A 70,656-nucleotide genomic window follows, 5' to 3' on the forward strand; every position below is an offset into this window, starting at 1 on the left:
TCCATTTGTTTTACCTCATTTCTACTGAGGTGCTTGTAATGAAATGTCCAATATTTTTTGGAATATCATTATCATCATCCTATTGTTCTTAGTATAACCGTTATCATTGATTTATTTTAGTTCGCCTTTCTTCAATTTTGTCCTATCTTCCTTTGTATAAACAGACCATTCTCCTGTGTTATGGTGTACTGCCAGTCTCCATGTGGTTTTCCATAGATAGTATGTTTTTTTCCAGGTAGATAGTTGATTCCTCAGCAGTAGAGGCAGCGTTTTGTATAAGCCCAGTCTCCAACGCCCAGTAGAGCAGTGTCTGCTTGACTGCTGTAGGGGGTACAATGTTTAAAGTGTTCCTTGTTTGAAAAGCCTGGCCAAGATATCACTATTATAAGATGCACGCCAACTTGGGAATCACACCCAAAGAAATAATAAGTAGCAAGTAATAATGATAGTTTATCCCAACTCAAGGTAATCATTTAAAAAGGAGAGGAAGGAGTCTTTATTCAAGGTCAGATGTAAAAGTAATGTATATTTATTTCATTATATAATGTTGTATAAAGGAAATTATGATGCAACAGAAAATGTTTTGTTTAAATGGCATGCAAGCCACATTATATGGAACTATCAGGAACACATGGAGGGGGGGGTGTACACACTACCGTGCCCACACTGTACTGTAGTGTGGTACTGTGCTGTGCACATAGTACTGTACTGTACTGTGTACTCACAGTCCTACATATTAGTCCATAGTAGCTTACCAAAACGATAATACCAAAAGTATTTACACTGGTTGAAACCTACAGCAAAGCAAACAAAATAAGGTATTCAAAAAGTCAAGCACTGAACATAATCAAACTCCTACAAATGAAGAAACGTGTGCAAGGGAGTGAAACTCCAACAGAAGCCCCGCCCAACCCCACACAAACCTGCTCTAGCTGCCCAGCACACCGGATGGACCCCAGTTGGTTTGTCTGGGACACAGGAGCCTTGATATTAACAATATCAAGGCTCAATATTAAAGGCAAAACAACAAAACAAAACAAATCAACAACAAAAAGCAAATTCCACTTCAACCAAAACTAAATCGAAATATCTATTGGCAAAACAACGGTCAAAGACTGCTGGAACGGTATGTTTTGCAGCTTAAATATCTTTCATGCTGGCTTGTGACTTGCACATGTGTGAATTACTCCCACCACATAAATATGCTGTAATGTAATGTAGAGAACCACTCAGCTACCTTCCTTAAATGGGATAAAAATTTAATATATCTCGTCCTGCTGTAATCCTCCAATGGCTTCACACTTTTCACATCAGCCTCTCGGCGATGAATGCCCAGGGCCTGAACAACGCAGAAACAGAGTTTTAAGACAAGGTGTGTGGCCCCTACCCCTCTGTGTGGCCCCTACCCCTCTGTGTGGCCCCTACCCCTCTGTGGGCCCCTACCCCCCTGTGGGTCCCCTACCCCTCTGTGGGCCCCTACCCCTCTGTGGGCCCCTACCCCTCTGTGTGGCCCCTACCCCTCTGTGGGCCCCTACCCCCCTGTGGGTCCCCTACCCCTCTGTGTGGCCCCTACCCCTCTGTGGGCCCCTACCCCCCTGTGGGTCCCCTACCCCTCTGTGTGGCCCCTACCCCTCTGTGGGCCCCTACCCCGCTCTGTGGCCCCCTACCCCTCTGTGTGGCCCCTACCCCTCTGCACAATGGTCCGTTACCGGCGCCAGGTTCTTCCGATGGGCTATAGTGCATGGTGGCGATGGGAGCAGGTTCTCGGCAGCAAGCACACTTTGTGAAGGTTTAATGTGGTCTTCAGCAGGGAGTGGCACCAGGAGATGGGGTGGGCTGATGAATTGACTTTTGCACGAGTACCACGTTCCATCTTCGGCGAGACTATCATCTTCCAGCACTGGAGATTCTGGCCCATCTATTGGTTGAGGGTCAGGAGGCAAACATCTTGGTTGGACGTCCAAAAGGTTTGGACCAACATGATTTAGGCGGTAGAACAGTTATGTTGTGTGTTTTATATCTCCTCCTTGTGGTCAATGTAGCTATTACTATGAAATCTTGGAAATAGTGAATGCATGGATTTTTCTCTACTAGTTATATGCACTCTGGTTCACTGTATGTCTCACAATAATATGGCATGTTATTGTTAGGTAACGAATATGATAGAGTTAATGTCGTCTAGTATATTTAGAATATATTTATTAGTATTTGTTCCACGTTATACTGTAGTTAAAGGTCCCATGGCATGAAAATGTCCCTTTATGAGGTTTTCTCACATTAATATGGGTTCCCCTAGCCTGCCCATGGTCCCCCAGTGGCTAGAAATGGCGTTAGCTGTAAAACGAGCACTGGGTATCCTGCTCCCCCTGTACCGTGGCCGCAAGCTGCTCAGGGCCACACCCCCACCCTCCACCTAGACCAGCCTCTCTCCTCCTCATTAGCATTTAAAGATACAGACAAAAGGATAGTCAGTTTGTTCCCCTTTGAAAAGTCCATCCTGGGTTGGAATATTTCGTAAAATGGTAATTGTATAGCTGAGCTGTTGTATGTCGTTTATTAGTCCATTTTTTATTAATCCTTTATTTATGTCAAAACACATTTGGCAAAGGTAATAAGACCAGGGAGGCAGGACAGCAATGGGTAAAATACAAAACAAACAAACATTACAATTCATCAAGATATACCAATTTAAGAGTAACAGATATATATATAGGTTGTATAGAGTCATAGGTCCTAACTATTGCTCCGATATTGGGATGTGTTCATAGCCAGAGAGACAAGGACTCACACACACACACACTATACACTTATAGTGGCATGTCTTCTGCGTATCAAAATGAAAGCATGGCGCCAGCAGCCTCAGAGCAGTGCGGTCTTGGTGTAGGTCAGCAGGCACAGCGATTGGTCAAATGAGACGCGGAGCTCCGCCCATATCGTCTCCAGGCGCCCGAGGAGACGCTGCAAGGTCGCAACGGCAAGAGGGTCAGCCGACAACGGCCGCAGGTAAAGCTATATTAGGAACAAAGAAACCACATTGTTCCTTTACATACATTCCACAATCACATACAGAAAACCAGTTGGCTCATAGGATTTGTAGGCTGGCCACGTTGAGCTACAGAAAGTCAACGCGAGAGATAAATAAAGCTTTCCTCGTAAACCGAAGATTACGTTTGTTGAAGGATGCAATTTCCAGTTCAGTATTCTATATTATAAAAACATTTAATATTAGTTCTCCAGATCCATTCCTACTGCCACTTAAATACCTCCAGGCCGTTTCAGACAGTTGAGAACATTCCTAAGGAAAAGAGACCATTAGACGGCCTCCATAGATCAGGGTGATACCTTGAGAAGGAGGGCCAGGTAGGCCTGGGCCAGGTCGAAGTCCCGCCTCTCTTCCAACATGGCCTCCAGCATCTGGAGGAAGGCCACTAGGAGCTGGGGGGCGGAGCTTGGCTGGGGGGAGGAGCCTAGGTCAGGAGAGAGGCCGCGCAGCTCGAGGTCCACGGCAGAAGGTCCCAGAGACTTCAGCAACGCCAAAGGAGCGACATCTGATGGGAATAAATATCATCATACTAGTGCAGGGCCCATTTCAAACCTTCCTGTTCGGACGTACAGGGACACTAATAATAACTATCTCTAATAATAGATATGATTATCCTCATCATTATCATCACCATCATCATCTTCATCATAGAATTAGTATTCTGAAAGAATAGATACTGAATGATGAAATAACACTGATGTTACAGGAATAATAATGCACAAACAAGCATATACACTGTACACACATATTTACTTTACACACATTTACTGAAACACATACTACATGAAAATGTAATTATGAAATTATTATTATGAATTGAATTATATAAATTATATATTATCTGTAGACAGCAAGTGAACCTACAGTCTCCATCATCCAGCGCGGTTTCCAAGGCGATGCTGAATGCTGTTTTTTGCGCCATAGCTCCGAGCCTCAAAACCTTAGACTGGAAACAACTAAAAGTTAAAGCTAATTTTCATAATTACAATTTATTTATCAGTGTGGTCTAATAACTTATGATCAGCGTGGTGTCATAACTAATATCCCAGCACCTGGATGCCTGGAAGCTGTAACTATATTCTATAAATAATAATATGACAGTACCTGGTGGACAGGAAGCTGTAACTATATTCTATAAATGATAATTATATGACAGTACCTGGTGGACTGGAAGCTGTAACTATATTCCATGAATGATAATAATATGACAGTACCTGGTTGACCGGGGCCTCGGGGGTCTGGAAGCTGGGCTGAAGGCCCGAGACGGTGGGCAGGAAGTAGGGGGCAGCGGCTGGTCGCTGGGGGGGCTGCTGGGGCTGGTTCCTCCTCTGGAAGAAATGCAGAGCAATACAGTAGGGGTTCAGTGTGTTCAGAATGTAGGGGTTCAGTGTGTTCAGAATGTAGGGGTTCAGTGTGTTCAGAATGTAGGGGTTCAGTGTGTTCAGAATGTAGGGGTTCAGTGTGTTCAGAATGTAGGGGTTCAGTGTGTTCAGAATGTAGGGGTTCAGTGTGTTCAGAATGTAGGGGTTCAGTGTGTAGGGGCCCAGTGTGTAGGGGTTCAGTGTGTAGGGGCCCAGTGTGTAGGGGCTCAGTGTGTAGGGGCTCAGTGTGTAGGGGTTGAGTATGTAGGGGTTCCGTTTATAGGGGTTGAGCAGGTCAGTGTACTGAACCTGGTTACCTTAACAACATCTAGGTTGAACAGATTCCTCCAGCGGGACTCAGGAAGTGATGTCATGGTGACCAGGTGACGCTCCAGCTGCTCCTGGGAGTCCCAGCAGGCAGACGCCATCTGGTCCTCGTCCTCGTCGCCCAGGGTAACACAGCTCTCCCCGTGTCCCTCCTCGTCTGAAACCGTGGACACCAGATCTCATTTAAGAAATAAAGCTACGGCTGATTCATTTGGATGTGGAGTTGTTTAAAGAAAGGGGTGTCTACCAGGGCTGGGGGAGGAGCCAGGGAGGCTCACCGTCACTGGCTGGTAGTCAGCAGGAAGAGGGCGGAGTGAGACCAGGCTATAGATGCTCTTATTGGACCTGGAGCATGAAATGAAACCTGTAGCATTAGCATGACCCAATGTTACCGTTGGAGCATCTAGCATCACTATTAGCAATATTACATATTACCTCGACATAGTGCTGTCAGTTTAACGCGTTATTAACAGCGTTAACGCAAACCAATTTTTTTTTGTCTTTTGGTTTGGCAAACGTCGTTTTTTCACCTGCTGTCGAGCAACAACTAGTCACATCAGAAAAACGACAACACCATACCGGATCTAGCTACACCGGAAACAAAACAACAAGCACAACGCACAAACTTGTTGGGGCAGGCAAGGATACGGAGCGGGTGAAAAACTCCTTAAAAGGGTGTGTGTGTGTTTGTGTGTCGCTGTTCGAGCCTGCACGAGAGTTCAATGTTGTCATTAGCTTTTACGCTTTTTGACCAATCGCAGTTCAAGGTCCACCTGGGCTGTACCACTTTGGGAGGGGCCGCTCAGTTACTCCCCTCTAGTCAAAATCGACTTGGTTGCGACATTGACAGTTTGTGGGTGCTGCGGCTGTTGAGTGAGTGAGAGGTTTTGGGCGCAGAGCTCAGGCTGCCGGACGGCGCTGCAAGGAACTTCTATAAACGCAATATTGTTATCCCGCAGTAATCAGCCCGACAGTCCCGAAACGTTAACGGCCCACCGCGAATCCTCCCAATTACCACTCCACCACTGCGTGTGTGTGTGCGTGTGCGTGTGTCGATAGCCTGGTAATGTGTATAGGCCTACGTACGATAGGAATATTCATACTGGTTTAAATAATAAATATTATATTATTTCCCATCTTTGCTGAGCAAAAGTTCTGTTTGAAAGTTCAGTGATAAAAACAAATAAAACCCTGGGCTATTGAAGACTTACGGTAGGCCTACCACCATCATGCACCTACCCGATGTCAAGTGCACCGGGTTGAATTCACTGTGGGTCTCTCTTCTTATATCCATCTTACCAAATATATTTTTATAACTGTCCATCTCAACTCTCGGATCCCACTTAAAGGCGAGCAGCACGAAATCAAGGGATATTTAGAATAGAAAAAAAAAGTGTGATTAATCGTGAGTTAACTATGACATTAATGCGATTAATCGCAATTAAATATTTTAATCGCTTGACAGCACTACCTCGACAGCATCTAGTGTGTTAGCAGTGCGTTTACAGTACCTCAGCAGTGTTTTAATAGTGCAGTGTTTCCCCTACATGCACCTTGCAGAGGCGGTACGCCGCTGCAAGGTGAAAATATGACCGCCGCTGCAGAATTTCTTTTTTTTTAACAAGAGGAGAGCTTCAGCTTATCTCTTTAAAATACGGATTTTGCGCTACACAAAATAATATAACATTCCGTGCGCTACGGACGCTGGATATGCGCTTCATATCCAGTTCATATCCAGCAGTGCGTCAGAGTGTCGGCAGTGTTATCCATGAACACTGACCAGAGGTAGATCCCGAGGCTGTCCACGTGGGCCGAGGAGAGGAAGTCTCCGATAGGAGAGAGTGAGACACTGACCGCAGCCGTCTCACACAGAAAGCAGTCCACCATACTGCAGAAAGACATTTCAAAATAAAGTACAAGTGTATAATGAGAGTATGTTGACTGGCTATGATGTATTCAATTAGAATTAGTAATGTTACATTAAAGTGGTGTAGGTACGATTAAAAGGGTGTCTTCACCGACTTTACATCTTGTGGCTCCCAATAGGGTAGTAGGAAAGAGTTTTTGAATCATTTAGTGCAACTTTCCCATGTCCAATTTGTCGCTTGTTCTATGATTTTTACTTCAAGCTGATCTTGCAAGAAACACTAAAATACATCAGCCCCACATTCCCAGTCCGGGTTTCCAGACCCCCCAGTTTCGTTGTGTGGTGTGGTGTGGTAATCAGACAAATGTATTTGTTTTAGTCATGGAACGAATTATATCTAGGGATGTCTTCCTGATATTATTTATACAATTAATTGATATACTTATATTTTATTCTATTTGTGTGTGTGTATATATATATATATATATATATATATATATATATATATATATATATATATATATATATATATATAAATATAACCTTAATAAGTTGAACTTGTAGGATGATCAAGTATACAGTTCATCTCACTAAGCCATGAAGTATGTAGTCTACCTCATGTCTCAACGCTGAGGGAGGAATCTTTGCCAATAGGGCTGCCCTGTTTTAGTTTTATTCATGGGAAAACCGCTTGTGCTCAAAATACTCTTCTTGCAGCCAAAAAAAGTGCAATTGGTAGTCATTGGTGGCCTCATTACCATTTCAGCTGTGGTAACAATGAAAGGTAAATGAGTTGTAGTGTACTTACCAGCCAGAAGGCAAGTCCCAGGTTCTGATGGTACAGTCCATCGATGCCGATATCAGCCAGCGGCCATCTGGACTGAAGGTCTAGAAGTAGAACACACACACGTCAGAGGCGCAGTGTGTCTTGCTGTATATACCTGGCCAGGAGACTGAGCTGACAGGACAAACCGCCGGGCAGCAGCACTCCGCTCTACAGAGCTATAGTTCGGTCAAGATACAACAGAATCTTTCATCTTAAATCTCAATATTTAAAAAAATAATAATAAACTAACTGGGACAGCATCACTAAAATCCAACCAGTGACACATCCAACCCTGACAACCGCCCATATTTTGTGTATACGTACATGTACCCAAAATATAAAACCCATGCATATAGAGATATATATATTAGAGCTGTCAAGCGATTAAAATATTTAATCGTGATTAATCGCATTAATGTCATAGTTAACTCACGATTAATCACAAATTCTTTTTCTATGCTAAATATCCCTTGATTTTTTTGTCCCATAATTCTTCTCATTTTAATTCTCTTATCAACATGGTGAAGTGCATCGGCTTGCCTTGTGCAAATGATTTTTTATTGATAACAACATTGGCATATACTGATCAAAACAGGACGATACAAAAAAAGAGCCTATAGTGCAATTAAACGACTGCTTTGAACAAATGTCATTTGAACATTGCAGTCAGGCTACTGCTTCTTTGTTTTGAGCCCAAAAAAAGTTTTATTTTTTTTTAAATAAAATAATTGCGTTAATCGCGCGATAAAATCTTTAACGTCGTTAAAATTGGTTTGCGTTAACGCCGTTAATAACGCGTTTAACTGACAGCTCTAATATATATATATATACACACACACACACATATAGATATACGTAGACAGAGACAGACAGACAATACTTACAAGGTCGTTTATTTTCCCGCTGTGACCCAAGAACTTCCGGACAACACGTCCGGTTTCTGTGTCGATGACGACTAGCGTCAGATCGTCCAGCGCCAACGCTAGCATACCACTACACACACACACACACACACACACACACACACACACACACACATAACACACACCATCAGGATAGATTTTTCTATAGATTACAGAAAGTTTAGGATAAAATTGAAATGTTGATGAACAATAAATCCCAATGACTCCAAGGTTTGCACACATGCTTCGTAGAAGGGCCATAGAATCATTGGTCCAAGGACTGATCGGTGTCTCGAGATATACGGCTACTCGAATTCTGAGCTACCCTGGGCGGGATTTAGCGTGAATATTCATTACGGAGGTTGTAGCACACAATACAATGGAAAGATTTTTTGCCTTTTATTATACAGAAATGTGCTGTTGGTGTATTAGCCTAAATCGGGACAACACCCGTGCCAGATTATTTTTCTAAATAGCCCCATGTTAGAATTTAGTAACTTTATGCAAGGTCTACGTTTGTGCAGTACTCTGCGTTGACTCGGTCCTAAAAACATAATATTATTGTAAATTATATCACATCAAAAAAGCGGTAGCTAACGTTAGTTGAATCAAGCAAAAAGCTTGACTAACCTAGAATTTAACATAAGATAGTTCCTTCAAATTAGGTCTGTACAGTATGGACTCAAATGTATATCACGGTATGATTTGAGGCATAGACGGTAACGGTATTATATCACGGTATGTTAATTGTGTCTTCTAATTTTGATTTAAATGCTTCTGAAGGGGTAAAATACTGGTAAGGCAGCAAAACTGCACAATTTTTTTTTTTAAATCTTTTCTCAAGTTACTTCCATCTCTGAAAAACACTTATGTTTAATAGTATGGATTTGTATCTCCACTTGCTTGCGGACCTTGCCGTATAGTTTTGGCATCTCAATTTGGCTGAAGTGAGTGCAGGCAGGAAACGCGTACCTGGGATCAAGTGTTTTGAACATCTCTTTAAAGCCCTTTCTATTGACATTTTGAAAGGGAACCATGTCCTTACACAGGTACACAGTGACGGCGTAAGGACTGGCTTTCGAAAATGCCTGGGGAAGCAATGTCTGATAATGCAGAGACAGCTTCGTGCTACCAGCATCTGTCTCGTACGGTGTGGAGTGAGATCTCGTGAAGGGACTATTGCACAAGCACATAGGCGTGCTTGCTGCGCGCCTATGTGCTTGCATTTCTAGCTAAAATTTGTATATATTTACTGTTTATATTTATAGTATATTTACAATCAGCACTTGTTTGTCCACTAGTAGGTCTACAACGTACTGCCATCTGCTGGCCAAAGGCCAGATTGCAACCAAGATCAATTCATTCTGAGATGATTTTAAAATAAGACTCGGGGTGTTGAGATTTTGTTTTGGTGGACTGTGAAATAATTGTGGCACACACACACACACACACACACACACTTATATATAGTGTATATTACCTGTCTCGGTGGAGGCGCAGCAGAGAGGGGGCGCTGTCAAGCTGAGGGGGGTGGGCGGGGTCGTCATGGCTACGGGTCTTAAAGCGCCAGGCCCTGAGGAGGCAGTCGGCCCCGACACTGAACACGCGCTGGTTCAGACCGTCCACGCACACGCCACGCACGGCTCCCACGTGTGCTGCAACACCATTACACATCGTTAGAGTCGCTCTGCGTTAGTGTTCACACCGGGGGATCAATCGAACTGTAGTTTCCCTCTAGAGAAACCAACCGCTGTTTAGGCCAGAAGGGCGTCGTGATGGAATTCTGCACCACGCCAATCGTTGCAGGACGCTGAGAACAGATGTAATCTCCAATAAAACTATAGTATGCCTAACCAGATGGTACTCAATAATAGATGGATCTCCTCATGTGCGTATCAGAGGGAGACGTAGCGGTGCCTTATCAGTTGGAGCCCCTTCTCCTCGACCTTCCCAAGGGGGTCAAGGGTCAAAAGCTCATACAAACCAAGGGTAGTTAGGGATACGGAGTGTGACAACAGAATTGTCCCATTACAGCATGCCCAGGGCTTTCAGCTTCAAAGGAATAAGGTATCTGTAGAGAAGTCTGCCTGTCTGACTTACCCAGCATAAGAGAGGTTTCACAGTGCGTCCAGCTCTATGTGAAACTAACCGGCTCGCCACTTTAATGGAAGATGAGGGACAGTGATACCAGAATAATAATGTCTCTAACCGGCAGAACACAAGTGTGACGCAGCCAAAGGATTGCAGTCATAGTATTTACAGGTCAACATAGTTCAATGGGAAGGAGAACCCTAGGCGATATAACAGCACTGTCTGCTGTCACTGGACCTCCAGCCATACACTCGCTTTGGAAACTGGTTATTTATGTTATCGGTTTGGCTCAATTAGTTTGTCCTAATGATGCATTGATCAACTTGTGTCCGTGTGAAAGCACCTTAAATCGATCGATAATGAATGAACAGAATATGTAAGCGTGGTTTGAAAGTTGTGTGGGCTGAAGATGTCAAACTGAAGCACATCAGGAGCTTTATGGAAATAGAAAGAAGGGATTAGCCAGCAGCAGGTCTTTAGGTCACCAATCATCCTTTTAATTGCCATGAGTTGGGATTACAGCATATTGATAAATGCTTGACCCGTGTGCGCTCCTGGGTTTTATCTACACGATAGATCTACATGATAGACCTAACATGGGAACATCCTGATCAGTGATATGAATCAGTGCATTGATACAGATCTGATTTAATGGTGTTATTATTTTACCAGTGGGGTTGCCGTAGTGACCACGGTGGATGCCAGACTGCAGGTTGTAAACGTCCAGGTGACCAGATGACCAACCAATCAGAACAAAGTTCCCACAGGAAGTAATGTCAACCGCCTGGATGTAAGAGAACAAAATAAAAACAATTAATGTCAAGTTTCCAGATAAATTGCAACAGGGAAATATTTTATATAATGTGCACCTGTCTGTTTTAACTGTGTGAGCCAAAGACGGGAAACACCTGAGACACACACAAACACAACCACACCCCTACCCATCCAACGGGCAGGTAGCGCTTATTCATTGATATGATGGCGACTGTAAGAGACATATTTAGTCGATATTTAGTTATGAAGTTATGTTTCGTATTATATGATGATTATTATCATTTAGACTGCATATTAGCATGGACCCATAAGGCTTCCATAGAGTAATGAAGTCAAAAGGAGTGACCTCATGCGCGGGAAAATTCAGTTAGAAGCCTACGGAGCAACATTGTTTTATTTTCTTATTTGGACTTCAGGCCTTCGTTTGTAGTGTTACCTTTTACAAGTAAAAAATCTAACTAAATCAGGAGACATGTCCTTTTTTAAGTCAAGCTCATTGCTTCTTTAGGCTTACCCAGTGTTGTGAACATTGCAAAGAAAACTGGAAAGACAACACTACCGATAGGGTTAGACTCTAGTTAAGGTTTGATGTGATTCCTGTGTTCCCCGAGTGTTTCCCCTTAGCTTTGTGTTACCGTTGTGTGCACGTGGCTGAGGGTTGTGTTACCGTTGTGTGCAAGTTGCTGAGGTGGGTGTTACCGTTGTGTGCATGTTGCTGAGGTGTGTGTTACCGTTGTGTGCACGTTGCTGAGCTTTGCGTTACCGTTGTGTGCACGTTGCTGAGCTTTGCGTTACCGTTGTGTGCACGTTGCTGAGGTGTGCGTTACCGTTGTGTGCACGTTGCCGAGGGTTGTGCTACCGTTGTGTGCACGTTGATGAACATTGTGTTACCGTTGTGTACACGTTGCTGAGGTGTGTTACCGTTGTGTACACGTTGCTGAGGTGTGTTACCGTTGTGTGCACGTTGCTGAGGTGTGTTACCGTTGTGTACACGTTGCTGAGGTGTGTTACCGTTGTGTGCACGTTGCTGAGGCGGGCGTTGTCCAGGCGGTCAGCGGGCGGGGCCAGGCGGTGTTTTCCCATGGTGCACCGCTGGTAGTTCCAGGTGCGCGCGGCCGCCTCACCGCGGTGCAGTGCCACCACACCGTCCCAGTCGCCCTCACGTGCACTCTCTGTTTAACACAATCAATAGCCAATATAAGGTTTAACACAATCCAGTCAATACAAGGTTTAACCTGATCCATAATCAATACGATGTTTAACACGATACATAGTCAATACAAGGTTTAACACAATCCATAGTCAATAAAAGGTTTAACCTGATCCATAATCAATAGGAGGCTTTACACAAACCATAGTCAATACAAGGTTTAACACGATCCATAATCAATACGATGTTTAACACAATACATAGTCAATACAAGGTTTAACACGATCAATAGTCAATACAAGGTTTAAAATGATCCATAGTCACTACAAAGTTTAACACGATCAATAGTCAATACAAGGTTTAACATGATTCATAGTCAATACAAGTTTTAACATGATCAATAGTCAATACAAGTTTTAACATGATCAATAGTCAATACAAGGTTTAACATGATCAATCGTCAATACAAGGTTTAACACGATCAATAGTCAATACACTGTTTAACATAATCAATAGTCAATATACTATTGAACACGATCAATAGTCAATACAAGGTTTAAAATGATCCATAGTCACTACAAAGTTTAACACGATCAATAGTCAATACAAGGTTTAACATGATTCATAGTCAATGCAAGTTTTAACATGATCAATAGTCAATACAAGTTTTAACATGATCAATAGTCAATACAAGGTTTAACATGATCAATAGTCAATACAAGGTTTAACACGATCAATAGTCAATACACTGTTTAACATAATCAATAGTCAATATACTATTGAACACGATCACTAGTCAATATACTATTGAACACGATCACTAGTCAATATACTATTGAACACGATCAATAGTCAATATACTATTAAACACGATCACTAGTTAGTCAATATGGTGTTTAACACGATCAATAGTCCCTACAGTGTTTAACAAGATCACTAGTCAATACACGATCAATAGCCAACACACTGTTCAACACAATCAATAGCCAATACACTGTTTAACACAATCAATACTAAATACAAGGTTTAACACGATCAATAGTCAATATACTGTCTAACATGTTTCATCTTTCATATGCTTTGTGTAGATCAAATGACGTGAAAAAGATGGCTCTTGATTATTGTTATGGAATACATTACTCTTGTTGCATGCTGCTCATTTGTGGGGTTGGACTTGCATGTCGTTTGGCACACAATGGTAATGATAGACTTAAAGTTGAGAATCTAATCTATCAAGTGGTGTGTCACATCACTACTCTCTCATGTGTTTAAATGCCCTACGACGGGGTGAATAGAGGGAATTATAGAGGAAGATTGACAGCTCTAGTGTGTGTGTGCATGCGTGCGTGAATGTATTTTACCTGAAGAAAAGCAGGTGATTGGTGGAAGCAGAATCTCTTCAAACTTCAACCCTTTCTTCTTGGTCATCTTCTTGTTGGCAGAGCCTGTAGTAATAAGAATGAGGACATCATTACTGCTGCCGAACCTCAGAGGCTGCTCACAAAGGGCCCTGTTGGCTACAGCAACTGCGTCACCAGCGACCGCATTTTCCTGCGTTTCGTGAAGAAGATTTATTTGGGGGAATTTAGATAGTTACCCCGATTGAGTTGGACTGAGCCAGCGTCGTGGGTCAAGTGCAAAATGTGTTTCTTGGCGAAGATGCTTCCCTTGGCATCTTTTCACATCGACACTGACGTCCTTATTGAGCTATCAACACAAAACTAGGGGGTATCCTCTATGTGCAGACCACCTTTCAAGGGCCTGGGCCTTCCAAAGCGGCTGGGGGGCATCGAGTGGGTTGGGGTGGCGCTGGGGGGCATTGAGTGGGTTGGGGTGGCGCTGGGGGGCATTGAGTAGGTTGGGGTGGGGCTGGGGGGCATTGAGTGGGTTGGGGTGGCGCTGGGGGGCATTGAGTGGGTTGGGGTGGGGCTGGGGGGCATTGAGTAGGTTGGGGTGGCGCTGGGGGGCATTGAGTGGGTTGGGGTGGGGCTGGGGGGCATTGAGTGGGTTGGGGTGGGGCTGGGGGGCATTGAGTGGGTTGGGGTGGGGCTGGGGGGCATTGAGTGGGTTGGGGTGGGGCTGGGGGGCATTGAGTAGGTTGGGGTGGGGCTGGGGGGCATTGAGTGGGTTGGGGTGGGGCTGGGGGGCATTGAGTAGGTTGGGGTGGGGCTGGGGGGCATTGAGTGGGTTGGGGTGGGGCTGGGGGGCATTGAGTGGGTTGGGGTGGGGCTGGGGGGCATTGAGTGGGTTGGGGTGGGGCTGGGGGGCATTGAGTAGGTTGGGGTGGGGCTGGGGGGCATTGAGTGGGTTGGGGTGGGCAGCCTCACTGCTAGATGGCACCATGATCTACACCAGGGATGGGCAACTTTCATGATAATGAGGGCCACATTTTTCATCATAACCATCGGAGGGCCACATGACTGCACACTTCAACTAAACGTGAGCTGAGAGAAGCTACACAATTTTGAATTTGGTAGATATGATTTCCTGTATTCTGGTGCATTTTGGGGATGGCCACTACCTAAAAAATCATCCAGAATCATAACCTATGTACGGTATGTTAATTGAACCAACATACATTCATTTCATGTTTTCCATGCTCAAACAGCCACATGAATGGTCAGTATTTGTATCAGTGCAAAGGGCTCACATACATCATCATTCAATGAAGTCAAAAAACTGAAAAACAGTGGCCCAACATTAAGTGCAACAACTCAATGAACTCAAACCCAACAAGCAGTTGTAGTAGTTGTAGTGGCGACTTAAGTGGATATCTTTAATGACTGATATCGCTTCTAAGCAAACTAGACGCATGGGTTTGCCTTCAAATTCTATGAATTCTTCTCATCTTTCTTGACCGAGTTTTCTGTAACTCGATAAATTATTATTATTCTTTTTTTTTATTATTCTTTTTTTTATTATGTGCGGGCCTGACTGAGTGAGGATGCGGGCCGCACTGAGTGAGGATGCGGGCCGCCAGTTGCCCATCCCTGATCTACACAATGCACCGTATATAATAATGTAGTAATGAATATTATTCATGCAACATTTTATTATTATTAATATGATTACACCACTGACCGTGTCCCAGGCTCTTGTTGAAGCGCTCGTGGACGCTGGAGAAAGACTGTAGTGTCCCATCCTGACCTAGACACACACACACACACACACACACACACACAAGTTTGACTCAATACAGTTTAAAAAATGTTTTTAGATCAAGTCGTAAGTTGCCCTCTCAAGTCTGAGAGTAAGTTGTTGAAACAAATACCCCAGCCCCAACCCAATATCTGAATTAATACTACAATATTGAGCGACATCCATGAACAATATTGAAATATCATATTTTGTCAAGTTTCATATTTTGTAGTATTATTGGTGTGGTATGGTAGTATCAATGGTGTGGAATTGTAGGATTATTTGTGTGGCATTATAGTATAGTTGGGGATGTATTGTAGTATTAATGTTGTGGTATGGTAGCATCATTGGTGTGATATAGTATTATTTGTGTGGTATTGTAGTATAGTTGGTTATGTATTGTAATATTATTGATGTGGTATTGAAGCATCATTGTTCCTACCAGCACTCAGGATGTCCCGGCCAGCATTGCCGTGGTGACGTATGGTGGTGGGAGGAGCACTGTGGCCCTGACGACTCCGTAGCAATCTGGCAACACCCCCTTCCTGCTCAAACACCCACACCTACCAGAGAGAATTTGCATTAGCCACTCCCCTTCCTGGGGGTGTAACGGTACACAAAAGTCACGGTTCGGTACGGTACGGTTCATAGTTAAGGGGAAAATTAAAAAAAAACTGCTTGTTTGTCAACAACGGAGAATGGCCGTAGATCAGCAGCAATGAAAACACCAATAATCTTGGTTATGGCATTTGCATTTCTGAATTCCCAGACAGGGGTTGTTGAAATAGCAAAAATACTATTTGATATTGGCTGAGAAGTATTCGAATAACATTTGAAAATCGCTCAATGAAGAACCCCTCCACGCACGCACGCACCTCGGATACACACACACACAATGACACAGGGAGAGGCTTTTATGATTTGTATGAAATCAATCTGTTTATTTCAACAACTGCGCCATCAACATTCAACATCAAAATTATTTCAACGTGGGCTTAGGCAGATAGACCTACATGCACTGAAAACGGATCGCTATTCAGTTATTTAATTATTTATTTATTTTACTGAACACAGCCTGCATGACGGTGAACTAGACACGTCAAAAATATAACTTCACACGGTGTGTCTTTTTACAATTTATTTGAACCAGCATTCGTAGTGTTGATCAGCAGAGAAATAGTCTGCCAAAGACCATGACGTCGCTTAGCAACGCTATTCACCACCGGTAGTCTTGAAGGCCCATGCAAGTCAACGGAGCGTTCAACAGCATTGAGAAGAGCCGTGTAATAAATAACGATAGTCACATTCATTATTCGATATTCTACGTGACTCCGACTATTCGACGATCGTTGCCCGCTATGTACGCCACATTTACGTGCCGCGGTACACCTCTGTAACCGCTCCGAAGTGCCTGTACCATGACGGTTCGTTACAAATACGTGTACCGCTACACCCCAAGCTATAAGTTATAAAGATTATCCAATAAATCCTACCTTGAGGGCATTGTCCGCTCCATTGGTGAGTAGCAGCTGCTGGCTGGGTAGGAAGGTTGCTCCGGCCACGGCAGAGCGGTGGGCGTGTCTCAGCTGCGTTACCAAGCGACGGCTCTCCAGGTCCCAGAAGGCCATGTGACCACCAGGCCCGCCGGCCGCCATGATGGGAGGGCCGTCTGGAACAGCAGAGCAACAAAGGACGTCAGTGTTCACGTGAAGTGAAGGGGATGGAGCAGAAGATTGCGCTTCTCTTGTGAGGAGGATTGTGGGTGGCAGGATGCACTACCACGCTACATTAGTCAGGCACACCAATGAGAGACTACTGCGGGGGAAATAACAAAGCCTAAGTCACTCTGCCTAGTGACTTAGGCAAAATAAATTGGCCTAATTCACACTCTCGACATAGGCCATTACACTAAAGGGGTACGATCACATGATCTGTTCAACTGAGGATGCTGGGGATTTTACCGGAGGTGGCCAGCATCACAAAGAGCTGATTTAGGCAAGAAAATCATTTTGGAAAAAAAGTGATTTAGGATTATTTCACTAGTCCCCCGCCTCAATAGTGAGTTGATACTTGAAAAAGCTAAACCTTAAATCCCCAAAACATCTGCAGAGAACTGCATTCAATATCCAGAGATTGAAATTTGACAAATTGTCACAATTGTGGGCTCTATTTTTTTTCTCCATGACTGTCCGACTCCAAATATACATATTTGGAGTCGGACAGTCATGGAGAAAAAAAATAGAGCCCACGATTGTAAAAAATACAATGATTACATGTAATCATTGTATTTTTTGCATGCAGCTTTCCTGAGTTATTTCAAGTCCAATTATGGAATATAAGCAGTTTACTGGTTTACAGTTGAACTAAATAGTTTTTTACATGTCCCAGTTAAAACTTTTTTTAAAGATTCTAGTTTAAACTGGCTTTAGAAGTTCTGTTTGAAACAACTTTTTACAGGTTCTGACTTAAGCATGTTTTGAGAGGTTCTAGTTTGAACTGGTTTACAGGGTCTTGAGCAAACTAGGTCTTACCAGTGCGGAAGCTGAGTGTGGTGACAGGTCCCCAGTCTTGACTGAAGGACATCAGCGTCTTGTCAGCTCTGATGTCATGAAGGAGGATGCGTCCAGAGGATAAGCCGACGCCCATCACGTCCACTGCAGGACTCTGGGCAGAAAATAGTTTTTTATCGAAACGACATGCGCGAGTGTAATCTCTGTATTCCTGTCTGTGGGTGTGCACCTTGTATTACATGAGTGTAATCTCTGTATTCGTGTCTGTGGTTGTGCACCATGTAATACGTGAGTGTAATCTCTGTATTCGTGTCTGTGGTTGTGCACCATGTAATACGTGAGTGTAATCTCTGTATTCGTGTCTGTGGTTGTGCACCATGTAATACGCGAGTGTAATCTCTGTATTCGTGTCTGTGGTTGTGCACCATGTAATACGTGAGTGTAATCTCAGTATTCCTGTCTGTGGGTGTGCACCATGTAATACGTGAGTGTAATCTCAGTATTCCTGTCTGTGGGTGTGCACCATGTATTACGTGAGTGTAATCTCAGTATTCCTGTCTGTGGGTGTGCACCATGTATTACGTGAGTGTAATCTCAGTATTCTGTCTGTGGGTGTGCACCATGTATTACGTGAGTGTAATCTCAGTATTCTGTCTGTGGGTGTGCACCATGTATTACGTGAGTGTAATCTCAGTATTCCTGTCTGTGGGTGTGCACCATGTATTACGTGAGTGTAATCTCAGTAATCCTGTCTGTGGGTGTGCACCATGTATTACGTGAAAGTGGGTGGCCTGACCTGCTGAAGAGCTGTAACCCCTGACGACCAGCCTTGGAAGGTGTACAGCAATTTACTAAAAAAAGAAAGTTTATGATTTATGAATATTAAAAGTACATGCCTACATTTTCATAAAATGAATACATTGATACTAGGGCTGAACGATTAATCGATTTCATACCTATCCATAATGTAATAGAAGTCTGCTTTTAAAAAACATAAAGTGCTTGTTTTAATGTTACGCAATCTAACCAATCAGTCGGAATCGGCCACACCGGGCCACGTGGGCGTCACGCGTTTGGTATACTAACCTATATACTAACCTTGTGACAAAAATAATTTCCCCCTGGGATTATTAAAGTATTTATCTATCTGCCTATATCTATCTATGCTCACGTGACATTCCATTGAGAGCAGTAGATGCAGAAAACAACACGCCACGCTTTGATTTCTCAATAATATCACATAACATAAAAATGAATACAGGATCTTTAAGAGAGGAATCACACACAGCACTAGCGAGTTTAATTTGGACTAGTCAAGAGTGGAACCACAAAGGGCACTATGGAGTTTAGTCTTGATTAGTTAAGAGCGGAACCACGCAGTTCTGACTGTTTCTATGAGTTTAGACGTAAGGGGGTAGGTCTGGTATTATGGTTCTAAGTAAGCCACGATGGCGAGTGGTTACATTCAAGAATTATTGGGATTTAAAAAGAGACTTCACTTTTGCACACGTGTTAAAAAGTTGGAAATGTATGATTAGACTGAATAAAATGAGCCGAAACTACAATTAAAATATAAAACATTAATAACCAGCAAAAAGAAGCGTATTCTGTATTTGCCAGTGAGCCCATGGTCATGTGTGCAGTCAACGGCTTCACTCATGAGCTCTTTTTTTTTTTTTTTTTTAAGTGGCGGAGCAGCAAGTTAGTTTCAACTAACATGGGGATGTGCGAAGTCTAGGTTTACTTATTTTACAGCAAACCTATATCACAAAACAAAAACACGGGGAGAATGAAGCCTGTGAGATGCAGGCTGGCTGCATTGTGAGCCTAGATTAAATACGTTAAAGCAAGATAACGTTACTGTCTCAGTGACTGAACCTAATGATGCATCTTGTACACACTAGTTTAAAAAAAATTAAGTATACCTAAAATTGACTTACTTGGTCTTGAGGTTCCAGAGTTGCAAAGCACCCTGGGAACTCCCCAACAACACCTTGTTCAGGTAGGTGCTAGGGTGGGCCAGGGCAGATAGGTCAAAGGTGGCTGGGTCAAAGGTCAGGCGCAGGTACTCCTCTGGTCAATTCAAGTTGAGGGAACAGGAATGAGGTTGGAATATAAGGATGTTAGACAGGAAGCTGTCAGAAAATTAATAATATAATGTATAGTGTCATCACAAAACAGTTTGGCATGCAACCACACAAATTTCCCCCTAAAATGCACATATGGCGAAATGTCTGGTTATTGATCGTCATCTTACTTATTGTCCTGTATAACAAAAAGTTTAAGATAATAAAAATTGGACACAACTCCAGTACGACTCGACATTTACAATAATTCCCACAATTTAGTCGACCTGGCGGATAGCAGAACTACAACCTGAGGTCACTAGAGGTACCAATATACAATAGAAACAACCTGAGGTCACTAGAGGGACTAATATACGATAGAAACAAACTGAGGTCAGTAGAGGTACTAATATACAATAGAAACAATCCATATCCATCCATCTATATATTTATAAAAAAAAAAGATATTCATGCTCCTGAATTACAGCGATCCGACGTGGGGAACAGAGAGAATAGAGTATATCTGCACAACTTAAAGGGAGACTCCCCTTGGGATGAGGAGATATGAGGTTAGAGGTTAAAGGGTTTATGGGCGGCAGTAGCCGAGGAGTCCCTGAGCAAGACACTTGACCCTAACTACTCCCAACGAGCTGGCTGTCGCCCTGCGTGGTTGACTCCACCGTCGGTGTTGAATGTGTGATTGAATGGTTGGAATTCGCTTTTGATAAAAGTCTCAGCAAAATCCCCTTAATGTATGTAATGTAAAGGGTTTACCCTGAGTGGGGACGTCCCAGACTAGCAGGAGTCCGTCACGGTCAGCCGACACCAGCGTGTCTCCCAGAACCAATAAGAGGTGGACGTCTGAGGCATGTGCGTGCGAGTAGTGGTGGACTATCTTGATGGGAGAGAGAAAGAGAGAGATTTAGTATGATAATTGAGTATGATGATTAAGGATGGGTCGACTCAGGAAGACGTTTGAAGTCCATTAGACTGTTTGCATGTAAAGGATCACAGGATTAACGTTTACTACTGGTCGGACTTGTGACTTTTCATTCGGTGACACCCCAAGAAATCCATAGTCAAATCATTACAAAAATGTATTTAAATTAGGGCTGTCAAAATGAGCTTGTTATTAACACAATCTTATTTCAAAAAAAATTCCACTTGCTTTACATTAAATGACACTTACAGTAAGTGACTTCCTGATTACCATTGCAGTAAGTGACAGCCTGTTTCCAATTCCCAAATCTGTGGTGCTACTTATTTGAATTTAACTACACTTGTAGTAACTGTTGGTTTACAATTGTACTAATTGACTGCCTGTTAACAATTCCCAAATCTGTGGTGTTCCGTAAATTTCATATTCAACCCACACTGAGGGAGTCAATAAAACTCCCTCACGATCACAAATTGTTGCTTATTAAGTACATTTGGTATGAATGACAATGTGTCATTCCATTTGATATTCTCATTTAAATTAAAGTGGGGTGTATTTAAAATATAATTTTAAAAGTGTGATTAATCGCGAGTTAACTCACCAATAGTATGCGACTAATCGAAGCCCAAATTTCAATTTTAAACCAGGAAAGCCCGACTGATGACGAAGGGTAGTGCCTGACTGACCTAATTAGAGTCATTATTATAGATTTTGGGAAACTACACGTTGTTTCAAATTAGTTAATTATGTCATAAAAAATTATATTGTAATTCAATGCATGGCAGGTTCCCAAATCATGTCTGGGAACCAATGCATCTCTCAGAAAATAGAAATGAGTGTTTAACCCACCAGTATTTCTGGTTTGATCTGCAAGTGTAGCCACAAATTGTCAACTCATAATGAACGCCCCTTGTAATAATAGAGAATGATAATATAATAGTCTATATAATAGAGTATGAAACCCTCCTGACCTCCTTGTTGCGGGCAAAGGCATAGACATCTCGACCAACAGCAGCAAACACCAACACCCTGTCAGCCGCAAGACAGGAGATGTCCCCTGGGAGAGCATTACCTTGGGGAGGGAAAAGGTTGGTTCAGGTTTGCAAAACATCAACATAAAAAAAAAAAGATCACATGAGTAAATATATTAAAAACGTTTTCAATAGTTAAACTAAGATTATAAATGGACATTGGCTCAAATTACCAAATAAGACATGTCAACAAATAAGACTACATGTCGACACATGATTAAATCATGTGTTGACAGGACAACTTGTTGTCAACAAGTTAACAAAATAAGACATGTCAATGAATAAGAGGAAACTCGGAGTTGTAAACTTACTGACAGCAACGATGCCCAGCTTCTTAACCTGTGTCCAAATAAAATCAAAAAATATATATTATAAATAGATGTTATTAAAACATTAAAATAAGTAAAAGGGATTGACAAGAGAATGACTTTTAACCATTTACTACAATCAGAATAACATTTAACAGAATAATGCATTATTAAATCAGAAATGACATACATTTTTAAGTACTTTTTTCTTAAAAGTACTTTTTACATAAGTACTTCTTTCTAGATCCAAATATCTTACTTAGATATTGATCCTAGACAGGACATTTGGTCAGCATATTCTAAAGACAGAAGAATACCATCCTAAACAAACCAATTGAAGGTCGTTGAGGTTGAAGTCTGGAAATGTAATAGGAGATTATTTATAAATGTATTTGTATCACGTGTTAAGGGCGGATATGAGCTGATAATGACTGTGCATCACTAGACTTGGATTAATGTTGCCTTGCGAAAGGGCCAGTCTATATATTCCAAGTGAAATTTCTCACACCAACAAGCAACAGAGCGCAAAGACTATAGACTCAAGCGGTCATCGATCCTACATATCATCGATCCCGTCCAATTCAGAACATAATGGAGACGTGTCGAAAACAGATCCAAGACTAAATTCTCTGCAAATGCAGGGATACCATAGTAAATTCGGCTCATGGACTGTTCAGGCAGCTACTCAGTGCGAGAGGAGTTTTCAGGATTATTTTCTTTTGACACTATAGGCGAGTATACGTGTAAAACATTTGTTGTACAGATTGAGAGATGAATTTAGATCCTGCTCATATAGTTGGACAGGGGTATGATGGTGCTGGGCATGCAGGTGGAAAGGTAAGAGGTGTCAGGCGCGCATCAGAGTACAGCAGCCTTCTACTGCACTGAAGAAATCACTGTCATCCGCAACGCCCTGAACTTTAAGAGATATCATATGAGCTTCATCATGAGGTTATTTACAGCGTCCGTAAAGAACTTCGGGGAATGCTTAATGAGCAACCGTAGCAGCGAGAAACAAAACCAAAGTTATGATACCCGCTGATCGAAACATCATATGTGCCTGTCTAGTCTACCTTAAAAAATGATAACTATGAAGACGTGTTAACAACCTTGGTTCAGCTGAAAACTGACAGACAGCGAATGCAGTTGAACGGCATCCTCACTCACTCGAGCTATGGAGTAGTTTGAATTTATCGGCTTACAGAACCAGAACTTTACCGGCGGCTGCTCAGAGGGCTAGGGATCTGGTGACAGTGCTTGGGAACCAACAAGATAATTATATATACAAATGTGGGAGAAAGCATGTTCTCTGGCTGGGAGTGTTGAAGTCACGTCATAATTGCCACGCATCGACAGGTTTGGTCTAAAGCACCATCTGCAAACCCACAAGACCATTAGAAATTAAAAAAAATTCTTGCCGTTCATCGACTACCGGAGTGACCAGTACGCCCTGCCCGACTTAAAGCCCTGGACATTCTAACCGACAAATTGCCACTGTTGACGGACAATTCTTGCAGGAGATAAAAGAGTGTGGTGCTTTACGCCAATGTTTAAATTTGCAGACAACTTTCTTTCGGTTGCAGCCTTATGGACAACGTTAATTTGCAGGTGATTTTTAATTTGAGAATTTACTTAACTAGTTGCAAATCTTTTCAGCAGCACATCTGCCGCAGCAGGAGGTACAGCCTCGGGCCAGCAGGGAGCCGCTGAGGCTGCAGTGCCAGCATGTCAACAACCATAATTAAGTCATGTCTTTATCGTTATACATATTGTTCTTATCACAACCCTACATCATCACATTCCATGGGCAGTATTATTGTAATTAAACATATTTAACCTAATTCATATGAAACTAAAGACATAGTATAGCACATTAGGACTTACATTATAGGTGTGGAAACGGTTTCCCACCGCCGTGGTCACGTAGAACTCCCGGTGCCTCGCGTGGTACCGCAGCACGTGCGGGAGGTGGTTAGAGTACAGCCCGAGCGCACGGAACCCGGAGAACAGCGAGCTCCCGGTCACCTCGTGAGCCAGCATCTCCACAACTCACACGTAGCGACTCCAATGACTTTAAAATACGTGTAAGAAATGATAATTCCAGAGCTTGGATTAATAAAACTGGAATCGATTTGAGATGACGTGAACGGCACGCTCCGCGTGTTTATAGTTAGATGAGTTACACCAAACCCGGTCCCCTCTCCTTAGCTATGGAAGTTCCGCATACAAAGCTTCCCGTTCACACGAGCCTTCTATCATCATCATCATAATAATGATGATGAAAAAATTAAGATAATAATAATAATAATAATAATAATAATAACAAGGATAAGGATACTGTTAAAATAGTCTCGCAAAGCCAGAGCAAACTACAGCAAGTAGAATTGTCTGGAACCACGCTATTTAGAGCTTCTATCCGGGGGGAAACTGGGCTGGCCTGTTTTTATTTCTTTAAACCAATCACAATCGTCTAGGGTGGGGCTAACCCGGGGAAGCAGCAGCGGTGTCCATGCAAAATAGTGCCGGGGGGGAAATTATTTGGATGGAACGTCTTAACGTTCAGAGGCTGTCAGAGAGATGGCTCAATCCCAACCGCAAACGCCTCAAGAAACGATTAAAGATGTATGTCGCCTATGTGAAGATCCTTTTATAGTTATATAAAATGACACAATACTGTGTTTACAAGTCTCCGAGGTCGAATTGAACATTACCCCTGCTAGCTCGCTGCACACAATAGGCCACGCTTTATATATACAGCTTTTGCCATAGCCTGTGGGAAAACAGGCAAGAACATCTTTCTTCCTCAGCAAATGCTGTCAGCAAATCTTTTGAAGTTCTTTGCAATTTTCGACGGAAAGAGCCAAACATGCTAGCTTTACAGCGCCGTCAAAGTCCTCTTCAAAACTTGCCATACTGCCTAGTTTCCGAGTTTGAGGGGGAGCACAATACGGGAATGCCAGCAACAGGACGCTGTCCATTTCCGCTCAGCCAGACTACTGTTAAAATAATTATACATTTCCTTGATAACGTACTTTTCAAGAAGCTTGAAAACATTATAAAATGAATATATTTTTATTAAAAAATGATCTATCATAATAAAAAACCTTAACATATATCATATGAGCATTTTAATATTTCAAAACATCTTCTCCGCTGTCAGCTGGCTCCGACTCTCTGACATTGTTTCCGTTTCCGGTATATTTGACAGCTCGGTTTGTTTTTAGAAAACAAGAGAAACGTTAAGACTATTGAAGTTAAACTGATTAGTATGACATCGTTTTCGATGCTAATCGTCTAACGTTCATTTTGTGTGGCAAATTGTGTGGAGACACCGAGGGGTCGTGATAGTGTCGGAGCGGTTGGTTTATTGGACCTCGAGCGGGCCATGTCGTCCCGTCGGCCCGACAGCTTCGACGGCCTCGCCGGTTACCGGGGCCGGGACGAGCCGCTCTACGGCGGAAGGTCATTTGGTGGCAGCAGCTCTTCCGACCTACAGCACTGGGTGACCACGCCACCAGACATCCCGGGTAGCCGGAACCTGCACACCGGGGAACGGACACCGACTCACTGCGGGGACGGCGGAGAGGAACCGCAGCCTGCGGGCGGGTCGACCGGTGAGTACTGGAGGAGGTCTGGCAGGTTAGCCTAGCCCTAGCCTAAGGGGGACACCTAGCATAACCTGCGTACTAGCGGAGATGCCGTGGGTTCTCCTAGCCTAGCCTCTGGACCGGAGGAGGTCCAAGTGATTAGCATAGCTTAGCCTAGCCTGAGTACGAGAGGAGGTCCTGTTGATTAACCTAGCCTAGCCTAGCCCTGCCTGAGGGCCGGAGGAGGACCAGATGATAAGCCTGGGCTGGCCTAGCCTGAGGACTAGAGGAGCTCCGGGTGAATAGCGTAGCATAGCGTAGCATAGCGTAGCCTAGCCTAGCTTAGCCTAGCTCGAGGACTGGAGGAGGTCCGGGTAGGTAACCTAGCAGCCTAGAGGAGATCCGAGTAGTATTTACATGTAACCCTAGTATATTGTAGGTATAGTACATGGTAGGTATAGTACTACTGAACCAGGTTATAGTTATATTAGATTATAGGCATATGGTTTGGTAGCTCTTTAGCTCTACAGTACATAACCCTAACCCTTTCAGTAGTTAGGGTTGGCGATATTGTCAAACAAATATTTTCAGCTATCATAAAAAGATTCCTCACTTACACAAAAATCGCTTTGATCAGCTATCCTCAAGAAAATATACTGGTATTTTATAATTTGACATCTTGGGGTCACAAACATTAACGAAATGTAATGTAGTATATGAAAAGAGACATGCTTAAACATCAATGAATAATAATAAATGTAGGTAACATCAAAAAATCCTCTCCATTTCTCTACATGAACAAGTACCCATTCATTGATTTTGATTTGCAAAAAGTAAGCAAAAGTGAACAGCAAGAGGTTAATGCTTCTCCAGCACTGGTTTTATAACTCCATGGTGTGTGGTGCATTTCATGTACAAATATTCATTATAATTTTCAAACATAACAACAGTACTAAAAAATAATCACAACGGGCATAAACACCGGGATAACATGACCCCCTCCTTGTTGGTTACCACTATGGATGAAGTAAGAGTACTGTGTGTTGATGAACATAAAAAAAATAATTGTGAAGGACTACTGGATATTATAATAATAACCATAATTAGGTGAGTGCTGCGTGCAGCGCAAAACTATCCCTTCACTTGATTTAAGCCATTTTAACGTTTCTCTATGTCTTAATCTATGGGGCTTTATTAAAAAATATTTTCAACCTCACTTTGGACTGTCAGCACTCGCCGCATCTTCTGCAGGAAATGCATTTTTTTCTAGTTACATTTGGACTTACCAAAAATCTTGTTCTGAAAATTTAAAACTACATTTTTATGCCTCTCAACTCCTGGAAAGACTCATGATTATAGTGGTGTGGTTCAATTGTCCGAAAGCCAATCCATCGGTAGTCACACACACTGATTGATCGGCACACTGCATAATGCCATTGTACATTTTGGGCCACGTGTGTAAGTAAGAGGCCACCAACTTGATTCGGTAGCAAGAAGGATAATAAGACTCCACCGTTAAATCAGCCTTATGGACTAGAAGGAAATTGTCGGACTGAAAGGACGTGAGCTTTCAATGGATTCATTTTATAACCCTCAATAACATAATTAGAAGTACATTTCAGATGCCTGTTGTCCATCACTTTAAATGAATAATATCCAACAGCTGATAAGAATTCTTATTTCTCAGATCAGCTGGATCGCTTCGCTGGTTTCGGTATCGGCCTTGTCAGGTACATTCGGTCTGTCTGTCTGTCTCTGTGTGTGTCTCTCTCTATACACACACCTTATATACATACACACACTCATGTATTCTGTCTTTCTATAGTCTGTTCACAGAAAACGTGCTAGCTCATCCCTGCGTTGTGATTCGACGACAGTGTCAGGTAAGTTCACTTTGCTTTAAGATAAAATTATGTTTCTTTTTGTTCATGGTAACTTCTTTCTGTATGAAATTATACAAATTGCATTGTCAATAATAAACTACATACCTCAGTGCATTTCTTTTTCATTTTGTAGATTAATTACCATGCTCGCTGCCAGCACCTGTCTCCATTCACCGTTGTCACGGTGATGTACCATGTGGGCAAGACCCAGGTAAACAATACATAATCCATCATTCTTTATTGAGATTTGTTAGGTTTTGGTAATCAAACAAATAGAATTTCCACCAATTGGCAACAATTGTGGGCTTTGATTCACATTGAATAGAAACACACTGAATACACACAATACCCACATACTGAATACACACATACTCAATAGAAAAATTAAGGAATGACAGACTAAATACACATTCACATATACTGACTACACATACACATGTGTATATCGATATATATATATATATATATATATATAACCCTTAACGCTAAATCATTCATGTTATTGTATTTATTAACCCTATGGTCATTTATGTTATTGTATTTATTACTCAGAGGGTGAAAGTAATGTTACTGCCCAAGGTAATGAAGTGGTAGTCGTCATGGTAACATGGTCCTAAGGCGCTGTGGAAGGGGATGGGCAGTACCTCCCTCCTCCAGGGTGATGTCATTATGATGTTGTCGTCATGGTTACAGGGTCCTAAGGCGCTGTGGAAGGGAATGGGCAGTACCTTCCTAGTGCAGGGCATCTCTCTGGGGGCCGAGGGGCTCCTCAGTGAGTGTTGCGGGCTGCCGCGGTGAGTAGTACCGCAGTCATTTTACTTTATTTTATTTTTCCTGTATTTAACCAGGTGAAGTCCCATTGAGATTTTTAAATCTCTTTTACAAGGGTGCCCAGGGGATAATACTGCAGTCATTGCAGTATTTTATTACAGTGCAGTATATAAAGAACACAAAATAAGATATACAGAAATACTGCAATAAAGGGTATAAGAATGATGTAGTAAATCCAGAATAAACATTTGAACAATACAGTAATATTGCAATACAAAATGGACAGAAAATTATCTATACAGTAATACTACTATATGAACTACACAATAATCTATAAAACAATACAGCGATATTAAATACAATATCAACTCCAGTAATACTAGAATATAAACTAAAAAATATATATATAAGTATACAATATAAACGAAAATATGAACTATACACAACAGTATTATGGGAATACTATAGGGTTAATTTGTCAACTAAATTACTGTACTGCCTCTCATATAGTTCATTATCAAATCTCCAAGAGTTAATCATTCATTACTGAACTGTCCCTTTTAGTCTATTAATAGTTCATTATTAATTACTGTGTTTTGTGTATTTACTGTGATAGTTAATTAATAGTAATTATAAAAAGATGATGAATAATTGTTTTAAATGTGGTGATATGTCTTATATGATCAGCATAGTAATCTGCCATTTTGTCACATTTAATTTAGAGAAAACAGGTGTAAAATCATTTTATAATCTCATAGTTACTAACAATAACACTTTAAATAGATTTAATTGATAGTTAACTGTCAATAACCCTCCTGTCTTATTGGCAGAGTTTTAATAATTTCTTATTTATTTATGTACTGTTCTTAATAGTTATGTCTTTTTAATATAATAATTGATTACTTATTTATTTAATTAATAGTAATTCAGGATTGTACTAACTGTCATGGTTCATTATTCATTTCTGCATTGTTTGTTAAAGAGAGCTTCCTCATCGATGGACCTTCAAGCAAGTCGCTGGACACTTCCTTCTCAAAGGGTAAAAATAATTTGTTCATTAGTAGTAAGCTTAGTGTCGGTATGTGTATAGAGCGCAACATTGTGGTTTCGGAAGTAAAAATCCCATTCATTTACTCAAGAGGTTTTGATTAAAAGCCATAATGTCGTAACCAACCAAAGTATACTTACAAGGTGCTGTTATATTGTGAATCAATGGTATGTGCTCCTGTAGAAACCATAAGTTAAAGACGTTAAGATCTAGTTTTTAGAAAAATATGTTTTATTCGCGATGTCATTTGAAAACAGTTCACTACCCATAATCCTAAAGTCTAACACAACGTCTTTGATTGGTGGACCTCGCTGTTACCATGGACACGTTTACCTACACCCGCGAAAGCCAAGTCGTCGATGACTGATGCCACTGAACTCGATCGCTTACCATAGCATCCAGGATTTCCCATAGATTAATGGAACGTTAGAGAGTAGTTCTTAGAGCTGTAGAGGAAATGAGATGTACATGTATGAAAAATGAGTAACGTTATGATGCTGTGACGACAGTTCAGAACAAAGGAACGTACAATGTTGCTGACGACACTAAATAATAATAATAATGATAATAATAATAATTTATATAGTGCCTGAATTGGTGAAGAGATGTTTTGGGGTGCTTTTTGAACTGGGGCAGGGATGGGGCAGAGCAGATGTGGATCGGTAGGCTTTACCGAGTTTTGGGGCATTGGCAGAGAATGCCCTGTCCCCAAAGGTCCGCAATATGTCGGGGGGGATTGCCAGCAGGCCCTTGTCAGAGGACTGCAGGGAGCGTGACTTAAGTGTAGGGGGTAAGGAAATCTGTGATGTATTGGGGTGAGAGTCCATGGAGAGATTTGTAGGTGAGTAGGAGGATTTTGAAGATGATGCATGACTTTACTGGTAACCAGTGGATCTGTTGGAAGATGGGATTAATATGCTGCCAGGGCTTTGTGTTGGTTAGAACCCTGGCAGCAGAATATTAGGCGTATTGGAGCCTGCTAAGGGCCTTGGTGGGCAGGACAACGTTGGAGTAATTCAGACGGGAGGTGATGAAGGCGAGGATGAGTGTCTCAGTTACTGAATGTGAGTGAAGGCCGGAGTCATGAGATGTTTCTGAGGTGATCGAAGGCGGATTTGGTGATGTTCTTGATGTGGGACCGGAAGGAAAGAGTCGAGTCCTGGATGACGCCCACGTTGCGCACCTCAGGAGGTGGGGAAATGGAGCACCTGTCCACAACCAGGGCCAGGTCTCCAACCTTCCTGAGCAGTGATGCAGGGGCCACCACCAAGAGCTCTGTCCTGTTACATTTTAGGTTTGTGGTCTTTCAGGATTTGAGTTCCTGTAGGCAGTTGACTAGTTGTGTGGGTGGGATCTGGGAGGAGGGGTTTGTGCTGATATAGAGTTGAGTAACGTCGGCGTAACAGTGGATGTTGAGTCCATGTTTCCGGATGATATGACCTAGGGGCAGCATGTAGATGGTAAACAGCAGGGGACCAAGAACCGAGCCCTGGGGCATGCCCTGATGGGCAGGTGCCGGATCAGAGGTGGAGCCATTGAGGGTGAAGAATTGTTTCCGGTCTGTGAGGTAGGACCTGAACCAGGACACTGCTGTGCCGATGACCTCAGAGAGGCGATGGAGTAGAATGGTGTGCGAGAGTGTGTCAAAGGCTGCGGAAAGGTCAACGAAGATGAGGATGGCCCTTGTCGGCACCAAGAAACAGGTCATTTTGATGAGGGTGGTCTCAGTGCTATGGTGGGCTCTGAAACCAGATTGGAAGGGTTGAAAGAGCACATGGTGGGACATGTGGTGTTGGAGCTGGGCAGCCACTGCTCTTTCCAGTATTTTGTTGAGGAAAGGGAGGTTGGAGATTGGACGATAGTTGTTGGTTCGTCCGGGTATGAGCCTGGCCTTTTGAGAGTGGGAATGACTGCCACCATTTTAAAGCTGGATGGTACTCCACCAGAAGCCAGAGATGCATTTATGATGTTTTCCACTTGTTTGCAGAAGATGGGAAGACAGGCCTTAACTAGGTTGGTGGGCATCAGATCCAGTCTGATGGCTGAAGTCCTGGCACATTTTTTTCAGCTGGTCAGCATCCAGTGGAGAGAAGTCAGATAGGCAGCACTGATGTGAACAAGCAGCTGAGGGGTGAGAATCTTGTTGTGGCAGTGTGGGGCTAGGGGAGAACCCAGGAGACTGGAGCTGCCTGTAGTTGGCTGTCACTTTCTGCTGGAAGAATTCCAGGTCAGGAGCATCTGAGGGTTTAGTGGAATCGGGAGGATGAAGAAGGTGGTTGATGGTGGAGATGAGCAGTTTGGGGTGTTTTTGTTGGTTACTGATGAGTGTGGAGTAATGCCTTTTTTTTGCCTAGGAAAGGGCTTCTTAGTAGTTTGCGACGTGTTCTTTAAATTCTTCATGATAGACAATGAGGCCGGATCTTCTGTATCATCTCTCGAGCCTACGTCCTGTGGTCTTCATCCTGCGGAGTTCAGGGGTCAACCAGGGGACGGGACGAGAGAATGACACGTAGCGTGTGGTGAGAGGAGCTACAAAGTCCAGGCTGAGAGAGAGTGCATGGTTGTAGTGTTCCACCATGCCATCAACTGTTTGGTAGGGGGGTGGGTGGCGAGGTTGGTCGCTAGGGAGTCAGATAGAATGGATATACACACCAGTTTGATGTTTCTGAACGTGATGGGCCGTCTGGTGCACTGCTGTGGGAGAGGCACAGGGACCACGAAAAAAAGGCATGGTGGTCTAATTTATATACACTATATGAAACACTATGTTATCCCATGTCAAAGTGCTTCGCTACTGTTTGTCGCGGTACGTTGCGGCTCTGATGGCTTATATTGGCGTTTCCACCGAGAGTTGCGGCTCGGTTCGCTTATATTGCCGTTTCCACCGCAAAAAGTTGGGCAAGGTCCCGAAATAGCCGAGCTGAGCCTACCAATTTTTGGCACTCGGTTACCAAGCCGTCTGAAAGGGTGCAGAAAACGTGGAGCTACACACAACGTAATTCTGAAATCACTTCAAAGATCCAGTTTGGTATGACCAGGTTGCTGATATCTTTGCAAAACAAACAACTTTTTACTCTGAAGGTTCTGTTTGATATTGTGGAAAGGATGTTAGTGAATGATTCAGAGCATGATGCATTTTAAATGGAATCACTTTTTTAGTCTTGTGTCTTCATTTTTGTCAAACAATTGTAGCTGAAAATAAACATAGCCAAATGACCACCAATAGCTTCAGTCATTGAGGGCAAAAATAGGCCCAATGATAGGCCAAGATTTTTTTTATTTAGTTTTACAAATCAAGAGTAGGCCTCATTTGACTAATTGGCTTTGCATCCTTTCCTTCTGCCCTTGTAGCCCATTTCCAAGTTATCCCTCCTGCTATTTTTGTAGTTCACCAAAACACCCTGACGCAATTTGAGTCTCACATACCTATGCCATCATACGCCACCAACAGTGCAAGCAGGTCAAATGGCAACCAAGCGCGCAGTCCTTCCTCCCTCACTTTAACAACCGCCAGACGCCGCTGATGTGTGTGTGTGTATGTATGTATATGTATGTGTATATATATATATATATATATATATATATATATAATTCTTCATTATAATAATAGTAGTAGTATGATAATTATGATTTGTATTAGTATGTAATTATGATGTATATTATTTTTATTAGTATCATGATTCATTGTAATTATATTATTATTTATGTGTATATTATTATTAGTATTAGTGTATTCATAGTTATTAGTAATAGTAAGTAATAGTAGTAGTTGGTGAGTGATATTAGTATTATTAGTATAGTATATTATATTAGTATCTGTATTAGTATGAGTATTATTATAATTACCATATTATAAAAAGTAGTAGTTTTTTTTCTTATTAATATTTGTATACAAGTACTTGAATATTATGATAGGTAAGGTAACATTAGCATATTAGTAGTAGTCCTAATCTATATTATTATATATTATTATGGGTAGTAGTATATTTAATTAGGTATTATAAGTATTGTTAGTGTATGAGTATTATGAATAGTATTTTTCATGTTATTTTAAGTTTTCTTAGAATTAATATTATGAGTCTATTATTTTAGTATTATATTTACTATATTAAGGAAAGTACTATTACAATTATTGATTGATTGACTATACTAGTATTATTAGATTTAGTATATTATAATTTGTAGTAGAAGTAGACTATTATCATGGTTAGTATTATCAGTAGATGTATATTGTTAGTAGTCCTTTCATCTTATTATAATATTATGAGTAGTAGTCTATTATTCTGATAAAGACTACTATATTATTATTATCATGATGGTTGTTTTAAGTATCATTATCCAATGAGTATCGTCATCTCTCAGGTAAGCATTGGTAATATAAGTATATTTTGGTATAATAATATGAACTGCTCTCTCTCAGTTTGACAGTCATGGTCGCGCTGCCGTTCTATGCAGCCAGCCTTGTGGAAACCGTGCAGGTTGGTTAACATACATGCTATTACGTATGCACACACTTGACACTTGCTATAATGTATTATAATATAAAGCTCATTGTTCATTGTGTGGTATTATTTGGTATTTCAAAATATGACTCACTGAATTTGTACTATTTTGAAGATGTTGAATGTAAAGTATAATATAAAGCAGTGTGTCTCAACTGATGGGTCGCGACCCAAAAGTAGGTTGTGGACTTGTTCTGAATGTGTCGCAGAGTGTGTGCTCCAAAAAAATATATACTTCTATATAGAACGAGAAAAATCCCTAAATAGTTCTAGTGCTAGTGTAATGTGCTTTGAAGGCAGGGATTAAAATCTTTGTTTATTTATGCTTACAAAAGGTCATGATGTCATTGTGTATTCGTGTTTACCAGCCCATTTTTGAGAAATCGATTTGCTTGGTTTGACCACTAAACCAAGCTTTTTGTATAAAGGTGGGTCACGACTTATCTACGATGGGAAAATGTTGGCCCCGAAGCCAAACTACTGATTTAAAGTGTGTTATTTTTTTAAGAGATTTAATGTATGAGTGTCTATAGTTTTATTTCTAAAGAGCCGGTGATGTGTTTTATCTAAAGAGTGAGGTGGTACGTGAACCACCCGGCCCTCTGGAGTGTCTACGAGAGGGCGTGGCTCGGCTGCTGGGTCCTAGGCTCCTCCCTCAACGCAGGCTCCTCCCCTTCCGCCGCCTGCTAGCGCCTGCGCTGCTCCACTCCCTCCTGCGCTACGCACTACTTACCGCTTTACAGACCGCCATCACTGCCCTGATACGCTACTTCCTGTCCCGGACCGCTGCCAGGAAGAAGGCTGCGATGGAGAACACTGGTCTCCATGACGATCAGGGGAGCATCGTTAGCGCTAGCAGCGCAGAGACAGCGGTGGACGGCCACTTTGCCGAGCTGGCGGCGTCGCTGGTGGCGTCGCTGGCGGCGGACGTGGCCCTGTATCCCCTGGAGACCGCCCTGCACCGCCTCCTGGTACAGGGCACACGCACCATCGTGGACGACACCGACGGGGGCGTGGCCTCCCTGGCTGGGGGTTTGGCCTATCTTGCGGCGGGGGGCGGGGTGGTGCTTCCCATCAACACTCAATACGACGGCCTACACGACGCGCTGACCGGCGCTAGCGCTGGCGTGCTAACCGGGGGCCGCGGAGCCCCGGAGCCCGCGGTCACAGCGGTGGGCGGGGCCTGTCTGTACCGGGGGGTAGGTGCGGTCCTTCTGCAGTACGGCCTGCAGGCGGCCGCGCTGTGGGCCGCGCGCACCGCCTACAGCGCCGTGGCCGCACGCCGCTAACACTAGCTCCTCTCTTGTTGAAAACACAATCTAATTATGAACACAATGTACCAAACCATGTAAGACACAAGACCTTCATCATCAAACCCCTTTAACTTCCCGGTCGACCAGGTCTCATCGCCAGGTCTCAAAATAGCATTTGTAACTTAAGAGAAAATGACTCAAGATGCACTTAATAGGATGGTTTATTTTAAAGAGACAATACAATTGCATGAATCAGCATATAAAAAATAAAAATGATGAATAGAAATGTGATAAGAATATATTATGTTGAATGAAAGTAAATGTTGATATCTATCAACATTTTTCCTCTGAATATTACAAGGTAGCCATGGTGACAATTAAAGTAATATGAATATTTCAAGGTTTCATGTTGTGTTTTGAAAGCAATCCTAATCATATATTAGAGTCAACATAGATTACTCACTCTTTCTCTGCGTTTGGTATAAGTTAACTAGTCAAGTATTTATTATTTTGAAGGGCCAACTGGTGTAGGTTAACCAAGCATTAAAGGTGAGGGGAGCACCATTTTGGGGTGTAGGGTTAGTACCAACACACAGCCTCTACTCAGCATATAGCCCCCACCCTATCACCTTGGAACCTTATCCTAAAACCTTGTCACCATTCGGGAACATTTGTAAAACTAATTTAAACGGAACACTTATAACTACATTAAAAGATGCATGTAAGCACAAATACTAAACAAACTATGTTTACTTTATTTCTGTTTGTTGGTAAAATGAGTCAAGAGGCTTACGGAGAATTCCGTGACGTGGATGATCTGCTTCTATAAGATACTCTCCCCTGTAGCAGCTTCATTTACGGCTTTTATTTTGAAGTACGAGTGTTCATTTTTATATTATGTTATACGTGACATATTTAGTCTTATTTTCCTAATATTTTATCATTTTTTATATTTAATTTTCTATTTGGTATTTAAAGTATTACAAGTATAAGTAATTGTATACTTTTTTTTATTAACTTATAAACGGCTTACTACATTTGATTTAATATGTCAAAAATGGGACTAGGCCTACTGTACAAAATTTTAACAGCAGGTAAGTATTTATTTATAATAAATGTATGTATTATTTATGAAGTAAAGGTACTTTTAAGAATCGCTTTTTGTTAAATGTAAAATGGATCATTATAATATCAACAATTCATATTCACTTTTACATATTCAGTATCTTTATCCTATATTTCCCAGCACTACTGCCGCTCCCAAACCCTCTCTTATCCAATTCTACTTCGATGACGTCAGGGAGACTAAGCTGTCTGCGGCAGCTTCAAGGCGACGCCTTCAACCTGCTGTCGGTGGTCTACCAGCAGGTGGGGACAGAGTCCTTCTAATATTAGTACTACCACATTCAATGGTACTACGACTAGTAGTGCTGTGTACAGTTCTTCGAATCGTACGACTATAATATAATGCTGTCTGTGTATCATTTCCATTTGTAGGAGTTGTCCAGAGCTGATGAAGAATGTACAAAGTCGCACGAAAAGGAGTATAAGGTAGTAGAACTGTGACCTAATCAGTGATCATACTTGTAACTGAATGGTGTAATTACAAGTAATACAATAATTATTTTGTTGTAAATGGTAATTAGGTATTCAGTACCTATTGTTATTATAGAGTTAAGTAGTATTATTCCGTATTGGTAATACTTTTTAGGCACAAAAGCTTAGTCAGTCAAACGGGTTGTTTGTCATGATTTTTTCAAAAAAAAAGTGCAAGACTGATGCGGAAACAAAATCTTTCAATATTAAAAAAATTACAATGACACTTGAGAAATGGTCAAGGACTGGAAACTAGATGGGCAACATAGGTCTCCAACCCCTTAAGAGGTGTGTGAAGGTTTGGCTTAGAAGGTCACAGTGTCAATTGAATGAATGCTCAGAACTAGAAATTTGGGCCAGTGAACCCAAAACCAATTTTCTTTCGTTGTAAACAAGGTCATTGGTCTTATGTCATCGTCAACATAGTAATCTATGCCATTTTATCACTGTTACTGAAATATGTAACCAATTAAACAAAGTGAATGCCATTAAAAATCGAAAGCATAAAAATCCATGCCATTTAATAAAATGGCATAGATTAGTTTGTTGACGATGATATAAGACCAATCACCACGTTTAAAATGTGAAAATTCAACTAAATGTATTTTTTTTATTACAATGTTTGAATTCTATCTGAAACAGTTGGTGTACTGGCTCTTTAACATATGATAGGTGTGTACAACGTTTTTATTTGTATATATCGCCTTCCATGACGTCAGTGTAAAAAAACAGTAATTGCTATTAAGCGTAATGCGCCATTTACATTTAGGGCATTTAGCAGACGCTTTTATCCAAAGCGACTAACAAAGTACATTTGTCAGGAGAAGGAGAAACAATATATCGCTGTCTGTACAGTAAGGATGTTTATAGAACCAAGTGCAAAGCACTAACAATCGTTCCCCGAATACAACAAAGATAGCTAGGATAAGAGGGTACCAGAGCTGGGATGTGTGGTCTGCAACGGTGGTCAATGCTTGGGGGTAGGCGGAGGCTGTTCCATTAGCCGTCTTGTAGGCCAGTACCATCATCTTGAATCTGATACAAGCTGCTCCAGGGAGCCAGTGGAGGATCAGGTCATCGCCGTGATGTTCGCGTTGCAGCATAACTGATTGTCCAGTACCACACCGAGGTTTCTCGCGGTTGGTGATGGAGATACAGCGATGTTCTCGACAGTGACCAGTAGGTCCATGTGGTGGCAATCTTTCCTTGGTATAAGGAGGAGCTCAGTCTTGTCAAGGTTAATCTTCAGGTGATGGGCAGTCGTCCAAGTGCTGATGTCTACCAGACATTCTGGGGTGAGTGCTGCAATCAGGGTGCTGTCGTAAGAGGGGAAAGAGAGGAATACAGTGTAGTCAGCGTAGCAATGATGGGGAAAAACGTGTGGTGTGATTACAGAGCCCAATGATCTAGTATTATAGGGGAGAACAGAAGGGGTCCCAGTACAGAGCCTTGAGGGACACCAGTGTCAAGAATGCACTTTGGAGCCATTCCATGTGACCTGATAGGTGCGATTCGTCATGGATGTGAACCAGGATAGCGCAGAGTCAGCGATGCAGAGTTCAGCCAGAGTGGCGAGTAGGATCTGATGGTTCAGGGTCTCGTCCCCAAGAGGGGCGAGGCTCTCGCAGCACGGAGTGACTCAGTCACCACGAGAAGAGCTGTTAGTGGAGTGTGTGGTCTTGAAGCCTGACGGATGAGGGTCAAGCAGATTGTTTTGTGAGAGATGGGAGGGCAGTTGGTTAGAGATGGCACATTCAAGTGTTTTTGAAAGGAATGCACCACTTCGCCTGCAGGTGGTCCAGAATCACACATAAACGGCATTTTGTACTAAACCAGTTTCTGTGTTTTGTGTGTTTCTATGTGCGTGTGTCTTTGTGTGTGCATGTATTTGTGTGTGTGTTATTATCTTTGTTAGTGCGTATGTGTGTGTCTGTCTGTCTGTCTCTCTCTCTGTGTGTATGTCTGTGTGTGCCTGTGTTTTCGGAAGTATAAAAATATCTTATGGTGAACCTTGTGGCCCCTGTTCCGGCTGAAGTAATGATGTGCCCCCATGAATCGCTTGAAAAGGCTGGTCATTGTGTCGGCGGTGCCTGGGCTGTGAACAGATTTCGTGACTGCTAGCAGTTCTATTTACTAGTAATGGTTGGACATTTTATAATGTGGTAACCCTACATTTAAAATGTACTTTTAAAGACTCCAACCCATTTCCTCATCAGCCGAGCTGCATCTTCAGTTGGACACGGCAACCAAGCCCCACCAACTTCAGCTCAGACCAAGGCAACGCTGCATGGCATCAGTTCATCCCGCTCCTTCTCGGAGACCTGATGACTGTCTACCAAAAGGTGAGTTGCTGTTGTTGAATTGGAGTGTTATTGTGTTACAGGATGGTTGTATATGTGCGTGTTTGATCAGACTTGTCTTTCATCCATCAAGTCCTCACAGTGTCAGGGCTTCAGGCCAATCACCGCAGCAACCATGGCCAAAGCCAAACCCTCACGCCCCCGCTGCTCTTTCATTGGCTGCTGGTTCGCCTTGGTGTCGGCCAATCTGGAGAGATGACAGTCAGCGCTTTAAAGGGAGATCAAAGAGTTATTGTTATTTATACTAATTTATATATTTTAAACTAATTATAATTTATTTAACTCAATAAATTAAACATTGAAGAGTATTTTCTTGTTGAATTGTTGTTATTTATACTGAGGCCTAATCTTTATTAATTAAATTAAACATTGGAGAGATTTCTTTCTTGTTGTATTGTTGTTGTTATTTATACTGCATCTTTATTAAATAAATGATACATTGGGAAAAATATATATATTGTAATATGTTTTTGTGTTGGAACATAATTTTAGTGAACAATTTCTTGATGTTAATCAACTCCAGTCTTACTGCTGCACAAAGTATAGGGTTAGCTGCTACGGTATGGAAACACACAGGTTAAGGTTCGTTGATGGTCCTTGTGTTGTGATAACGAGACGGCCCTGCAGTGATGACGCTCAAGCGTATGCGTGTTCCCGACAGCAACCGTTCATGTGCGCTGCGTTGGTTATCTCAAAGTTCTTCACAGCAGGTTTTTTTCATCCGATATAAACCAGTCAGAACTTAGTTCGAACGCCTTTATTTCCTTGTAGCCTATCACCTACTATCCTTTTACTTTTATTTATGAGGCACATTGTATTGCCACTTAATGGAAGGCTACACTTGCCCTTGAGCTGGTTTACCAGTACACAACGTTTAAAACTGAGCAAAGTCGGTGCCAACAGACGGTTACAACGTCAATCAATAGTAAAGTATGTGATACAATGGTTGATTGTTTTATACTGAGTAAATCGGTCATGTTCCGCCCTGGTTCCGCCATGTCCATGCGCGTCACTAGTAAACAATACGTCACCAACTGGGCAGCTCTGTTATTGGCTAACGGCGATGGGTTACGTTGCCTAACGTAGAATTGAAATAAGCGCGTCATTAGGTGTCGTTCACGAGAACTTTCCGACGTCGCGAGAATGTTTTGTTCTCCAGCGAAGTGAACGCGCCATAACTGAGAACCTCATCACTCACGTGACCATTGTCATGTGACACGAGCACACGGAAGGCGACCGTGTAAAACTTATATCTAAACATAAGCGTTGGTACCACTATATAGTAATTTCTGGTTTATTCAGACAACGAAATTGTTTGTGTATATGTAAAAAGTCCTCCCGAGGGTGAGAGGATTAAAGTGCCTCCATGACGGCGAGGGTGAGTTTAACCTCTTCAACTATTTAACCTCTAACTTTTGAAGACTACCACTGCTTCACCACAAATTAATACTTATTACTTAGTGTCCTCAAATATCTACAAATAATACCAGCTAAACCTAACTAAACTCATATAATGCAAACACTGCACGGTGTGTCATTTATTTCATAATGCTTATTTTTACTTCATTCAAAGCAATAAAATGGCATATTACTATGTTGACGATCATATATGACAAATGACCATGTTTAAAGCATGACAACTATTTTGGGATCACTGTCTCTGTCATGCATGGTTATGGTTTGTTACAGTAAATAAGCTTTGAATTAAATAAAGTATATAAAAAAATAAGCTTTGAATGCCTTTTGTTGCTTTCAATTATTTTAATATATTATATTAATATATTAACCATAACCACATGTGACAGCATTGGCCCACCGCCCATTCAACCCCTCATTCATAAGCAACTTCATTATGAATTATTATTCGTAAAGCTGATTATTATGTACAGTAGCAACAGAAGGGACAACTGTACACCAGCTATTCTATTCTGTCCATGTTCGGATTAACTCAGGCCTTAGATGCTATCTATTATGTGTAAAGTCGCTAACAACAATATTCAGTACCTATAAGAAACAGTCAAAGCCCGCCTCCGACCGCTGTCTGAGACTGAGAGTATGACCGGACCTGTTAAGTGACCTGCATGAAATAACCTTAAGCCTGTACAAGCTGGCTAAATTCTGAATCAACAAATTAACGTAGTTTGCTAACACATCGAAGTTAGCTCTAGGAGACTAACATTAGCTTAGAGGGCCCTGCACTAACTGGGGTCCTCAGCAACACAGCCACCCAGTTCACCATCCGTCAGATGAACGGTTGTGAGAAAATCCAAGGGAAGACGTGCAATATTTTGGTTGGACAAGGTGTGTGTGTGTGTGTGTGTGGTTGTGGTTGTGGGTGTGTGCATACACACTTTTGTAACCCTTGCGTGTGTGTGTTTCCAGGTGACTGTTCTGTACTTTGCTAAGAGTGCCGAGTTAACGGGTCACAGGTCGGAGGTCGTGCCATTGCCGGCGGCAACTAGTAGCTGTCAGCTCTGGGCCCTCCTCCTGGAGGTCCACCCCAGGTATTACCACTGCTACCTTAGCAACCATTGTTACCCTAGCAACCGTGGTCCCCTCAGTAACTCTGTCTCCCTCTCAGCCTCGCTGCTCTGCAGGACCAGGTGGTGCTCGCCGTCCGTCAGCAGTACGTTGCCCTCAGCGACCAGGCCCTCCTCCTTGCGGACGGTGACGAGGTCGCCGTGGTGCCGCCGCTCAGCGGAGGCTAACGGTACGATGCTACACACGCTCCACAAGGTGGTGGCACTGCCAGCATGATCCACAACGCTATGCTATTGCTAACCCGTCAACAGCGCTACACTGGGGCCAAGTGGCTCACACTGCCGTGCTGTTTTATATCCTCCTCCTTCTCCCTCCCAGCTCCATGTCCTCCAGGGAGGAAGTGGGCGGGTCTATGGAGCCGAGCAGGGACCTGATTGGTCTGTCCTCAGAGCCACTGTCCATTGAGAGGGTCTACAGCTCAGCCGTCAGCCCCTCCTGTGGGGCAGTGGCCCTCTTCATAGGTGTGTAGCGTTAACCTTAGTGTCCTACCCCTCTAGAAGGGTTGCCCTCACCCAGTTTTCCAAAGAGACACATGAATAGCAGTTGGTGGTAAATGGCTATAGGCCTACAGACAAGTTTTCAAAATTGTTTGTGGAACTAGACATCCAATCTTGTTTAATTTTAATATAATGTAATTACTGATTACTGACTATCTGATTTCATTACAATGGTAGGACCACAACATAGCCTATTTTGACATTACCTTGGAGACTCCGTCTGGCAGGATTCTCCCCGGGGACGATGCGTTTGCGGTCACGACTATCGCCGGTTGGTGTGGATTTGGCGCATCGTTTCACTCTGACAGCGGCATGAGCGTTTGACATGGATTTAACCAATGAACCGATCCGTTCCACTTCACAATAGCTCCTACGGTATTTCTTTAGTAGTGTTCTACAAGAACCACATATAAATGTTAAAACGTCGTTCGTTTTTATAGGTCCCGTGAGCTCCTCAAGGGCCAAAGTGTATGGTGGCTTGAAATCATCGTCACAAAGAATCAAACGATGTTTGTTATTTTTATCTATAAAATTATCTCCACATAGGCGACATACATCGTTAATGGTTTTTTGTGGCGTTTGGGATTGAGCCATTTCTGACAGCCTCTGAACGTCAAGAAGTTCCGTCAAAATAATTCCCCCCCCCCCCCGGCACTATTTTGCATGGACACAACTGCTGCTTCCCGGGCTTAGCCCCGCCCTAGACGATTGTGATTGGTTTAAAGAAATAAAAACCGGCCCGCCCAGTTTCCCCACGGATAGACGGCTCGAGGTAGCGTGGCTCCAGACCATTCTACTTGCTGTAGTTTGGTCTGGCTTTGCGAGACTACCCTCACCCCAACCCCGCCAACCTTATTACCCCAACCCTCAATAGAGGTGGTTAGTGTTACCCTGACCCTGCTAACCCTCACCCTCTCTAGGTGTATAGTTCTACCCTAAACTTACTAACCATAACCCTTACGAAACGTGGTCATTGACCATCAACATAGTAATCTATGCCATTTTATCACTGTTATTGAAATAAGTCTTGAATTTAGAGAAAAAAGGTAAAGTCCTATGTTTCTGGCATTCTCCCCGTGTGGACGTGTGTGTGGAGCTCTGTCTGGGCGGTGTGTGTGGATGGGTGGAGCTCTGTCTGGGCGGTGTGTGTGGAGCTCTGTCTGGGCGGTGTGTGTGGATGGGTGGAGCTCTGTCTGGGCGGTGTGTGTGGAGCTCTGTCTGAGCGGTGTGTGTGGAGCTCTGTCTGGGCGGTGTGTGTGGAGCTCTGTCTGGGCGGTGTGTGTGGATGGTTGGAGCTCTGTCTGGGCGGTGTGTGTGGATGGTTGGAGCTCTGTCTGGGCGGTGTGTGTGGATGGGTGGAGCTCTGTCTGGGCGGTGTGTGGATGGTTGGCGCTCTGTCTGGGCGGTGTGTGTGGATGGGTGGAGCTCTGTCTGGGCGGTGTGTGGATGGTTGGCGCTCTGTCTGGGCGGTGTGTGTGGATGGGTGGAGCTCTGTCTGGGCAGCGGTGGACTGTGGTGTCCACAAGAAAGCTGGGCTATTGTGGACTTATTGTTTAACGCCAAGGTGTGTGTGGATTGTGAAGCTCCGTCTGAGCAGCGATGTATTTAATACCTGCGTCCGAGGGTAAGGCTTCCTATAGTATAACACTACAGTGTGTTGGATTTCATATAGAACATCGCTTATTATCACACTCATAACAGTTAGACAACATCGGTACTAAAAAAGTATAATAAAGAGGGTTCACTGGCTCTTTGAAATGCCTAACCCCCTCACCCGCCGTGTGTGTGTGTGTGTGTGTGTGTGTGTGTGTGTGTGTGTGTGTGTGTGTGTGTGTGTGTGTGTGTGTGTGTGTGTGTGTGTGTGTGTGTGTGTGTGTGTGTGTGTGTGTGTGTGTGTGTTCCTTAGGAACGACTCGGGAGCACTTTGAAGGCAGACGGGTGATTCGTTTGGAGTACGAAGCCTATGAGCCCATGGTCCAATCGGAACTGTCTGCAGTGTGTCGTGACATCAGAGCTCGCTGGCCAATGGTGAAGCACATCTGCATCCAGCATCGTCTCGGGTGTGTAGGGTGAAACATGCCCTTCTTCTATGATAATGTCCTACTATTAGGTGACTGCTTCAAGGCAGCGCTCAACAATCTTCCTTCTTGGGATTACTAATTATTATTATGAGCGTGTTTGCAAAGCAAGCCACACATTATTATTTGTATACTTGTATATGTATTTTCTGTAATTATCTCCTACAGATGGAGGTACAAACCCCAAATCAATGCCCAAACTTTGGGCATATATCAGTGCAGTGCACTAACCCTATGAATCAATTTTTTTTCTTATATTAATATTTAACATGGAACGTGACTGGAGCCAAAACGGGTCATCATTGCTGGTGAATGTCTATCTGGAGTGACAGATATCTATGAAACAAAGAAATGTTTCGTAGAACTTTCTTTCCAGTTCAGTCTAACTAACCCTAACCTATCCCTCGTGTCATCTTAATAACCCAAACCCAACCGTAATTCAATAGAGCCAACCGTAACCCAATACAAGCCTGACACACATACAGCCCTGATGCACTGAAGAGAGAGGCTAGAACCCAGGCTTTATGGTCCACACACCTTGAGGGGAAACGGTACATGGGTAAATTGACTTGAGGGGTAAACAGACCTAAGGGTATCTTGCATACTGGCGGGGGGGGGTTAATGTAATTTACCTTCTACTGAAGTATTACCTACTTATTTAAATAAGAAAATATAGTGGTACTGTAAATGTGGACAAATAGTGTGGAAAAGCTCTTATACTTTTAAGTATTTGGGGTATTTGACTTTCGTTTGTTGTTGGTACTGGAGGCTGGTTCCGGTTGCTGAGGCGAGCGTTGCCATAGCGATCTCCTCGCCACATCGCTGCGAGGCCCAAGAGGCTGTGGGCTACTGCATCAATGCTCTCAAGGCCAGCGCCCCAATCTGGAAGAAGGTAATAAAAAGTGTGTGTGTGTGTGTGTGTGTGTGTGTGTGTGTGTGTGTGTGTGTGTGTGTGTGTGTGTGTGTGTGTGTGTGTGTGGTGTGTGGTGTGTGGTGTGTGGTGTGTGGTGTGTGTGGTGTGGTGTGGTGTGGTGTGTGGCGACACTCCCGCATTGCATTCGAATAACCAGCGGAGCAGTTGAGGACAGGTTTTCTATAACCCAGCTGTGGTTGAGCTAGTGCAACAGACTCTTCAACTCACTTCTGTGTGTAGCAACGGATATATATTTTTCACAATAGAAAATTAAACTGAGACTTTCAAGATTGCCTCTTTTAAATACTTATTTTGAAGCCCCTGACAAGCCTAATTGATATTTTTGATTAATTTGGGGTCCTTTATACTAATACCTGGATTTATACAATCTGTTTTCACTTAGTAAATCCAGTTGTGTTCCAGCCACACCAGAGCCCTGCTGGTCACGCTGGTGGATGGAGTTTTAGTGATTTTAGTGATTGTTTAGGGGAGGGTAGGGTACTTGTAATGGGCTGGTTGGATGGAGATATTGACCGACCAACGGCTCTATAGAGGGGTCTGGAGCCCCGTCTCCTGGGGGCGCCCCGTTCTTCCGACCTCGTCTTGTCTGAAGATTCTGGGGGTCTGACATAACCTAATCTAAATAAATGTAGGCCTGCGCATTCTCCTCTCACCCTGAGGTCCGGTCAAAAAGCAGTTCCATCTTTGAGTTTTCCCCAAATTAGGTGACTTGAAAACTGCTTCTCAAAATCCACAGATCTGAGGTTTCTCATTAATTGAATCCAAAAAATGTACAAAATCATGATTAAAAGTACAAAACTTTTTTAATTTCGAACAACTTGGATGAGAAATATCAGATACATCTTGATTGGAGCGTGAGGGGAGGGCAGCAGCTACTGGGCTCATAAACTGAGACACGTGGACCAATGGGGCGGGCTGCTGTGAGGCACGTGGACCAATGGGGCGGGCTGCTGTGAGACACGTGGACCAATGGGGCGGGCTGTTGTGAGACACGTGGACCAATGGGGCGGGCTGTTGTGAGACACGTGGACCAATGGGGCGGGGGGCTGTGAGACACGTGGACCAATGGGGCGGGCTGTTGTGAGACACGTGGACCAATGGGGCGGGGTGCTGTGAGACACGTGGACCAATGGGGCGGGGGGCTGTGAGACACGTGGACCAATGGGACGGGGTGCTGTGAGACACGTGGACCAATGGGGCGGGGGGCTGTGAGACACGTGGACCAATGGGGCGGGGGGCTGTGAGACACGTGGACCAATGGGGCGGGGGGCTGTGAGACACGTGGACCAATGGGGCGGGGTGCTGTGAGACACGTGGACCAATGGGGCGGGGGGCTGTGAGACACGTGGACCAATGGGGCGGGGGGCTGTGAGACACGTGGACCAATGGGGCGGGGGGCTGTGAGACACGTGGACCAATGGGGCGGGGTGCTGTGAGACACGTGGACCAATGGGGCGGGATGCTGTGAGACACGTGGGACCAATGGGGCGGGGTGCTGTGAGACACGTGGGACCAATGGGGCGGGGTGTTTAAACTTTTTATATTTTAATGATATATATTGCGCCAAAACTTTGTCAACTTTGTACATGAAAATCAAGTTTCTGAAATAATTGGTATGACTCTTGCAAGGCAAATGTCAGACTTATTCAAATTGAATGTTAAGCCCCTCCTTGAGGACACTATGGCTGCCTGTGATAGGTGGTCACAGCTTCCCATTACATTGGCTGGCATTAATCAAAATGAACATGCTTCCTAAATGTATGTTTTTATTTCAATGTATACCGTAGTCCTTAATAAAAATTATTTTTTTAAAGCCTAGTTCAAATTATTCCCCATTTAATTGGGAATAAAACAAATCGAAGGATAAGAAAATTATTATTGCCAAAACCCAACTATCGGGCTACCTCACTATCAGTTTTATTATTGGGCATGCAATATTCACGCCCTTTCCCTATGGCGCTGATAAGCAAAATAGTTTTATAAATCAATTCTGATATTGAAGAACGCTTATTCATACTAAAATATGTTGTATATTCACAATAAAGCACTTCACTCTTACATGTTTTTGAATATTTGTCAGAAGCTTTAAAAACTGGGATATGTCAATAATAAGATATAAATGATAAGTAAGTTGGATTAAATTGTATTATTTTTTTCAGGAAGTTTATGAATCTGAAGAATCGAAGTGGAAGGAAAATCCTGAATGTGGCTGGTCTGGAAACGGCTGAAGTGGCTGGTCTAGAATAGGCTGAAGTGGCTGGTCTAGAATAGGCTGAAGTGGCTGGTCTAGAATAGGCTGAAGTGGCTGGTCTAGAATAGGCTGAAGTGGCTGGTCTAGACATCCACGTTCTAGGCTGTCATTTATGCTTTGTTTCTGAGAAACTGAATTTTGGGTTTTCATGAGCTGGAAGCCATAAAGAACATTAAAACAAATAAATGCTGTGAATGAATCCGTATAATACGAGTTTCACTTTTTAAATAGAATTATTGACTCATTGGACTAATGGACCATTTAATTTAAAAAAATGTCCTTCAAACAGACATCTGGTTGGGCTAGTGGAGAAAGAACAGTCAACTGATGTAATCTCATATTTTATTCCAAAAAATGTTAAGATGATAAATCAGCCATGTTAGGTTCACAGGTTAACTCTTTCAGCTATTAAATATCAAAATGTAGAAAATGTTTCTGCAGTTGTACTAGCGCCAAGCTAACCATCACACAATAAGGGTAAGGCTTTAACATAGTCTCGGAAACATCTATAATACATCTTCAATACATTCCAAACCATTTACAAACATATCAACATATTTCAAGGTATCAGCATTAGTCTAGCAGATTACAGTACTTCCATGTAATGTATTTTAGCTGTTTACCTTCCAACTCAAAGACCTTGGGTGTAGATCCTAAAGGAAGATTCTCCCATTGCTAACATGACTTTTTAGGCAACATGGTAACCGCAGCAAAATTAAGTTTGTTATATTATTCAAATTAAATCTTGATGGATCATCTGCAGACAAACTGGTGTTCCTGGCAACGTAGGCTACAGCTTGGATTTGCTCATGGCCGCCATCATCTTCTCCAGCTTGATAGCCAGCGTCATGTCGCCATTGATACGCAGCTTCCCGGTCATGAAGGCCATCGTGGGCTTCAGCTCCCCTAGAGAGATATCCCAGAATAATAGTTAGCCGACCCATAATAACATCCCATAATAGCTGGATCACTGGTAATAATCTTGTATTTAACATCCAATAGGGAACAGGGTTGCCATGGTTACCGCGGAACATTCGACTGAAGAGGGCGGAGTCCATGCTCATCACAACATCAGGAGGGGAGGGGGGGAGGCCCTGCCCGGCTAGCCCCGCCCCCTGCTTCAGATCCACGAACCAGCTGCCTGTGTGCTCGCCTGTCAGGGGAGATCGACATTAAACACTAATAGTCTAAATCATCAACGTTTCTTTTGTATTAGAACCGCATCAAGTATTGTTAACATTTCAAATTAGAGCACATTACACGAGGCGGGTGGTGACAAGAGGAAACGTGTTAGGAGGAGACACTGCTGGGAGGTAGAAGTCCAGGAGAAATCAAGAACCTGATAGGTCGAACTGATAGACGCCCTTGGTTGATTGGACCAGGTCCTGGCTGAGGACTGTCCGGATCAGAGCAAACGTTTCTTCAATAGGGTTGCTGGTCTTTGTGGAAGAGGGTAGGGCTTTGGAGGAGGGCGTGTCTACTGGAAAAATGACATCAACAATTTAAATTAAAATGACCCTAGGAGACATTGAAGGAGACTAGGAGACACCGAAGGACACCAGGAGACAGGACTTACCATCAGTCTCCACATCGAGGAAGAAGTCAGGCATGAGGGGGTGACCTGTCAATCATAATGATGCAATCAATAAATAATAAAGAATACGTAAATATTACTAATCAATGATGGACTCTCATAATGACCTGGCTCCACAGCATAGACCTCCATGTCACCAAGCCCCGCCTCTCGCAGGATATCCTCGTCAATCAGGAAGTGACCCGTGGTGTGGGCGGGGCCAGCCAGGGGGCGGGAAAACACAGAGTAGGCTGCGTCCGCCATGATGTCAGCTTTACGGCACTGCCGCTCGATACCTTCACCACCTAGCATATCCATAGCCGCCGTCTGGATGGCTAAAGGATAATTCGGACATTAGCATTAGCATAGCATAACTGGCTAATGGAAAACTCAATACATTAGCTTTACCAGATCAGAAAACTCAGAAGAGGTGAAAGGGGTGAAAAAGGTGCCATTGTTGGAAGGCCAACCACTGTAGGGGGTCTGGAGAAATATGTCTATTTGATTTCAAAATATGACATCAGCCTGATAACGGTGGATCTGAAGAGTTTGTTTATTGGCGGGGGTCTAAGGAATGAGGTCTAGTTCAATTTTCCATAGACTGAAATGAGACCAGAAACTATTCAGAAATGTGTTGCACAGAATCTTTGTTAACAGCCATCTGGAGGGCTAACAGACAACCCATCCAGACATAGCAGCCATCTGGGTGTTTGGTACCAGAGAACGCTGCTGGATCAATTGAGATGATTAAATTAGCATTAAATTGGTAACAATCAGCTGAACACTTTAGAAGCGTTAGCTAGGTGAGCAAAGCAGCATTAGCTTACCAGTCTTGGGCCAGAGGGCGTTGACGCTGATCTGCCCTCTGAACTCCTCAGCCATCCCAAGGACACACATCGACATCCCATACTTAGCCATGGTGTAGGCTAGGGCGAGAGACAGAGACATTTCAGAAGGGAGCGAGCCCAGCCATTTTCCCAATCAGCCTCATGTTAATATTATTCTGAAGTGAAGGTTTGGTGCTGGGAAGGTGTTCTTCATGGTTACCTGTATGGTTCTTGAACCAAATGGGGTTGAGGTTGAGAGGCGGAGACAGGTTCAGGATGTGAGGGTTAGAGCTTTTCAACAGGTGAGGAATGCACAGCTTAGAGCTATGACAGGGAGACATAGAGTTGGACAGGAGAGAGAGAGGGACAAAGTTAGCCTACATCAAAACTTATGTTTTCGGTTTTTTCAAACGGCGTTCTAAAAAACAACAATCTCCATCCAGTCGAGAGTCGTAGCACTGTGGCAGAAATAATGTCCGTCCATATTACATGCCTGAAAGGTACATCAGGTGTCCATGTACACTGGGCTCGTTTGGGCTGGTGTTAACAGGAATTCGTTTTCTGCTCTGCGGTTGGCCAGAGTGTGTGTGCTGGGGTGTGTGTGTGCGTGTATTTTTCTGTTACGTGAGGTAAGTTCCCCGCAGGTTGACGGCCAGCATCAGGTCAACCTTCTTCATGGACGTCCCAAGAGTTCCCGTCAGATTAATAGCACTGGCGTTGTTCACCAAAATATCAATACCTGCAACAGTATACCATCAATACATCATACCTGCAAATATACCATCAATATATAAATACCTGCAATACATACAATCAAGATATATATACACCAGCGAATACGTCCTCCATGTTGGAAATATTTTTATACGTAGATATATATATTTATACTTAGATAGATATAATAGAAAATGTATCTCTTTAAATTTCTCTCTAGCAAGTATATCTCTAGATCACATCTCTCAGATGTAATGTATCTGCGACCAGTATATCTCTAGTTCATATATCTCTACTTCATATATCTCTATATACCTATATACCTCCGAACTTGGCGACCGCCTGCTCCACAGCTGAGCGGATCTGCTCCTCATCCCGGACGTCCACCACACAGGCCAGCGCCTTGCCTCCAGCCTCCTCGACTGCACACAGTACGCAGCAGACCATCAGCTTTCATATATATATATATATAAAAATAAAAATGACTCCAAGGTTTATATATACACTATCATTCAAAAGTTTTGGGTCACTTAGAAATTAATCAGAAATACAGTCTAGTCAAATCAAGTCAAATTAAATTATCCCACTAGGGGAGATTAGGATGCAGCTAGACATTGTTAATTTAGTAAATGAAAATTTGCTGGAAATGGCAGATTTTTAATGAAATATCTACAGGTCCCATTTCCAGCCACCATCACTCCTGTGGTCTAATGGTACATTGTTTACCTAATCGTGTACAAAAGGCTAATCGATGAATAGAAAACCCGCAATTATGTTAGCACTGCTAAAAACGGATGAATAAAAGTGTGAGTTTTCATGGAAAACATGAAATTGTCTGGGTGACTCCAAGCTTTTGAACGGTAGTGTATGTGAAGCACATTATCTGACTCAATACATTGGTATCGTTTATATAACTATGCATATGTTATATAGCTGACATGTGTAGCTCACTCTCTCTGGCTGCAGTGTAGATGGTTCCTGGCAGCTTGGGGTGGGCCTCAGCCGTCTTTGCGGCCACCACCACATTAGCTCCGTCGCGCGCCGCCTTCAGAGCGATAGCTCGACCGATACCGCGGCTGGCGCCGGTCACGAAGAGCGTCCGACCCGCGAGGGCCCTGCCAGTACAGAGAACACACAGCTCAATGCTGACGGCATACGCAAACCAAGGACGTTAACATCAGGTGCAGTTGGACAGAAGGGTTTCAAGACCCTCACTCCAGTGTGACAGATGTGTTTCAGGATCCTGATGGTATTACAGAAGTGTTTCAGGATCCTGATGGTATTACAGAAGTGTTTCAGAATCCTGATGGTATTACAGAAGTGTTTCAGGATCCTGATGGTATTACAGAAGTGTTTCAGGATCCTGATGGTATTACAGAAGTGTTTCAGGATCCTGATGGTATTACAGAAGTGTTTCAGGATCCTGATGGTGTTACAGAAGTGTTTCAGAATCCTGATGGTATTACAGAAGTGTTTCAGGATCCTGATGGTATTACAGAAGTGTTTCAGGATCCTGATGGTGTTACAGAAGTGTTTCAGGATCCTCATCGGTGTGACAGAAGTGTTTCAGGATCCTCATCGGTGTGACAGAAGTGTTTCAGGATCCTCATCGGTGTGACAGAAGTGTTTCAGGATCCTCATCAGTGTGACAGAGTGCTCCTCATTCTGTGGCGGCAGTGGTGCTAGATAATGCTGAAACATGACTCATGACACTGTAGCAGAGCAGCAGGCCTTCCGGCGGGGCGGTTCAGTCAGTACACTGCAGGCCACACACTGCAGCTTTGCATCCACACGCCGCTCAAAGAACAGGTCACCATCGACCCACTTAACCCTCATAGCTCACAAAGAAATGAAGAAGAAAGGCCACCAAGCAAATTAAGCTCAATGCTCCTGAGCACAAGCCAAGACAGGCTTTCATTGGTCGGAACTCAACCGTCTCTATGCTTGTGGTTTAGGGCTGGGTATCGTCAAGGACTTTGCGATACGAATACGATCATGATACACTGGTATGATATATCACGATATATCGCATAGGATTGGGTTTGGGAACCCCCTAACCTAGAGGTTATATGACTGTAGCTACAACTCAAGCCACTAGAGGTTATATAGCTATAACTGTAGCTACGGCAGAATCCACTAGAGGTTTAGCATTTGCAGCATCACTGACAGTGTTAATTGTTATAGCGTTTGTACATCAGAAAGTACAGCAATAGTAGCAGTAGTGCTGTACCATAACCTAGGCTAATAAAAACTTAGTTATAACCATTCATTTTACGATTAATTACTAAACAATGATCAACAAAGCAATTATTACAACACAACAATATTCCAAAGCTCTTATGTTTCCATTGTGACTTGACGTCCCAAGCCTCCTTCATATGTAAGAGTTATGGAAATGAATGACTGGAGTATTGCATAAGATCTGATAAGATATAACCATCTATCTATATATTTATATCTACATATGTATATACATCTCTCTCTCTCTCTCTATATATATATATATATATATATATATATATATATATATATATATATATATATATATACATACATCTCTCTCTATATATATATATATATCAATATAATATATATATTAGATGTCATTCAGCAATAGCTAAGCACAAGCAGTGTACTCACCCTGTGTTCTGCAACATGACGAAGACTTGTGTTTTCTTTGCTAATGGAATGACCGAAACCTTTCCTTACAAACTTCGGAACACGGGTAAAGGTAAAGAGTGAAGGAGACCCTGCCGCGTTGTGACGTAAGGCAACCTTTACCCCAGTCCCACTAGTTTCCGGTCAACACCGTGCAGCCATCAGGGCTCGGGTTAGTACTTCGCATGCAGTATCAAGGTTCCTGTTTACGAAGCGTGGTAAAGTCGGTTTTAAATTGGACGTCGGCACATTCGAAAAATCTATTTAGCACGAGGGACAAATTTGTGTCAAACTAACACTGATGTAATGCAAGGCCTGTCTAAATAACACAAAGCTATTATTTTGCTTTAAATCTATTATACGGCTTCACCTTTTGACTTAACCATGTCATAACACATCGGGTGAACTCAGCTAACTGCCCTACATATAACACAAAGCTTATTTTCTCCAAAAAACACCCATTGATTAAAAAATATAAGTATAATTTATTTTATTGTTAAATGCTATGGTGAACTCAGCTTACTACCCCTCACATAACACAAAGCTTATTTTTTCCATAATCCCACCTTTTGATTTTATACAATTTTTTTACTCACAAAATATGCTATAAATCTATGATGCGGATTGACCTTTTCACCTACCCATGTCAGAACACATCTGATGAACCCAGCTAACTGCCCCACACATAACACAAAGCTTATAAAAACCCACCTTTTGATTTTATACAATTCTTTTAATGTTAAAAAATGCTATAAATCTTTTATGCGGCTTGACCTTTTCACCTACCCAAGTCAGAACACATCTAAAGAACCCAGCTAACTGCCCCACACAAAACACAAAGCTTATCTTTTTTAAAAACCCACCTTTTAATTTTATACAATTTCTTTACTCTCAAAATATTGTGTCGACTCCTCCGGGGTGGCGCAGGGGATCCTGGGAGTTGCTGTTCTGAGTTGATCAAAGGGTTTTTGGTCGCCCTTGTTTGTTACTAGGTTAAGTGGGGTTAATGGGTTCGGGGTATTATTTAGTTGTGTGTTGTTCAATGTTAACATGTGTGTTTATCGTTGCCGCCACCGCCACTGACTAATATTTTATGCATGCTTGTTCATTGGGTCTGCTGTTCCTCGTGCGTTGTTGGTGTGGAATAAAAGTAGCCTGCAGTCGTGCGGTGTATGGGACGCAGTCAGAGCTACAGGTGAGTTAAGCCTGACTGTGTACATCTTGGCCGCCGTTACAATATGCTCTAAATCTATGATACGGCTTGACCTTTTCACCTACCAATATCAAAACATACCTGTGAACTATATACTATACACATTTGCATGCAAAAAATTAAGGCAGGCTATACTTGATTTATGTGTACTTTTTACACACAAGTAATTAAATAAATACAACTTACAACAATGTCAAATATTTACATTATGAACAGGAAAATCAGTGTGTGTATTAATTAAATTACTTAGTGTGTAAAAAGTACAGATAAATCATGCATAGCCTGCCTACATTTTTTGCCTATTATTATATATATTATATAGGCAAAATGGGTTGAGACTGTGGAAATTTGGCTTTTCTATGAAATTGTGGGAAAAGTAAACATATTTATAGCATAGCAGAAGTCCATGGTGAAAAAGATGCATCTGATTTTAGAGATTAATATGATGAAAGAATTTTGAGTCCAGTTCAATCTAGGCAAGGCAAGGCAACTTTATTTATATAGCACTTTTCATACACAAGGCAGACTCAAAGTGCTTCACATATAAACATTGTCATACAATAAAATAAAATAATAAATAAGTAAAAGAAAACATATGCAAATAAATGAGTAAAATAGAAAGTGCAATGTATTTAAAGGCACCCAGTGCAACTTTATGTAAACATTCAATGAAAAATAAACATTCAATTTCTTGTCTTTTTTACACGTAGTAAGTTTCAATAACTCCATACCATTACATATCGACATTCAAGGAGCAAAGATGAGACGTCGTTGTGTGGTGAGAACTGATAGAAAATCGTAAACAACAACAATCGCCGGTGGGGAGAAGCCATTTTTCCATTGACTGGAAGCCTGCTTTATTTATTGTAGGTTACAAAAAATGTAGGTTACTTTCTCTGGGACTCCAACCCGGATTCTAGTAACCCTTATCCTTTCTCTCTGGTATCAGATCATCTATCTTTCTGGTAAAGGAGAAATAAGGCTAGTTCATATTTTTAAAAAATAGCGCCACCTTTGGGTGCAGTACCACAATTTGGGTTTATGGGTAGTTGGTATCCACCTAGTCTCACAAAGCCAGACCAAACTACAGCAAGTAGAATGGTCTGGAGCCACGCTACCTCGAGCCGTCTATCCGTGGGGAAACTGGGCGGGCCTGTTTTTATTTCTTTAAACCAATCACAATCGTCTAGGGTGGGGCTAAGCCCGGGAAGCAGCAGTTGTGTCCATGCAAAATAGTGCCGGGGGGGAAATTATTTTGACGGAACTTCTTGACGTTCAGAGGCTGTCAGAAATGGCTCAATCCCAAACGCCACAAAAAAACATTAACGATGTATGTCGCCTATGTGGAGATAATTTTATAGATAAAAAGAACAAACATCGTTTGATTCTTTGTCACGATGATTTCAAGCCACCATACACTTTGGCCCTTGAGGAGCTCACTGGACCTATAAAAACGAACGACGTTTTAACATTTATATGTGGTTCTTGTAGAACACTACTAAAGAAATACCGTAGGAGCTATTGTGAAGTGGAACGGATCGGTTCATTGGTTAAATCCATGTCAAACGCTCATGCCGCTGTCAGAGTGAAACGATGCGCCAAATCCACACCAACCGGCGATAGTCGTGACCGCAAACCCATCGTCCCCGGGGAGAATCCTGCCAGACGGAGTCTCCAAGGTAATGTCAAAATAGGCTATGTTGTGGTCCTACCATTGTAATGAAATCAGATAGTCAGTAATCAGTAATTACATTATATTAAAATTAAACAAGATTGGATGGCTAGTTCCACAAACAATTTCGAAAACGTGTCTGGAGGTCTATAGCCATTTACCACCAACTGCTATTCATGTGTCTCTTTGGAAAACAATGTTATACTGTCCAGAGATGTGTCCACGGAAAGAGCCAAACATGCCAACTTTACAGCGCCGTCAAAGTCCTCTTCAAAACTCGCCATACTGCCTAGTTTTCGAGTTTGAGGGGGAGCACAATACGGTAACGCCAGCAACCGGAAGAGGAGGAGTCGCGGCCAAATCGGCCGCTAAGCAATAGACGCTGTCCACTTCCGTTCAGCCAGACTAGTATCCACCTAATAATAGTCGTATGTTTTTTTTATACTATAACAAAATGTCCATACAAGAAAAATGAGCTAACTGCTCCAACTTCATTGGCCTATATTTCTCAAATGGAACTAAATAAAACAAATTCTGTTTGATGGTTTTTGTGAGGCTTGGTCTAAAGAATTTAGATTTTGGTGAATTTTTTATTCTTTTTGTAGTCTGTGAATCTTTTTATCATGTTTGGCTTTAATATGAAATTGTGGGAAAAGTAAAAAAAATTTAGGGCATAAGACCCAGGTTTTATAGATGCATCTGATTCTAGAGATTAATGTTATGAAAGAATTTTGAGTCCAGGTCAATCTGGTGAGGAGAAATAAGCCCCAGGCTACCCACCTCGTCGGAAAGGCTGTAAATCGAGTCCGGGTGACGGTAAATACCTAAACCCCAAGGAACCGCTTGGAGAACGTTGGAGAAAAACTTACCTCTTCACCTGTGCTAGGCTATGCTGATCCAAAACTGCAGTACTTCCTTCATACAGATGTAAGCACCATCTTTCTTGGAGCTGCTCTGTACCAAGAACAGAACGGAGTGACAAGCCAAGGTTTATCCCGCAGTGAGTCCAGATACCCTGCTCACAAATTTGAATTTTTGGCCCTTAAATGGGCCATAACAGACAAATTTCACGACTATCTGTATTGTAACACATTCACTGTTATCATAGATAACAATCCTTTAACCTACCTTCTCACCACAGCGAAGCTAGATGCCGCTAGCTACCGCTGGCTGGCAGCATTGTCCACATTCAACTTCAACATCAAATATAGCGCCGGAAAACACAATCTCGATGCAGGAGGACGGTCTACAAGATGATTGAGCTACAAGAGGATCTTCCTTACCGAAAGCGCCTGTCTGGAACAGAGATTCTGATGCAGTTCGTTCTCCCTGAGGCCCTCAGATCCACTGTGTTGCAAAACCTGATAATACATAACATGATAATATGGGCCATCTAGGAATCAAGCGAACAGTTGAACTTACCAGATCTTGCTTCTATTGGCCCAAAATGGCTTAAGAGATTGAGAAGAAAGTGAAGACTTGTGAGAGATGTGTCTGCAGAAAAGCCCCTCCTGACAAGGCAGCCCCACTTGTAAACATCAATACCACCAGGCCGCTGGAGGTCGTCTGCATGGACTTCCTCTCAATAGAGCCTGATAGCAAGAACAAAAAATACATCTTAGTGGTCACAGATCACTTCACCAAGTACGCCATGGCCATCCCTACAAGAGATCAAAAGGCCAGTACTGTGGCGAAGAGTATGTTGGAACACTTCTTAGTCCATTATGGTTTTCCAGAGCGACTCCATAGTGACCAGGGAAGAGATTTCGAATCACATACCATCCGAGAACTGTGCCCCCTGCTAGGTATACGCAAAGTGAGAACCAGCCCGTATCACCTCAGAGGTAATCCTGTAAAGCGCTACAACAAGACTTTACTGAGTATGAAGAGGAATGTACTAGGGCTGGGCGATAAACCGATTTTATCGATTAATTCGAGTGTGTAGCTCACGTCGACTTGTTCAAAATAAAATCGGTTTTCTCTTCAACATCCGCAAACGCTTCCCTCTCAGCTCCCGTAGTTTGGAATGGGCTCAGCCCTCCCCCCGCACAGAGCGCGCATTTACCAAAGTGATACACAAACATGGCAGCGAGTTTGACAAGTTGTATACCACCATTTATTCATGTATGTATAATCTATTTTGAGGTAAACATAATTCATTTGAAATATATCTGTGTGGTTTAATAATTCGTCGATCTGTTGGTAATTCGTCGATCTTTTGGTAATGCATCGGGGCTCCAGTAGGGGGATCGCACTCCTCTTCCTCATTCAATACAGACAAGTGAAGGAAAGAGCTGCGTGCGTGTGTGTTTTTCCTCATTCTTCTCCCGTTACTATTCCCTTTCTTAAGGTAATTATTACCGTTTGCAAAACACTGTATATTTATGACCAGTGTTGAAAGTTTGAATGTTATGTTGGCACTTTATCAGAAGTCCTCTTATCATTAGAAATATTTTATGTTTACAGAAATATTTTATTTTATATTTTATATATTTTACATTTTATGTTATGTTACAGGTTACACTGTTTACAATGGCAGGGCCTGCCATAATGCTTTTTTATGTAAATCGATTTAAATCGGAAATCGGATTTTTTATGAAAAAATCGGGGATTTTTATTTTAGGCCATATCGCCCAGCCCTAGAATGTACCAACATTGAAGGACACAGAGAAAACCCGCTGGTGTGACTTCGTTAAGCCGCTTACTCAGGCTTACAACTGTACCAGAAATGACGACACAGGCTTCCCCCCATATGAACTTATGTTTGGGTGCAACCCTGCTGCCGATTGATATTGCTTTTGGACTACCAGTCAGCGACAAACAGCCCCTCTCACATTCACAGCATGTGAAAAAGTTGAGAAGCCATCTTGAGGAGAGCTACCAAGTAGCCATCAATAACTCTTGCAAAGTGGCTGACAAAAACACGAAGAGGTTTGACAAAGTCATTCGTGAGTCTACCTTGGATGTTGGAGACCGAGTCCTAGCCCACAATCTTCGTCTCAGAAGAAACACAAACCGGGAGTCGACAATATATATATAGTCACCAAACGAATGGGAGAAATGCCTACACAGTGTATACACAGTGAGACCAGAGAAAGAGGGTGGACCACTGCAAACACTCCATAGGGATCTCTTTCTCCCTTGTGGTTTTCTCTCGCAGAAGAGGAGGAACCAGAGCGCATTAGTAAACCTCGAAAAGCCCAGATCAACCAGAGGATAACAGCTCAAGAGGATGACGAAGATATCTGTTATCACTTTGAGCCATCACATGGAATAAAAGAGACCCGTTTCATCAAAATCATTGACAACCCAATAAAGAACACAGACACTCACAGAGAGAAATATGAAAAATCTGAAGGAGAGCCATGTGTAAATCCATCTGGTTCGGAACGACTGGAATATCAGGATATCCTCTCTTGTAAAAATGACTTACCTGATGAACCGGCTAAAGTTCCTAACTCACCTGAAATCGTTTCCATGCAAAAATCTCTGAATGAGAAGTCTAGCCATGTATCGAATCAACCTGTAAAGGAAAAATAAACAGCCATTCTTACCTGAAATGGTACAAGGAAACACACCAAATGGAGAGTCTGAACCTGAGGCCAAGCACAAACATGCATCCATCCATGCAATGCAAGAGTAATCCTCCGTGGACCGAGTATTTCTCCTCAGTCTGAGAGCCCTGCATATCGCAGGCGCCCAGAACTTCGGGGCGGACCTCATGTCTCGCGGCGGTCCCCGCCGAGACGAGTGGCGGTTACATCCCGACATTGTCAGACTGATCTGGCAGAGGTTCGGGACGGCTCAGGTGGACCTGTTCGCGTGCAGGGAGAACACACACTGCAGGTGGTGGTTCTCTCTCAACCCTCGGGATCTTCCCCCATTAGGGGTAGATGCTAAGCATGTCTATCAACAAAGTTGCACAGCCTTCGTTAGCTTAGTAGCTACTTCCTAATCTATAGTTGTACCACGAATAAAATCGCGTTTACAAATTCTAACACTGATAAAATACCAAAATTACCAGAGCATAATATTGTTGCGAGCAACGCGGGAAGGACGAGACGGGAGCCCAGGTCAAGCGGATACGCAACTCTCGGGCCCCATACACCGCACGACTCCCAGAGTTGCATTTATTTAACAACGACACACAACATACAGACACAGCGCACAGCACACCCAATCAACATACATGCAATTCTCGGTTACGGTGGCGGCAACACTACACACAACAAGTTAACACTCCACAACACACAACTACACCCTACCGACCACACATCCCAAACCCGTTAACCCCAACACAAAAAGACAATAAAACCCCTTTTTCCCAACCGGCATATCGGATCCCCAGAATCCCCGGCGCAACCCCTGTAGGAGTCGCCACAAGCTGGTTTTGGCTGTAGGCAGAAGTCAGGACCTGGAAGGGAACCAGATCCAGCTGGCTTTTATGCTTAACATTTATTTTTCCAATTTTGTTATTTAAATATTTTATAACTTTGTTCTCAAATTGACTTTATTCTTTACAATTTTCAAATAAATGTCTCGTAAGATTATGATTTCATTCTCGAATTAAGGACTTTAATCTTGTACCTTTATGACTTTACCTCAAAATAGACTGATTTTAAATTGGTCGGAAACAAATTGATTCCTGGTAAGCAAGCCTCCTGATTGATACCACTTTGCCCATAGGGGGCGTTATAATTCGTGGACAATTCTGATTAAAGCCTCTAAATAAAAAATGGCTGAGTTATGCAGAATTCAAAATATTGAAATGAATTGCTGTGACCACCCGCTCCATCAGAGACAGTAAGTCCTGCCTCAGCCGGGCCAGCCTGGTTTGGGTCAGGCTCTGGTCACCTCCCGTTTCAACACTTCTGGCTGGTCTGCCTCCATGTGCCATCTGTCCTCAGCAGCTCCTCCAGAATGCGGCTCCCGTATTCTCCCACACTACACAACAAATATCCAAGGCTCCAGGGCTGCTTTAAGCATGCATATATATCCCCCAACCTTCTTATCCCTTATATTATTATATTAGATAACAGGGCCTGTGGAGGAAATTGGCCACAGGCAAATGCTAAAAGTGATAGCTACAAAATAACGTTATCAAATTATTTTCTCTGCAGAAACCGGTTAGGGAAGTTAGGCTTTAACGCAAAAAGGGCCAGGAACCAACTTGACCTGATATTCAAGAGGTCCTGCGGAACCTCAGCTCACTCCGTTACCCCGCCCCCTGTGTCTGACCATCACTTTGTTGCTTTCTCCCGTAACCTGGAATCCCTCTCTTTCTACTCTCACATCAACTGTTCTGCCTTTACAACCATCTCTAGAACCATTCTCTCTGCTCTCCACTGAGACTCCGAGACTGCATTTATCCCTCTTCCTCCTCTTTGGACTTCGTCTGTCCCTTCCACCCCAGACCAGGGCGATCAGCTCCTCTACCTCTACCGCCATCCTCTCTCCCCCTTTAGTTTTTAACCACTTTTTTCCTCTCTCCTATGAAAATATCCTCCGAATATTTACGTTTAACCATGCCACCACCGGCCCCTTGACCTTATCCCCCAGGGGTGTCAAACGTACGGCCCGCGGGCCGGATCAGGCCCGCGAACGGGTTTAATCCGGCCCGCGAGATGATTTTGTGTTTATTTTTTTTTATAAAAATCTTTCCTAGCATTACATGGATTGCATTGACTGGCACTGATTAATTTGTTGTACATTGAACTACTGGACAATTGTGTGTAACTGGAAGTCGCTTTGGTAAAATGATCTGCTATTTTTCAATGAAGGAAACTGCTGTTCTTAATGTGTCCACTAGAAGTCGCAATAGCAATTATGTTAAGCAAGCAAACTTTATACCGGGGCTGAGGAGGGAGCAAGTATAAACAGGTAGTGCAGCTAGCCCGGAGCTACCTTGTCGTTCTGCCTTATACTTTCAACATTATGCGCTTTGACACTCTCATTGCCCCAAAATATCTCGGAAAAATGGTCATCGTCCTTTTTATTCACGGAAGTAAATGGGAAACCTGTGTTTGGTGTGTTCACAGCATGTTTAATTTTACATAATTATGCCATATTTTTACCGGTCCGGCCCACTTGGGAATAGATTATCCTCCATGTGGCCCCTGAGCTAAAATGAGTTTGACACCCACTCCCTTCTATAGGCTTTCTGCACAGACATCCTGCAATTCTTCATCACCCTCATAAACTCTGCTCACTTCAAGCCATATTCCAGTGTCTTTCAAGACTGCTAGAATCAAGCCACTCCTTAAGAAATGGACCCTTGACATTGACACCACTGATTTTTTTAATCCGGAACTACTGACCGGTTTCTCTTCTTTCATTCCTTTCTAAAACTCTGGAATGTGCCATCTGGAACCAACTGTCCTATCTCTCAAAAAACAATCTGCTTGACCCTCATCTGTCAGGCCTCAAGACCCGACACTCCACAGAGACAGCTCTTCTCGTGGTGACAGAGCCTCATCCCTCTCATCCGTTCTCATTCTCCTCGACCCATCCATGGCGTTCAACAGCGTGAACCGCCAGATCCTCCTCGCCACTCTCACTGAACTCTGCATCGCCGACTCCCCTGCTGTTCTCCCTATAATACCAGATCACTGGGCTCTAATCTCATCAAATGTTTTTCCTATCCCTGCTACGCTGACGTCACTCAGCTATTCCCATCTTCCCCCTCTCATACACCGCACCCTGATTGTAACACGCATCTCAGAATGTCCGGCAGACGTCAGCACTAGGACGACTGCAATCAACTGACGCTTAAAGACAACAACACGTAGCTCCCTGTTGTGCGAGGAAAGGACTTATTGGCCACTGTCGAGGACATTGCGGCAACTCCATCAGCAACTGCGAGGAGCCTCGGTCTGGTAATGGACAACCAGGGGGAAAGCATCACAGCTCTTGATCCAAGAGCTCGTCATCTCCCGCCTCGAATACTGCAACTCGCCCCTGGCTGGACTCCCGGCCTTCGCGACCAAACATTTGCAGCGTATCCAGAACGTCACAGCACACCATGTGTTAACGTACCGAAATGTCATCATGTGACCCCCCCCTTCCTTGATCTACACTGGATCCCTGTAGTAGCTAGCATCATCAGCTGGACTCTGCATAGTCTCCCTTTGCACTAATGCATATAAAACGTGGGATGCTTACCACAGAATATGATTTGCAGCACATTACCAAGTGCTGATGTATATGCGGTAGACACCTTGGCCTCATATAAATGAGTCTGCAGGCAATTCTGAGGATTTGTAAAAAGCAACATATGTCTAAGCATTGTGATGGAAAATCTACATGTTACATTTTTCTTTATGAATGGTTTGTATACTATTCCGTGTATGATCTTGCCACCCTGTTATTCTGCAGGGTTGTCTAAAGTGTAAATCTTAGTGTTTCGTGTGATGTAATCTGGTTTCACATTCCGTTCCGTGTATTGTCTTGCCATCTTGCTATTCTGCAGGGTCTTCTTAAATGTTAATCTTAGTGTTTCATGTGATGTAATCAGGTTTCACATCAGTTTCCGTGTTGTCTGTAGTTTGGTTTGGGCCTGTTTTCCTTGACCACCTGGGGAGCGCAGAGAAGCAAAAGATGATAAGGAACAGCCTCAACCACCTTCTCAACCTCTTAAGGAACTACAATCAATAGATTAACATCTGGTTAACAAAGGCTTTTGGTTTATTGGGGGCCCACTGCCCTCAAGGATCCGATCATCTAAGTGTATAAAAACTCCTGAATTTAGTCACTCAGCGGTCTTCCCCGAGCGTACCTTTAGAATATGAAGTAAGACGCAGGGTGAACTCCCATCTGAGGCCTCCGATTATTGTAGTGTATGCCTATTATGTTGTTTGTTGATGCATGTTGCGATGTATCTTTGTTCGTACTTTTATTACAAATATATATGACCACCAATTGTCTGCAAGTATTGTGTGCTTTTTGCTCTGATAGAGAAATTGCCACGACAGCATATAACGGCAGCCCAACCATGATACTTTGGACTGAAGGTGTACAAGGGCAGGTGCGTTTGATTTAAATCTCCTGCCTGTCTTTCCTTCTGCACTCTAAGTGGCCTCCATTCGACGTGTGCTGCAATGTGATACCAAGAGCTAAAAGGGAGTGGAACTACTTATGAAACCCATCCAGGGTTAAGGTTGGAGCGTTAAGGTGAAGGAGTTAGGGTCAGGGTAAGGACAATACAAAATCAATGCAACATAAAGGCAGGAACCAGTGTATTATGTTTACAGTGATATTAACACCTTTTGTTGCTAAATGCTACCAGGTTAGTTAGGTTAGCTAAGCCAATGCTACAGGAGTGTCATAATAGCATGCTAGATTGAAAGAATCTAGCATCTAAAATACTCAAAATATACTCGATAAAAAAATATTCATTATTATTATTCATAACTATCCAATATCATATACAATTTACAAAATCCACCTTCAACAGATGTCAATGTAAATACATTGTGCTCATAAACGTCAGGTTAACAACAATAAGGTAACCCGTTGTTTCAGATTGAATTCAAACACTAAAGAATGTAATGCAGGACTTAAATATTTTTTACTGTGCCATAAAAATAGTCTTGGAGCACTTCAGATATAATTGATTAATGCCACCATAGCTAAATGAGGCTAATGGTTAATTTTATTAACAGCTGTTAATGCTAACTTTGACTATGTAGTGATAGCATATAAAGGTAGCTTATTCTTAATATGTAGGATTGTCAGATATAGCCATCAGATCAGTTCAAATACAGCAGGTGGGGAAATTAAAACTTTCTGGTAATATGCTGCCCACTATTTGTTTTCGTGGAGTTTAATTTGTGTGAATTTGCCAAATCTTCCGACTAATAAACGTTGGTTAATGCAGAAATAAGCGTTATTATATTGCATCATCAGTTTAGGGGCAGGGATAAGGTATAAGTGACTTCCTCAGGTAAAAGGAATATAACCCTCGTTAGCACGAACACAATAAGTAAATGCTTACTTGACAGATAATTAACTTAGTTAATACTTACTCAATTAACCAGTCTTCATTAATATTTAGTTATTGTCCCTTAAAGTACCCATATTTTAAAGTGCTACCAGTAACCAGTTACTGTTTATTATGAAAAAGGCCAGGATGCGCCTGGAAACAATGAAGTATAATCAAAAGTATAAAATGGGATGGGAGACATATTTGAACAACAGTTTTATGATGGGTTTTATCTTTGCTTTTTTTATTCAGCCCCATCAGTTTCAACAACACATCTGTAGAAACACAGGCAGAGGAAATGTTTCTTGGAAAACAATAGAACAAAAATACTACAAAAACAATCCTGCATTTTTTCAGAAAACCAATTTTTTAAATATATTTTTCAACATGTTTGAATTATTAGAATCCCACCATAATAAAAGAAAAAAATAAGGAAAACATCCAACTAGTTCAAATGTAAAAATAATTTTTGGATTTCCTACGTTTTCTTTTAATCATAATAACTACTAAGCCAAAATCAAAATGTTACAATAAAAAAACCATTTAGAATCTAATTTGTACAACGAATTCAACCTATTCAAAACTCATTAATTAAAATTATTTCCTATTTTACACACATCTCTTAATCAATCATTTTTTTAAGCAATAAAAAAAATGGAAATGTTTAAATAAATAAATACATTTCATTTAGAAGTTCTAACCAGCTCCAATTTGGATGTCAGAAATCTAAGTAAAATATTTCAACGACAAAATCTAAAATTGGCAGATTTTATTTCATTTTTGAGCAAAGTGTTATTTGGAATGATACATTTATCCTAATTCCTAATGACTTCATCAAAACCAATTTTAAGAAAAAAAAAAAAATTGCAATTTTGTTATTACCTTCAATCTTGTCACATGTAAAAGTTGTACACCAAACTGTTTATAAATGTATGAAAAAATAAACAGTTCAAATTGTTTTCATTTGTGAAAGATTTGAACGGATTCTGAGTCTTTTCCAAGTTTCTAAGAGCACCAATAAAACATAAATATTAATAATACAAATTTGTACAACACACACACACACACACACACACACACACACACACACACACACACACACACACACACACACACACACACACACACACACACACACACACACACACACACACACACACACACACACACACACACAAATATAAAACTTAAACTAAAATCACATTTTCTTACTTCCTGGTTTGTGTGTTTAAAAAAAACAAAAAACCTTTGAGAACAAGTCCTCGATATATAATAAACATATTCGTCTTGGTGGTGTCCAAGGGCAACGGTTTGCTACACGTCAATGATCTCGTCGGCGGTGCCACCACAGCGCAGGCGGTAGCGGCTGGACCTCCAGCTGACCGTGGGGTCCAACAACGCCGACAGGAAGATGTGTAGCGACAAAGACTCTCTGATCAACCAGGCCAACGAGTAGTCCAGCTTAGAGTAGCTCAACGCCCCGCCCTGAAAACACAGTACCAGAAATAGGTAACTGGGATCTTTCACCTCAATATCCTATGTATTTAAAGTGCACAATCATTATAGAGTTTCACTTTTATAATCCAAATGTAAAGCTGTATAGCGTCTGATGTGGTCGGGATGGAGGGGGTTATATTAAGCGGGTGCCTTGTGGGTTTTTGGAGAATTCTCAAATTCCTCCATTTATTGGAGACAAATGCTTTTGAGGTTCCCTGTTTGATAACTAAAAGAAGTCCATCACAGGCTGTGTGATGGCATAGCATATCATAGCATACAGTGTTTTCAAAACCAACCTTTATTCGAAAAATACAGGGCATGAATGTAGTTGGCCAATAAGGATGTACAACAGGAGTGTGTGTGTGATTTAGTGCATGTCGAAGTCAACTAAACAACTAGTCAGTTTGCGGCTGCAGAGGTTTAAATTTGGCCGATCCCCAACGTACCTGTACTTTGGAAAGTACTACCCGCGGAGCAGATACTTTTGGGGGTTTTAAATAATGTCAGCAGAACATAATTGTGACCGTCCTCCCTGCGGTGGAAAGGCACAGACTTCCTCCAAAAGGGTGTCTGGCCAAAGTTTATCTCTGAACTGTCACAGGCTGAGGTACGGGTATTAAAAACTAGAATAAGAATCCCTACAAATACAAAATAGGTATAAGGAGCTTCATTGTGAATACCTGATCATAGCTCAACCTAGATAAGCCCTATATGCCGCGTTTCCACTGCAGGGTGCGGAACGGATCGGATCGCAAAGGTGCGGTAGGGAGGGGGCGGTATAGCCCAGCTCAGTTCCGAGGTCGCGTTTCCACTGCCGACAGTACCCTTTGTGGTAGGCCGGATGTCGATCGCCGCGGCAGCTACGTAAACATCGTAAAAAACGTCTTCCTCCCCAAGAATGCAGACGAACGTCTCCACCTCTTTGTTCGCCCAAGCAAGCGTTTTACGCGACAAGTTAATTGTAAAGAATAATACCTCGAGGCTACTGTTATCCCCGCGTCACCCGGAAGTGACGATTCTGTCGACCAATCAACGGAGGGGGGGTGTAGCTAGAATTTCACGGGACCCTTTCGGGCGTCTCGTCTCGTTTGCGGTACCCCAACGGAGGAGTCCCGAGAACGGGGCCGGAACGGGTACGGCAAAGTCCGGGTCACGCCCACTTTTGGCGGTGGAAACGCGACCCGACCCGCACCTTTGCGATCCGATCCGTTCCGCACCCTGCAGTGGAAACGCGCCAATAGATCCTGACTATGGATCTTACCTAGGTCTGGTGGATGAGATGGGTGACTTCTCATCCAGCAGAAGAGAGCATGCGACTGTGCTGTTTGGATGCTTCTTCTCCTATCCCATCACATTAATTTAATTTAATTAAAGCTAGTTTGTTTTGTGGGATGGAAAATACAACTGACTTTGGTTTTGTATTATGCGATTATTCGCTATTGAAATCATTCTGTTGGTTGGTTTGACTGATGCTCAATTGATCTTGAATTCCTTGGATTCTAAGCTTTCATATGACATATTGTTTGTGTGACATGAAAAATATAGTTAACATTAGTATTTAGCTTCTACCTGAAGTACACAGGATATGCAAGAAGCAGCAAGCCCTTAGCCCCACACAAACAGCCGATATATAGCAATCATATTTTCATTGATTAATAATTGTAGAGCCAGTGTTACAAGAAATAACCGTTTTAAGCTTAGCATTGTATTAAATATTGACATTGTTAGGCTCAGCAACGTCCGAAATGGTTAGCTTTTGTGGGAGCCACCTTGGGCTAGAGCGTCAATAGAACGTGCTCAAGCTCTAGCATCAATGCAAGTCTTTGAGACCAACGGAAAATAAACAAGATTTGATTAGATATATTTGAAGACACAAGTGTGCTGATTTGTTTAGAAATTGACCCAGTTGTAAAGTGTAAAGTAGTAGGGATTGTTGAGTGGTAGCGTGCGATTCCAAACTAAAATGAACATTTTAAAAGTGGAATCAAGTCTCTAGGTGAACAAATGTTGAAGGAGTAGGGTCCCAAAAATTTGTAGAGAATAAGAAAGAAAGGAAGAAACAAATAAACAAAGAAACAAACCAAACAAAGATAGAAAAAGGAACAAAGAAAGAAAAAACAAAGAAAGAAAGAATAAAGCCAAAGAAGAACAATAGTTGAGCACTGCATGAAGCACTTACCTAATAACCAACGATTACAATTTGAGATAATAACTAAATAAGATTATAACTTTAAGAGGCCGGTACCTGGACTCCTCGTAGTTGGATATAGTCTGCGATGAACCAGGCGAGGCAATGACAGAAGAAGAACACCATGATGTCACACCTAGAAGAACAAATCATCATCATATAGCTTGATTTACCATCAAGTTATTTGTAGAACAAGTGAGCCCATATATGAAAGGATTCAAACTATTAACATTCATTCAAACCAACAACGGATCTCGGCTTTTTTTTAAATCTTTAAAAGGGTTAGCATGTTCAAATTAACGTTAGCATGGTTAAGATAAGGGCTAGTTAAGATAGCAGCATGGTTTGGATAAGTCTAAGTGTGGTTAAGAAATTGGTTAGTTTGGTGAAGAAACGGCCAAGTTAAGTTAGGACAACGGTTACTTTAGTTAAGGTTAGTTAAGTAAAGGGCTAGGGTGGTTCAGATAAATGTTAATGGGTTTAAAATAATGAGATATCTGTGAAGCAGGGTTTAAAATGAACTTTTTTCACCACCGTCCCAGAAACGTCCCGAAAAACATTTTGAACCGTCCCGAATTTTTCCCATAAATCTTTTTTACATTTTGAGACGTTACTTACTGATAATTTAATAAAAACACAATACATTATGTTGATGAAATAATATATTTATTTCCAGATGACAAGCAACGCCCTCAGTCGCAGAACTCTGGTCTACGTGACCACAGTTTTGCGACTGTGGTCGCAGAGCAGTAGGCTCTCGCACTGCTTGCCACTCGAGCAGCGCGTGTATGCCTAATATGCCATCTTATGCACGTCTTTTTCGCGGCACGGTCCGCGCGTTTACACTGCCCGAGGTAAATTGCCTGCTTGAGCTAGAACCCCAATTTACCCTCCCGGACCCTACACACATTGGCGGTTTATTGGTTTTCATTCTGATGTAAATGCAATGGCTCCGCGGATCCAGGGGGGGCTTGGGTAGAGGTGTTGCGTTGTCTCAAAAGAGACAACGCAGCATATCATCGTGAGCAGTTCTAACTGAAAAGAAAGGAATCCGCGAGCTGCTGATCATGTAAGATAAGGTGATGCAGTCGCATTAAACAAAGAAAGATGGTGCGATCTACGAGAGAGACCAGAGGAACTGACCTTACAAGGTTTTTGTCGGGATAAAAAACAAGTGGTCAGCTAAATAAATAATATGTTGCGTCTTTGCACTTGTAAATAGTTAATCGCGCTTGTAGCCGACACTCAGACGTGAACTCCGTGATCATTTTGTTTTGATATTTTTAAATCACTGAACTGTTGTCTTATTTTTTGTTCTTTTGTTTTGTTCTGTGTTGTGCCTGAACGCGTTCATTGAACGATAGTTCATGAAATTGTTCATATTTTCGGCGAACGTGAACTGAACATACTGTATTACTGCCTGATGAACGTTATTGTGAACTTGTTCATTCTGGTGTCTGTGAACGGCACGCGCACTCGGTTTAACTTCGTTCAATTGGGGGGTTATTTGTTTATCAACATGGCGGATGCGCGCGCAGAATGAGAACATTTGTTTGACCGGTTGCCATGGTTATCTCCGTGTGGTTAATTTGCAGTAAGCTGACAATGTTGTCAGCTTACTGTTACATTAAACTGTAATCAGAAAATGCGGTTATATGCTATAGACCAGCGGTCCCCAACCACCGGGCCGCGGACCGGTACC

At 42.5% G+C, this 70,656-nt stretch overlaps 6 protein-coding genes and 1 long non-coding RNA gene across 10 annotated transcripts in view; 3 read left to right on the forward strand and 4 right to left on the reverse strand.

The window, feature by feature from the left end:
• Positions 1 to 2,535: 2,535 nt before the first annotated feature.
• Positions 2,536 to 25,294, reverse strand: wdr36 (WD repeat domain 36). The gene is made up of 23 exons (XM_060038296.1): positions 24,216 to 25,294; positions 22,335 to 22,362; positions 21,964 to 22,064; positions 20,830 to 20,950; positions 19,930 to 20,062; positions 18,786 to 18,840; positions 18,011 to 18,143; positions 16,973 to 17,148; positions 15,922 to 16,042; positions 15,423 to 15,488; positions 13,703 to 13,786; positions 12,203 to 12,363; positions 11,087 to 11,201; positions 9,807 to 9,981; positions 8,309 to 8,417; positions 7,407 to 7,486; positions 6,512 to 6,619; positions 4,979 to 5,076; positions 4,722 to 4,888; positions 4,258 to 4,371; positions 3,908 to 3,989; positions 3,343 to 3,548; positions 2,536 to 3,009 (listed from the first exon to the last, which is right to left on the reverse strand). Exons 1-23 carry the CDS (start codon positions 24,369 to 24,371, stop codon positions 2,860 to 2,862), a joined length of 2,739 nt encoding a protein of 912 aa, XP_059894279.1. The 5' UTR covers positions 24,372 to 25,294; the 3' UTR covers positions 2,536 to 2,859.
• A 201-nt stretch (positions 25,295 to 25,495) lies between these two features.
• slc25a46 (solute carrier family 25 member 46) lies at positions 25,496 to 35,775 on the forward strand. Its single transcript, XM_060038297.1, has 8 exons — positions 25,496 to 25,945; positions 27,606 to 27,648; positions 27,744 to 27,801; positions 27,935 to 28,012; positions 28,495 to 28,595; positions 29,555 to 29,611; positions 34,041 to 34,098; positions 34,695 to 35,775. The coding sequence occupies exons 1-8, from the start codon at positions 25,717 to 25,719 to the stop codon at positions 35,409 to 35,411; spliced, it is 1,341 nt and encodes a 446-aa protein (XP_059894280.1). The 5' UTR covers positions 25,496 to 25,716; the 3' UTR covers positions 35,412 to 35,775.
• A 4,686-nt stretch (positions 35,776 to 40,461) lies between these two features.
• LOC132447504 (molybdopterin synthase sulfur carrier subunit) lies at positions 40,462 to 42,039 on the forward strand. The gene is made up of 3 exons (XM_060038307.1): positions 40,462 to 40,709; positions 41,714 to 41,835; positions 41,913 to 42,039. The coding sequence occupies exons 1-3, from the start codon at positions 40,698 to 40,700 to the stop codon at positions 42,037 to 42,039; spliced, it is 261 nt and encodes an 86-aa protein (XP_059894290.1). The 5' UTR covers positions 40,462 to 40,697.
• Positions 42,040 to 42,194: 155 nt separating this feature from the next.
• LOC132447503 (molybdopterin synthase catalytic subunit) lies at positions 42,195 to 47,822 on the forward strand. The gene is made up of 4 exons (XM_060038305.1): positions 42,195 to 42,333; positions 44,276 to 44,429; positions 45,216 to 45,339; positions 47,541 to 47,822. Exons 1-4 carry the CDS (start codon positions 42,195 to 42,197, stop codon positions 47,607 to 47,609), a joined length of 486 nt encoding a protein of 161 aa, XP_059894288.1. The 3' UTR covers positions 47,610 to 47,822.
• A 194-nt stretch (positions 47,823 to 48,016) lies between these two features.
• On the reverse strand, positions 48,017 to 53,603 carry hsdl2 (hydroxysteroid dehydrogenase like 2). 2 transcript variants are annotated; one of them, XM_060038303.1, is made up of 11 exons: positions 53,387 to 53,603; positions 51,698 to 51,861; positions 51,070 to 51,168; positions 50,657 to 50,771; positions 50,253 to 50,356; positions 50,033 to 50,131; positions 49,334 to 49,540; positions 49,209 to 49,253; positions 48,972 to 49,112; positions 48,657 to 48,785; positions 48,017 to 48,538 (listed from the first exon to the last, which is right to left on the reverse strand). In XM_060038303.1, the coding sequence occupies exons 1-11, from the start codon at positions 53,401 to 53,403 to the stop codon at positions 48,423 to 48,425; spliced, it is 1,236 nt and encodes a 411-aa protein (XP_059894286.1). In that variant the 5' UTR covers positions 53,404 to 53,603; the 3' UTR covers positions 48,017 to 48,422. The 2 variants fall into 2 exon arrangements, with proteins under 2 accessions (XP_059894286.1, XP_059894287.1); XM_060038304.1 differs by having other exon boundaries at positions 48,972 to 49,109; positions 53,387 to 53,549.
• Positions 53,604 to 55,331: 1,728 nt separating this feature from the next.
• Positions 55,332 to 60,143, reverse strand: LOC132447833 (uncharacterized). 2 transcript variants are annotated; one of them, XR_009523221.1, is made up of 4 exons: positions 58,069 to 60,143; positions 57,418 to 57,881; positions 56,706 to 57,243; positions 55,332 to 55,677 (listed from the first exon to the last, which is right to left on the reverse strand). It is a non-coding gene; the product is annotated as an uncharacterized LOC132447833 (long non-coding RNA). The 2 variants fall into 2 exon arrangements; XR_009523220.1 differs by having other exon boundaries at positions 57,418 to 60,143.
• Positions 60,144 to 65,484: 5,341 nt separating this feature from the next.
• ugcg (UDP-glucose ceramide glucosyltransferase) overlaps positions 65,485 to 70,656 on the reverse strand; it is a 22,284-nt gene continuing 17,112 nt past the window's right edge. Inside the window, exons 9-10 of one of the 2 annotated variants that reach the window (XM_060037911.1) lie at positions 69,012 to 69,090; positions 65,485 to 66,754 (exon numbers count right to left, since the gene is read on the reverse strand). In XM_060037911.1, the coding sequence (XP_059893894.1) occupies positions 66,584 to 66,754; positions 69,012 to 69,090 (250 nt within the window). In that variant the 3' untranslated portion in view covers positions 65,485 to 66,583. Of the gene's footprint in view, positions 66,755 to 68,014; positions 68,759 to 69,011; positions 69,091 to 70,656 lie in introns of those variants that run through there. The other variant, XM_060037912.1, reaches the window with a different exon arrangement.

The sequence above is a fragment of the Gadus macrocephalus genome, chromosome 19 (genome assembly GCF_031168955.1).
Source record: "Gadus macrocephalus chromosome 19, ASM3116895v1".
In the NCBI taxonomy this organism is placed as follows: Eukaryota; Metazoa; Chordata; class Actinopteri; order Gadiformes; family Gadidae; genus Gadus; species Gadus macrocephalus.

Bases quoted from the DNA above. Each gene is read 5' to 3' on its own strand.
- wdr36 (XM_060038296.1), bottom strand. From the start codon at position 24,371: ATGCTGGCTCACGAGGTGACCGGGAGCTCGCTGTTCTCCGGGTTCCGT. The intron at 20,063-20,829 runs GTAAACCCTTTA...TGAATTGACCAG, and splicing joins CTGGGACGTCCCCACTCAGG to AGGAGTACCTGCGCCTGACC. The intron at 11,202-12,202 runs GTAACACACCTC...TCTTACATCCAG, and splicing joins TCAGCAACGTGCACACAACG to GCGGTTGACATTACTTCCTG.
- slc25a46 (XM_060038297.1), top strand. From the start codon at position 25,717: ATGTCGTCCCGTCGGCCCGACAGCTTCGACGGCCTCGCCGGTTACCGG. The intron at 27,802-27,934 runs GTAAGTTCACTT...TTCATTTTGTAG, and splicing joins TGATTCGACGACAGTGTCAG to ATTAATTACCATGCTCGCTG. The intron at 28,596-29,554 runs GTGAGTAGTACC...TGTTTGTTAAAG, and splicing joins GAGTGTTGCGGGCTGCCGCG to AGAGCTTCCTCATCGATGGA.
- LOC132447504 (XM_060038307.1), top strand. The intron at 41,836-41,912 runs GTATTACCACTG...TCTCCCTCTCAG, and splicing joins CTCCTGGAGGTCCACCCCAG to CCTCGCTGCTCTGCAGGACC.
- LOC132447503 (XM_060038305.1), top strand. From the start codon at position 42,195: ATGTCCTCCAGGGAGGAAGTGGGCGGGTCTATGGAGCCGAGCAGGGAC. The intron at 42,334-44,275 runs GTGTGTAGCGTT...TGTGTTCCTTAG, and splicing joins GGCAGTGGCCCTCTTCATAG to GAACGACTCGGGAGCACTTT. The intron at 44,430-45,215 runs GTGTGTAGGGTG...TTGGTACTGGAG, and splicing joins TGCATCCAGCATCGTCTCGG to GCTGGTTCCGGTTGCTGAGG.
- hsdl2 (XM_060038303.1), bottom strand. The intron at 50,357-50,656 runs GTAACAGAAAAA...TCCCTGTCATAG, and splicing joins CTGCGGGGAACTTACCTCAC to CTCTAAGCTGTGCATTCCTC. The intron at 48,539-48,656 runs GTAACCATGGCA...ATATCTCTCTAG, and splicing joins CTTCAGTCGAATGTTCCGCG to GGGAGCTGAAGCCCACGATG.